This window comes from Macaca nemestrina, chromosome 8 (assembly GCF_043159975.1).
Source record: "Macaca nemestrina isolate mMacNem1 chromosome 8, mMacNem.hap1, whole genome shotgun sequence".
Taxonomy (NCBI): Eukaryota; Metazoa; Chordata; class Mammalia; order Primates; family Cercopithecidae; genus Macaca; species Macaca nemestrina.
Window position 1 is genome coordinate 52204956 of NC_092132.1, and position 72089 is coordinate 52277044.

General features: G+C 37.9%; 1 non-coding gene across 1 annotated transcript; it reads left to right on the top strand.

The window, feature by feature from the left end:
* Positions 1-12571: 12571 nt before the first annotated feature.
* On the top strand, positions 12572-47347 carry LINC02906 (long intergenic non-protein coding RNA 2906). Its single transcript, XR_011606485.1, has 3 exons — positions 12572-12691; positions 46358-46428; positions 46678-47347. It is a non-coding gene; the product is annotated as a long intergenic non-protein coding RNA 2906 (transcript).
* Positions 47348-72089: the final 24742 nt, after the last annotated feature.

Consider the following 72089-nt stretch of genomic DNA (forward strand, 5'->3'; position numbering starts at 1 on the left):
GAGTCTGTAACCACTACAGACTCTTATAGCCAACTACCAACTTAAATGTTAACTCCAAGTAACATGCCCAAAATGGAACCTTTGATTCCCTCTTCTATTCTGCCCTGTATCAGCAAATGGCACCATCATCCACTAACTTTCTTAAAGGGAATAACTAATTTATCCTTTTCCTTAATCGTTATGTTGAATCCATCAGCAAAACCTTTCCTTTCTGACTCAAAACAGATCACAAATCCATCCACTTCCATCATCCTAGATTCAGATATAATCACTTCTGAAACCTCAAACTGGACACACAATTATTGATACTTGACAGTGGGCTTTTAAAACTGAAACTATAATTTTTACAAAAATTTTGTAATTTATATCATGAAGTTCTTCTGCTTGAATCTCTCCAAAGGCTCCCACTGTATTTGGGGCAAACTGAAAATTCTTACAATACCTGGTTCCTGCTTTCTAACCCCCAACCTCATTTTATAACACACCCTCATCTCTCAGAACATCTCACACATTCTAGCCTTCCCCTTTGTCTCCTATTTCAAGCACGGCCTTTGCACTTGCCTATCCTATGACCAGAATCTTATTCCCAGCTCCAAATGATTGTCTTCTTTTTTCATTCATGTATCAGCTCAGTTATCACCTGCAATGAGAAGCCTTCCTTTACCACCATTATCTGACAAATCTTCCTTCCAGTCAGTCCATTTTGTTTTCTTAACATCAGTCATAACTCTGAGTAAGAATTCTGTTTATTTGTGTATGCATTTATTAATTTTCTGTCTTCTGTCTGTCTGGCATATGTCTTATTTGAGGGTAAATGCCAGGGAGACAGGAACCATATTTTTCATGTCTACAGTTATAATTACACAGCCTAGAACACTGAATGGTACAATAGATACTCAACAATTAATAGCAGAATGACTGCTGAATGGAGAAAAGACTTTTACATTTTTTTCAAATCACTGTCACACTGTTCTCCTAGTGAATCATTGTGCCCACTGAGGACACTCAGGCTTTCTTCTAGGAAATCTTCCTTTCCTATGTCTTGCTAGGTTAAGAGAGATAATTCAAAAGCCATTACTTATTTCTCTCTCTTTTTTTGTTTTTGAGACACAGTTTTGCTCTTGTTGCCTAGGCTGGAGTGCAGTGATGCGATCTCGGCTCACTGCAACATCCGCCTCCTGGGTTCAAGCGATTCACCTGCCACAGCCTCCCCAGTAGCTGGGATTACAGGCCTGCACCACCACTCCCGGCTAATTTTTGTATTTTTAGTAGAAACAGGATTTCTCCATGTTGGACAGGCTTGTCTCTCGAACTCCTGACCGCAGGTGATCCGCCCGCCTCAGCCTCCCAAAGTGCTGGGATTACAGGCGTGAGCCACTGCGCCCAGCTGGCGTTACTTCTCTTAACTGCATTGTTTATCACAGTTTCTTCTATTGTATCTTGAAGCCAAATAATTAGAAAATGTTCTTGAAAGTAAATCCAGAAGTTTCAGACTTGATTTCATCAGCATTCTCCACATCTATCTACCAAGAGAACGGAGATAGATGGGTGTCCACGCAGTTCACTCCCTTATGTTTGTACCTCTTGCCACAGTGAAATACTCACACGGGTATCACCAACCCTCAAGTATGAGACTATCTTGCATGTGTCAGCAAATCGCATAATCATCCTGCGGTCCATAAGGCACACAGAATTTAATGTCAAGACTTGCACAAACATTCTCTTTAAGATCAAATCTGGCACATCAAAAGCAAAAGAGTCACCACGGTTTAGTTTGCCCACATCTTTAACTGTCCCTTAGGGGTTTCCTAGGAGTCCCCAGCTTTGTTAAATTGTGATCATTTTCGCAGTAATTCTTACTCATCCAGCCTTCTTTGGCACCTTCAATTTATTTATTTGTTTTTATTTGTACAAGTTTATGGGGTATGTGAACCTTTTTATTACATGTATATAATATGTAGTGATCAAGTCAGGGTACTTAGGGTGCCCACTAACTGAGTACAGTATATTTTGGTTAAGCATTGTCACCCTACTCTGCTATTAAGCACTGAATTTATGCCATCTTACTGTATGTTTGCATCCTTTAACCCAGTTCTCTTCATCCTTATCCCTTCCCCCAACTCACGCTTTCCAGTCTCGTTATCTATCATCTCACTCTCATGCGATCAAACGTTTTAGCTCCTACATACAAGAGAGGACATGCAATATTTGTCTTTTGTGTCTGGTTTATTAATTTAAGATAATGACCTCCAGTTTCATCCACGCTGCTGCCAATTACACAATTTCTTTTTTTTTTATGGTTGAATAGTATTTCACTGTGTATATAACACATTTTCTTTACCCGCTCACCATGGATGGACACTTAGGCTGATTCCACATCTTTGCTATTGTGGCATATCTGACTGAAACCCTCTTCTTTCATCTTGATCCCTGAGGGCAGCCGTGTTGTTCCCCTTCTCTTTCTCCTCTTAAACAAGGTTCAGTAATAACATGTATTTCAATGACCTCTTCAGTTTGAGGCGAAACCTAAATCTGTTCAGCGGTGTTTTGCTGTAAATTGTTCAGAGCCTGCCTTGTGTTTTGGATTCTTTAAGCTGTGCTCCACTATACCTTGCCAGAGGGCAGACTGAAGAAGTCAGTTCAGTCTGAATACCAGTAGAAAACACCTGTCTTCTCTGTGGCCATGTGCAGTTACGAGTTTCACACATGAATCCTAGAAACTCCTCACAATACTGCAGACACCAGCTGTTCTCAACCTTTCTGGCACCAGGCACTAGTTTCACGGAAGACCGTTTTTCCATGGATGGGGTGGGGGAGTAGGGTTTCAGGATAAAACTGTTCCGCCTGAGATCATCAGGCATTAGTTAGATTCTCGTAAGAAACACACAATCTAGATCCCTTGCATGCACAGTTCACAATAGGGTTTGTGCTCCTGTAAGAATTTAATGCCTCCGCTGATCTGACAGGAGGCGGAGCTCAGGCGGTAATGCTCACTTGCCCATGCTCACCTTCTGCTGTGCCGCGCGCTTCCTAACAGGCCATGGACCGGTACCTGTCCATGGCTCTGGGGTTGGGGACCCCTGCTATAGACTATTCTGGAGATGCCTGACAACCCACTGTGGGACCAGCTTCTTGGTGGCCTCAAGCTTCAGAATAATTATGATGGAACATGAAGACACTAGCCTTCATCAATTCTTAGCCTCTGATCGCCCCACCAGACTTTATGTTGTGTGATCTAACTACCATTCTGAGTCTTCTCTCATCTCTAGCAAAAGGTTCCTCATCAGTTTCTCTAGTTTTGAGTAGCAAGCAGTTTAAATCATACATGCTTTATAGCTTGTATGATTGCTTGTCCAGGCTGAGGCAGACATGATTAGACTGATACAGTCCACTTGCCTCAAATTCTTTCACTCTATCTCCTCCAGTATCACCTGGTTCATATTACTGTCATCATTTCTCTGACTCTGGCATCAGCCTCCTAACTGGTGTCCCTGCATCTGCCTTTGCCCCAATTAACCTTTTGTACACCGTATAGCCTGGATAATCTTTTCAAAGGTTATATGTGATCATGTCACTCTCTTGCTTAAGCATTTTAAAGATTTCCCATTGTTAGGGTAAAGACCAAAATCTTTAATATGGACTTTAAGTAGAGTGATCATACAATTTTCTTAGTGAACAGAAAACTCAAACTGCATTTGAGAACAAAAGGGTGTGCTATTGTTAATTATGCTGAGACAGCAGGCACAAAGGTTGGGTGTCAGACACACTGGGGGAAATGTCTCCCTCCAAGCCTCTGCATTTCAGTGTCCCTGGCTCTCTTTCTAGCCTCCTGCCTCACGTCACTCGATCTTGCTTTCTACCCTTAGTCACACTGGCCTTCTCTTAATTCTCAAATGTGCTGTGCCATTTTAACTACAGAAGCACTTTTTCCTCTGTCTGGATCGTTCTTGCATCCACCTTAGCCCCACCCTTCTATTTGCATAGTTACGTTTCTTAAGTAAAATCTTACTCTAACATCATGCCTCAACTCATGATCATTTCTTCAGCAAACTTCACCCTCGCTGCCTGATTTACCAGTTCTCTCATTCTGCACTGTCTGCACCTGATGCCTCACTGACACTCACTTACACTCTTCTAAAGTTTACATTTATTGATGTGATTATTTCATCAAGTTTGACTCTCTCCGACTAGACTATGGGAGCAGCAGAAGGCATAGCACTATTTTATCTTTGCACTTGGAAAGTGCCTGACACACGGTAGTGCCTTCTTAACAGCTGTTGAGTAAGCTAATTAATACTGTGCTTACTCTCACAGAGTTTATACAGGAGACTTAAGGTATAAATAAAGTACACTTCCACAAGAATAGTCACCATGTTTGTGAGTTGTTTTAAAGCAGGTTTTGTTTTCTCTTTTAAAAATATCAAATTCAAGCTATCTTCAATGCTTACTTACATATGCTACATAGCCATTTAAATTTCTCCTTCTTTTGGAAGAAAAATAAAGGAAAGTGAATGTTCTGGTCTTCATAAGATGAGGGGACCAGCATGGGAATTCAAACTCCTGGTTCAATGACTATTCCGCATTCATGAAATGATGAAATGAATAGTCCATAGTATATCCAATATTTTAATTTCAGACACATTCACAATCAATACTGATCATCACAGTCTAGTCAATTGTTCAGTGATCCGTGTCGATCATGATGACAGCTGAAATTCATTGATTGGGTATGTCCTACACTGGCATAGTTGCCATCGGAAAAAGGATTTTTCAAGGAAGCAAGACCAAGCTTAAGCCAATTTGTAAAACAACTGTCAAATGTCACATGAGTCCTCAGATGGTCTTGTACCCTCAGAGGATTCCTCTAATTCAAGTGCCAAATTCTCGAGATGTATCCCCATCCTGAACAAAACTTACTTTCAGAAAATTATCGGTTATGTACATGGTAAGAATTCTAACTTCAGTTATGAACACCAGAATTTTAAGCATCATCTCAATATGCTGAAGGAATAGGAGATTTGGCATGGGACTTATGGACAATCCTAGGCATTTCCAAAATAAAATCTACTGAGGGCTGTAACAAAGAATTAGTCTCCCTCTGCAGGGAAGGATTCTCTACATTAATGATTTCACACGCATGTCTAAAATACTGGTTCCATTTCTTAAGGTTTCAAGGGTCTTTTTCCTTTTAAAAAAATTTTCCTTTCTGCCTGAAGGGTAATGGATAAGTTTAAACATAATTAAGTATAAAATAGTTAACCAATGTTATTTTCAGCACAAAATTAAAAAATAAAATTTAAAAAAGCCCTCAATTGACACAAAATCTGTTTTAAATAGGTTAGTGATTACAATATCTAACTTATGCCTCCTTAGTAGCTTATACCCAAAAATGTGGAGTTGACTTTCATATAGGCCATCAGACAAGAAAGAGAGAGAGAGAGAAAGAGAGAGAGAGGCAGAGAGAGAGAGAGAGACCTTATAAGTTTTCTATCATCCTCCTTTTCTACCTTATAGTACATGCACACACACACAAACAAACACACACACACACACATACACACACACAGAGGGAGGCAAACATAATGTCCTCTTCTGTGACATCAATGCCCAGTCATCAAGTTGTATCTTCAGGGGAGAAGATCATTAGCTAGGTAAGGTCGATAGGAATAAATCATGGAGATTCTATCACACTTTGTCATAGCAAATAGAGGCTGTCAGAAAGGTCTGGAAACAGAAAAAATTTTATTGAGAAAACTTAATTTGTATTTTATAGACTTTTAAAACACCCTATCAAAGACCTACAGAGAGTCCATTACTGTATTAGTCTGTTCTCACACTGCTATAAAGAACTACCTGTGACTGGGTAATGCATGAAGAAAAGAGATTTAATTGACTCACAGTTCCACAGGCTGTACAGGAAGCATGCCTGGGAAGGCCTCAGGAAACTTACAGTCATGGCAGAAGGCAGAGGGGAAGCAACTACGTCTTCACATGGCCTGCCTGAGAGAGAGAAGGGGAAAGTGTTACATACCTTTAAACAACCAGATCTCGTTAGAGCTCACTCACTATCACAAGAACAGCAAGGTGGATGTCCACTCCCATGATCCAATCACCTCCCACCAAGTCCCTCTTTCAACATTGAGAATTACAATTCAACATGAGATTTGGGTGGGGACACAAAGCCAAACTATATCAATTACTTTTAAAGTCATTATGTTTTCTCATGTCGAACATGGGAAAGAACATAATTAATGGCATAATCCTCTGAAATGTTAGAATATTTCTTATGAAGAAAAGTAAAAGAAACATAATATGCTTCATCCTATGAAAATACAGTGGGAGTTTAAAGATCAAATGATAAAACTATAGAATGAGATGAGAATATTGAAGAGGCATTTCAGCATTCCTTTTTCACTTTAGCTTCATTTTTTTTGTCAAAATTACTTAAAATTAACTTTAAATGCTTTTTAACTTAAAAGCAGTGTATATAATTTTATGTCCTCCTAATTTCTCATTATTCCCTCAGTACATATGATCATCCCATGTTAACAGTTGTTATTTTGGGATGATAACAATTTGCATAGCTACTTTTTTAGTTAACAGTTTGTAGATCATAGTATTGTTTGAATTTTAAATAATAAGCATACATTATTTTTAAAATACAATAAAGTCATCTAAAAACAATAAAAAAGAAAGTTAAAATCTCTCTTAAATTAACATCTGTGGATAAAGAAATCTGTTGAAATTCTTCTTTGCCAATGATTAACCTAATCATTTGCCAATGTTAATGATTAATCATTTTTTATGTTAAAATGATTTTTTACTGTAAAATTTTTTATGTAAAAATGATTATATTTTTAATCAGTAATTACAGAGTAATTTCGTGATGTTTCTTACATGTACATAGAGTTGATTCACTCATAATTCTTATTTTCATTTGTCTTCTGTTGCTGTACTGGCACAAAATCATTTTCTTAAACCCTAAAGTAGAAAAAAAAGTGTGTACAATTAATATACACAATTTAAAGAAAAAAAAATCTAATATCTAGGTCCTTGACACATAGCTTATAAAATGGATTGCTCCCGGAGATTTTGAAGTCCCACTCCCTAAATTTTTTTCTGCCTCGCTCACCTCATTGCTCATTCTTTGACCTCTTTCTCCTTTGCTTTGCTTTATGAAATGTTCACGTATTTATGTATCAAAAATAAAATACTACTTAAATTTGTCTAGTTTTGAGTCTTACAAAATGAGATCATTTTATATATATATAGTCATTCTTCTGTAACGCTGTGTTTTGAGATACATTCATTTTATTTATTTATTTATTTATTTATTTATGGATCATACTATATACTCATCACTATAGATTACTGTATTGTAAGAATATTTCAATTTATTTATACATGATTAATGGACAACTGAGCTGGTTCTCAACTTTTAGCAATGAATAAATAATGCTGTTATGAACATTCTTGAACATGTTTCAATGTACGTTTGTAAGAATTTCTCTGGAAGTTAATTCTGCCTGAGTGAATTGCTGGGCTTCAGGAGATGTGCATGATAATATTTACTGAAAATGTCAAAAGCTTTGATGTGGCTTTTACCAATATGCATTTCCTCCAGCTGTGTTTCAGATGTAACATTAATCTGCATTGTTGGTAACATGTGGTACTGCCTGCCTTAATCCTGCCAATCTGATTTGTGGGAAATTGAATCTCTTTGTGGTTATAATTTACATTGTCATGATACCTAACAAAGGTTGGAATATTTTAAAATATAAATGGACCATTTTTTTTCTTCTCTTGTAAAATGCCTGTTCATAATTTTTACTTGTTTGTTTGGTCGAGCTTATTTGTCTTTTAAAAATATATACTATTAATTTATAGTAGTTGTTTATATTCTCTAGTTATTAATCCTTTATGGGTTAAAATTGCTAGAAATATCTTCCAGTCATTTGTGGCATACTCTTTCATTCTTTTTATGGTTAGCAGAAGTTACTTTTTCATGCAGTCTGAAGTTTTGATACTTTCTTTTCTAATTTACAATTATCCACTCTCCTACCCCAATATCATAAAACACTTGTTTCTTTCTGAAATATTAATATCCTTAATATATCTGATGTTGAGTTTTAGTTATATATTAGTTACAGATTTAATTTATATTTTTATTTACCACTTGTTTGAGTACTCCTTTCTTTATTGACTTGCAGTTCAAATTCCACACTTAAGATTTTCATATTTAAGTGGGTCTGTTACTGAGCTCAGTATTGTATTTATTTGCTATATTTATCAATCTGAATAAATGCCACACTATAATTACTATGGCTTCATAAAAAGTCTTAACAACTGATAGGATAGATTCTTTGTCTGATTCTTCTTCAATAGTGACTTGTCCATTCCTGACTTTCTTACTTGCACTATTTTATAATTGTTTTAACAAATTTTACCCAAAACTCTTATAGTTTTCAATGCAATTGCTTTAAATCTATAAATCAAATTTAATATTCTATCCATAAATATAGCATTTATTTAAAATTTTTAAACGCCTTTCAATATAATTTTTATAATTTTCTATATGAAGATCATTGATATTAATTGGTCAGCATTATTTCTCATATATGTATCTGACCATAATATAAATACATAATCTAAATCTAAATATAATATACATAAAGTTTATTTTTTCTAGTTTAAAAGTTAATTTTTCTATACTACTTCTTCAATCACAAATCTATGTATTTTAACATAAATATATTTAAATAAATTGAAGCTTTTATCCTTACCTAAACAGTGCAATAATTTTACAATTCCTTAATTTTGAGCATCCATTACATGATTATAAATGTTGTATGCAATCAGTATTTATTTAGATTTACTCAAATTTTAACTCATACACATCTTTTCTTGCCATACCTTTTTGCATATTATATTTTATATTTGAGATAAATTCCCTGAGCCCAAAATACATTATTTAAAATTTGCTTTAATGAGAGTCTGCTAGTGGTAAACTCAGTTATTTTTCAGAAAATATTTTTATTTAACCTATGTTCTAAAAGATTTTCAGAGTATAAAACTCAGATATACCACTATCTTCCTCTGAGTACATTGAAAATATCATCCCACTATGTTCTACTTCTATTCTTGAGGTCAGGATGTCAGCTGTCAGTCTAATTGCCACCCTTTATAGAAAATTATTTTTCTCCAACTTTGTCTTTGCTTTTTGTAATGTCACTATAATGGGTCTAGGGCTTGATTGCTTTATTTTTTCCTGTCAGAAATATGTTGGGCTTCTGAATTGTAAAATTGTTCTCTCCCAACAGTTCATAAAAATTTGTATTTTGAATATTTCCTTTTCACAATTTCCACGAATATCCTCTCCTAAAACACCAACTAGATATGTTAAAACTTCTCCTTTTATTCTCTATGCCTTTTAATCTTGCTTTAATATTTCCCATTTCTTTGTTTTGCTATGTTATAGCCTGGGTAATGACTGGGTTAATATCCCACTTTACAAATAATCTCTTCTGTCTAGTCTTCTTTTCAAACTATTCATTGAATTTGAAATCCTTGCTTTTGTGTGTTCAATTTATAACATTCTATTTGGATACTTTTTCAAATTTGTGTGATCTTTTGAAAAATAGTGTTCTCATATGTTTCTATTTGTGATTTCTCTTTCATATTTTTAAATATTAAGGATCTGAAAGAGTAGCTGTCTGCAGACACTCTGTCATGGGACATCATTTCCTTGGGTGGTTTTATCACTCTTAACTATGAGCTCATGTTCCTCAGAACTTATCTGTGGAAATACTTTCATTCTGGATTGAAGTTGTGTTCCCCTAGAAAAGAACTACTCAGGTATTGTGAATTTTGATTGTAAAGATACATCCAATTTGTGTTTACAAATACTCAGGGACTATATTTATATTGTTTATCACCCAGTGTCAAGGCCCAGACGGCAAATTTCTGCAGTTTCTTCTGTGCAATTAGCTTATGGTTTTTAGAATTCTGGCTTCATTTCCTATCAAACTGCCTACCTTGGATTTCTAAACTCTAGGATTTCTCTCCAGTCTACACTGAACATTGTAAAGAATCCCAATATTCATCAATAGTGTATTGGATAAATCAGTTATGATTTATCTGTGCAACATGCCCTACACATCAAATAGAATAAACGATTGCTGGTTGCTACAGCATATATTCATGCTTTCAGACAAAATGCTAAATAAAAGAAATGAAACATAATTTTTTTTTTTTGAGACGGAGTTTGACTTTTGTTGCCCAGGCTGAAGTGCAATGGCACAATCTCAGCTCACCGAAACCTCCGCCTCCTGGGTTCAAGTGATTCTCCTGCCTCAACCTCCTGAGTAGCTGGGATTACAGGCATGCTCCACCACATGCAGCTAATTTTTGTATTTTTAGTAGAGACAGGATTTCTCCATGTTGGCCAGGCTGGTCCCAAACTCCTGACCTCAGGTGATCCACCCGACTTGGCCTCCCAAAGTGCTGGCATTACAGGTGTGAGCCATCACGCCTGGCCAACATAAAATATTTATAACATGTAATTCTATTTACATAAAGTCTAAAAATAGCAAAACTAATCCACAGTTTTAAAATCAGATTAGTGGTTACACCTTAAGGGCATTCGTGATTGGGATGAGAGTGACTGCTGGAGGACTAGTTTTGTTTCTTGATCTCTCTGGTATTACACGGGAGTTGTTATGCAGGGGTATGTTCATTTTGTGAAAACTCATTGAACTAAACATCTATTCTTTGCTTTTCTGTATGCATGCTATAGTTTGATAAGAAGTTGGCTAAATTTTTCTTTTGTTCCAAAACTGTTTGTTGTATAGCCCATTCTTTCTCCATTAATATGAATATTTAACCTGAGAGAGAAAGGAAGAGACAACCAACATGCCTGCAAAAACAACAAATGTGACAGTTGCCTGGATAGGCCCCTTCCCGAATACTGGCTCCTAATTCCATAGTATGCCATTGGCCTTAGCAACACAGGCTCGTATTTGCTCTTCCATGAAGTAATTGCTGCTTCCTCACACATGATGATTAGAGGTGCAAGCATTCTGGGTTGGAATCCAGACTTTGTCATCTACTAGCTAGTTTGGGTTAGATACTAACTTGTTTAAACCTCAGCTGTCTCATTAGCAATTTGGGGATCATCATAGTACATAAATGAAGGGATTATCCTGAGGATTTAAATGAATAATGTGTATAACTCATTCCCACTGCATCTGCATAGTAAACTCTGACAGATTAGATATTATTATTATCATTATTAACCTTTCACTTTTAAAAATTTCTTCTTACATTCTCTGTCCCGAATTTATTTAGAATAGAGCATCATCTATTTTGATTCTCATCTATCCACTTTCCTTATTCTCACCCTCCTTTCCATCATGCTACAGACCAAAGTAGATGGTGGCAGAGTGCCTGGGTACTTTTATGATTTCCAAGAGTGCTCTTAAAAGCTAACATGCAAATTGAAGAGAGGTAATGGCTTCATCTAAAATGAGAGAGAAAGACTTGTGTTCTCACGTATTAGAGCAAAAGCCTTAAAACTTCTCTAGGTACTAGAGAAAAATAAAATAGTCTGCATTTAGACCTGGTGTTAAAGAAAATATTTTTGACAAGGATGGTGAGAAGAAGTCTATCCACTTCACATGCAGGTCTAGCATACAATGTAATTACAAATAACCTCCCACAGGAGTGGCTGCAAAGGTGGCTCTGTGCAATTAGCGGTAATGATGTGTGTTATTTATTACCTGTGTTATTCAATCTTTAGTCTTCAGTTTGTGAACTTCCTTTAGTTATGAAGCTTCATGATTACATAAAAAGAGCTTTGGTGAGGTGGGTATACCAATTTAAAAGTTCTCTTTGTATTATCCGTGTATTGAGTTATATACATAGAATTATACCTATAAATGAGTATACTAACATATTATAGAGTGATAAAGACTAAAAGAACAAATTTACATAAAGTTCCTAGCACAAAGTAGGTCCTCAAAAAATGATGCATTCTTCTGAGATCAGATGAGAGTGTTGACCTGGAGGTATAAACTGAGAATGGAGAGGAAAAAACATCAGGAAGCTACTTCTTCACTCCTTAGAAAATCCTATTTCCTGACCCAGAGGTGGAGAATGGCCTCAAGCTGGAGACAAAAGACTCTGATGTGGTTTTATGCTGGGTTGTGGACCAAATATTCCACTTTACTCAAGATACCATTTCCAAGTCACATACTGTGGTAATTAACGCTGTGTTAGCGACACTTCTGTAATGGGTTACAGATTGTTGCTGTGGTGTGTACAAAGCTTATTGGATAAATGTCTTTAGGAAAGGAAAAGACATTAGTCTCTTAGTGATCAATAGGATAATAAATTGTGCTTTGTTTCTTTACCTGGATTTCATGTTTATCTTTAGAATAAATGTTAGCTTGCTCACTGCTTCTGTGGTTTCAAGGCTTGCAGTGTGGTGAAACACAGAATCTTTTTCTTCACAGTTAGCAAATCCTTAGCTTCTCTGCTGGACAAATAGTCATGTGAGTAGAGAGAACATAAAATCAAAGCAACAAGAAGCTAGGGCAGAGGATTTAGAGGGCAAGCAAGCATGGGCCAGGATTTTGACAGTATTCATCCAGCAGCATGCGAACTCCAAAGAGAACCAGATCTCCAAAGAGAAGTATGTTTTCTACCCACCAAAAACACCCATATTTTCCCCTCCAAGATGCTCAGGACTCTGTGACATTATTTTGGAGGAACTGTCCCTTTATCACGTTGTCAATATTCATAAAATGGCCGGTTTCTGACTACCCAGTACTTAAGAGCAAATACAAGTAACTTTTTAAAATAATAGCAATTTAACTATGTTGTCCATTCAGCTCTAACTCAAATGTAATCAGGACTTAAGATTCTGTAAGAGCCCATATGGAAATGTTTGTCATTAGCAAGGGTATAAAAGGAAGAGAGGAGAGTTTTGTTGTCTCTTTTCCTCTTTGCCTTCTTTTATCAGAGTTTCGTTTATTGAAACAATCAGCTTCCTGACATCCTGAAAGATTGAGCCATAAAGAATGGGAAGAAAGGGCCAGACGTGGTGGCTCATGCCTGTAGTCCTAGCACTTTGGGAGGCCGAGGCCGGTGGATCACAAGGTCAGGAGATCAAGACCATCCTGGCTAACACGGTGAAACTCCGTCCCTACAAAAAATACAAAAAATTAGCCAGGTCTGGTGGCAGGTGCAGTCCCAGATACTTGGGAGGCTGAGGCAGGAGAATGGCGTGAACCCGGGAGGCGGAGCTTACGGTGAACCGAGATCGCGCCACTGCACTCCAGCCTAGGTGGCAGAGCGAGACTCTGTGAAAAAAAGAATGGGAAGAGAGAATGTAAAATAGACCTTTGTAGCTTTTTCTTTTAATTTTCCTCCCTACTGACCCATTCTGAAAGCAAGAGTTATTTATTACATTCTTTGCCCCACTTTGGTTAGCTGGCAGAAATAGAGGTTTCTCTCCTTTTCCCTTTTGCCCCCTAGTAAATAAAATCTGTCCAACATTGATTGTAAATGTAGACAATCATCAACAGATTCTTTGAAATCAAAGTTAAAATTAAACATACTCAAGTGTAGCCAGTAGTCCTTCCAGACGAGAATGTAACATGGAGGCATGGACATTATTTAACAAATATTTATGGTCTTCCTACTATGTGCTAGGCACTCTACTGGCATCTTGAATCAGAATGTAGATATTCAGAAGGAACAATTTCAAACCAGAGAGGAGGACAAATTGCAGGATGATTTTAATTTCCCTCACAAATGTTACAAAGAGTATGTCTTTTTAGTAACCTTCCACACAAATGGGTGTGTTGATGAACACGTGCAGATAAGATGTGCATGTCTTTCACTGAGTTGCATTTATATGCCTCGTTATTTCTACATAAATATACCCAGCCTGGCTTTTGCTCATTGCCATTTAGAGTGATGGTGATTAAAGTAAATACAAATGTACAAATAGGAATGCTTTAAAATAATGGTGTAATCATTACTAATTCATTTTATATTTATTGTAGTATTAGTCCTAATGAACCTTCTTGATATTAATGTGGGTGTTACAAGTACTCTAAAATTTTCACTGTGAGTCAGTATTAATTAAATGAATGGTTATTATTACCTGTTTAATGGGCCTAGGAGGGATATTATTTTGGTGTTTATAAAAATCAATAGTAATGTCTTAATAGTAAAAGCTTGTTTTTATTCTTTCATGTTGATTATTGGTACTGCTTAATTAATGTGTGCTTATTGTACAATAATATAGTTAGGCAGATTCCAAGCTCATGATATTCCTGTAAGGTCTTCTTTGCCCACCGAAGACAGAGAAAACCATATTAAAATAGCCCTGAGATGGAATAAACTTTTTTGGTAACTCTTTGAAATTGATAGCCCATGTGTGGTTTATACAGAATGCTCTCAATTAACCAATTATTAGAACAATCAGCATATTTTCCTGACAGTAAGTTATATAAGGTGATATAAAAGGGCTTGAAAACTATAAATTAGCATTTTCTTCTACTCTGCATTGATAGAACATTTTACAGTATTCGAAGGCCTTTCACAACCATTGTTCTACTCAAATTATTATTATCACAAACATTCTTTTTGGTAAGAAGCAATGTACTTAGTTGTACAGTGAAGGATTCAGTTAAGAAACTAATTTAGAAATCTTGTTTTTTGGGCTGAATCCATATGACTTTAGGCCATCCTAAGTATTAGTGTTATTATTTATAAAAGGATACCAAAAGTGCCTACCTCATAGATTTATGAAGCACTCACTCAGTAACTGGCATGTCCTTCACTTCCCATTTGTGTTAACTCCTACAGTTACTATAGACAGTTAGGTGGGGGATGAATGAAGCTGGAGCAGGTTATGGACCTATCTAAGTTACACAGTTGTTGGTAACAGAAAAGGGACACGATGGAAGAAATGCGGAAGGGAGCAGAATAAGGAAGAAAGTGACAAAGCTGGCTGTGGAAACAGCTCCCACAGGCATGTAGGCAGTCAGGAACCAGTTGCAGGAGGGCAGACACTGTCATTTCTACAAGATTCCTTCCTTCCCTGCTGGATGGAGAACAGCAGAGAAGGAAGCACACCCTTGGATCTACTGAAGGCTGGAATACTAAAACTCCAGACCACACAATCTACACGGAGTGAGGAGGCTGTGAGCCAGGCTTTCCAAAGGGTACGTCACATGTGGGAATTTACTGCCCAAAGTGGGACTCACTCTTATCAAATTTTATACACCTGAATTAACTAACGATTTGATTTAGCTCATGAGTTAGCATGAAATACTGGAAGTAAAAAGTAATAATTCTTTAACAGTACTTCTCAAACTGTGTTTTGCATAAAATAGGATTACGATAAATGTCAAAATGTATAAGATATATAATTTTAATGACTAGTTTGTAATAAAAAATTATATTAGTCATGAGTATGTGAATATATCCCAAAATTACTATTGTAAAATATTAGAGATTAGTTTTTACTTAATATGAAATACCACATGATGTTTTAAATCTGTACATACACATGACTTTCTAGATTTATATATATCTAGAAATATAAATGTATATATGCATACACACATATATGTGTGTGTAGATATACATCAGTTTCTAGATATAAAATATTTATTATAGCAATATATATTACTTCAAAAGCAAAAACCAGACTGATAATTATTTAATAGCATATAAAATGCATTTAATAGAATTTTTAAATTAAAATATGAGTTTAAATTTTACCATATTTTGAAAAATTAACCTTTAATTTTTTGGTAAGAAGCAATGTACTTAGTCGTACAGTGAAGGATTCAGTTGAGAAACTAATTTAGAAATCTTCTCTGCTTCCTTCTCTGCTGTTCTGCATCCGGCAGGGAAGGAAAGAATCCTGTAGAAATTAATGCATCAAGTATTGTTAAATCTCAATACACACATTAAATAAATACTTCACTAATTTATGTTACCAAGAGTTTCATTACATGGTGACTTACAGTATAATTTAAATTATGGTGCAAATTGAAATATTCTTAATATCTAAGCACAAAGAATCAAAAGTAAAAGTGGGAAATTTCAAATGGAGAGAAAATTGTAGTTGGTATTGGGTTTTTTCATTTTGTTCTGTAGAGAATACAAGATTTACAACTCATTTAATATTAAATAAAAATAAGAACCAGATGCTTATTCATAAATAAAGCCAGTATTTTAAATATTGATAAATTACATGTAAATTACATGTAATGGTTTGTTCGCTAGAGTAGTAGTGAAGGGTGAATGGTGGAAGAATAAAAGGGAGGGAAAATAGTGTGAAAGCAGAGAGATAGAAATATGAAAGCTATATTGAGGGACAAAGGAAGTGATGAGAAATGAAGTGTAATTGAAAAGAAGGAAGAAGAAAAAATAAGACATACAGTCATATATTGCTTAATTATGGGGACACATTCTGAGAAATGCATCATTAGGCGATTTTGTAGTTGTGCCGACATCATGGAGTGTACTTACAAACCTTCATGGTATAGGCTACTACACTCCTAGGCTACATGGTATGGCCTATGGCTCCTAGGTTACAAACTGGTATAGCATGTTGCTGTGCTGAATACTGTAGGCAATTGTAACACAATGGGAAGCAAATGTGTACTAAGCATACCTAAACATAGAAAAGGTAAAGTAAAATTAGGATAGTGAAGATAAAAATATGGTACACCTGTACAGAGCACTTACTATGAATGGAGCTTGCAGGACTGAAAGTTGCTGTTGGTGAGTGACTGTGAAAGCCTAGGACATAACTATACATTACTGTAGACTTGGTAGACACTATACACTTAGGCAACACTAAATTTATTTTTAAAGACTGGATGTGGTGGCTCATGCCTGTAATCCCAGCACTTTGGGAGGCCGAGGTGAGCAGATCATGAGGTCAAGAGATCAAGACTATCCTGGCCGACATGGTGAAACCCCATCTCTACCAAAAATACAAAAAGTAGCTGGGCGTGGTGGCACACCTGTAGTCCCAGCTTCTAGGGAGGCTAAGGCAAAGGAATCTCTTGAACCCAGGAGGTGGAGGTTGCAGTGAACCGGGATCGCGCCACTGCACTCCAGCCTGGAGACAGGCGAAGACTGCGTCTCAAAAAAAAAAAAAAAAAAAAAAAAAAAATCAAAAAAAATTATCTCTTCAATAATAAATTAACCTTAGCTTAACTTTTTAACTTCATAAACTTAAATTTTAAAAAACTTTTTGACTCTTTTGTAATAACAGCTTAAAACACGTGTTGTACAGCTGCAAATACTTCCATTCTTCATATCCTTATTCTATAAACTTTGTTCTATTTTTAATTTTTTTCTTAAATTTTTAAACTTTCTTTTGTTAAAAGTTAACACTGACACACACACATTAGAATCAGGATCACCAATATCACTGTCTTCCACCTCCACATCTTGTCCCACTGGAAGGTCTTCAGGGGCAATAACATGCATGGAGCTGTCATCTCCTATGATAACAAGGCCTTCTTCTGGAGAACTCCTGAAGGACCTGCCTGAGGCTCTTTTTGAGGAAGTGTCACTCTTTTCAAAAATACGTCCATGGTGGTTTGCTTGATCTGTTTCTTTTTTTTATCATAGGTTTTTGTAATAATGTATTGTGCTGCTATGTGATGACAACTGTGACATCACTAGGCAAGAGGAATTTTTCAGCTCCATTATAATCTTAGGAGACTACTGCCATATATGTGGTCCGTCCTTGACCAAAATGTTGTTGTGGGGCACGTGACTGTGTAGAGAAAGCCTGGTATATTGATGTGGGGGATCCTGTGGGGATTCCCAGATTGGGTTTCAAGAATTAAAAACCTGTTACAGAATTTTGTAATAGACATTAGATGGGAAACCTAATTTGTGTAGCTTTTCAACTATTTTTTCATCATTGTTTGCTGTTTAGAATAATGCAAAAAGTTATTCCCTGGGATTGTAGATCACAAAGCACTATTAAACTCATATTATAGGTAGAAAAAAAAAAAAGAAAAAAGAAAAACACTGGGACACTGTGAGGTTTTCTGACTAGTACAAGTCCAAGCAATGTTGATAATATTTGCAATTTGTAAAACCACTTTCCCATGACAAAGAAAAAGATAAGTGGGGGAAAAGGGGCATCTGTTCAATTGTTAACACAACGATGGTGGCATCTTTCTATATCTTCCAGGTAAGACTAAGATGCTAAAATAATTCTGGTCTCACTCTATTTCCTGAAGTGCTAAATCTCTCTTACACTTTCATGCCACCAATATTACATTTTTCTTTTGATTCTACCATCTCTCTTTTGAAGACAAATGTGGCAAAGAAAGAACTTAAATGTCCATGTAATCAAAATAGCTATGGGTATTTAAAAATAATTGCTTCCCAGGGATATCCGATTCAGTAATTATTGCATTAAGTTCTGGATCAGATATTTGCTCCTTGGGCAGAGTGGGCATGGGATGTTTTAGAAGCATGAATATTGCTATTGATAAACAAAATGTAGTCTGATAGGGTTACATATGAGAACACGCAGTGTCTCTGTAGCCACGTACGGGAGCTGTGATATCCACACTCAGCAACAACGACACTTGGGTCTTGTGACATTCCTGTTGTTTTCCTCATCCACGTTCAGGGTTACATGATGTGGAGTCAATATCAAAAGTATAAATAAATAAATTGATTAAAAATTATTTTTAAAACCTGGGTAAATCTGCAATCTTCTAGTTCACTGTGAGTTTCTCATTAAATCTGTGTCATAGTCATACTTTAAACCATGTTTGTTCTTGGTTTCCTTGGTTCTGTTTTTTTAATAATGCTTTTATTTTTCCACTGTTCTCAGATGAACAATACCCCTTCCTTTCATACTTGCTACCTGCTTACTATGTTATTTAGAGCAAATTAACAATATGCTCTGAGCTTTTAGGTTGTTTTTTTTCTTTATGAGTAGGTGTCATGGTATTTGTCAAAAATATTTTTGGTGACTGTTAAATGCATACTCATGTATACTCTTTTGGCCAGGACCTGGCACACAGTAGGTATTCATCCCTATTCCTGGTAGCTAAGTGTTAGTGTGCCTCCTTTGTTTGCATTACTAATGTACTTTTATAACTCATGATGGACAGAAAAGATAACATAGGCTATTACTGCTGCTTCCACCAAGAGCAAATGAAAAGAGGACAGATTCCTCCACTGGGTAGATGCCGCAGATACAATAATAAATCGTTTAGAGAGATTTGCCTTTTGCAAGGTACTTCCACATTGCTCCTCATGGAGATCTGACACTTGGATCTAATATGTACATGGTCATTCACCATTAATACCTACCCTGAGGCCTCTCTATTGCTGTCAATTGGCACAGTCTGGATTCCATGATGTACACTGTGGATGCTGGATCTTCGATGCAGCCTCTTCAGCAGTTCCTTGGGCTTTGCACCACCTATCTTCCGACAAGTTCTCTGTGTTTTAAATGAGCCAGCTTGGGTGGAATGCCTTCTGGAAGAATTGGCAATTGCAGTGACTCACAGAAATTTTAGAGTTTATTTTTCGTTGTCTTGTTAAGTTTAGCCTAAAGCTGCCTCCTTACATATTTGAAATTTGGCCTAAAGGTTTCTTCTCACATAGTGAACTGTGACCTAACTGGATGTATAAACAGACTATTACCTGGTTTTGTAACAAGTAGCAGAGTCTCAGCCAATCACAGGCAGTCAACTGTTCCAACTGTGTTCACATAAGGCAAGCACTAAGTTGTACACCTCACTTTTGTTTGCTGTACTTCGCTTTCCTTCTTCTGTCTTAATTGTTATTGGACCATGTGGTAGCCCCAGAGCTACTCTGAATTTATTTTGGTTCTGGGAGCTGCCTGATTTGTTACTAGTTTTTGCTCAATTAAACTCTGTTAATTTTAATTTGTCTTGAGTTTCTTTTCCTAACAGTTTGCATAATAATTTGCCACGTAAAGTACTGTTTTGTCTTGTGAATTATTCTTCCTTCATATCAATGAAGTGGCAAGCTGGAGAAAGAATGTCACAATGAAAATCAAATAATTTATCCACAGGCTGAATTACTTGGTCACTGTTTTATAAATACTCTTAAATATAGGATAATGGAGATACAGAATTTTAGAGTGAGGGAGGCATTAAAAGCCTTGATTTACTCTAGCTGTTGATCCAATGATTGACTCTCCCTCCACCCAATCCAGGTGAAGCAGCAGTCTTGCTAGCATCGTGCTAGTTCAGAAGCAAACACCACTTCAGTGACCCCCTACACTCAGTTGGTCACCGAGAGTTGACTAATTAGCTACTAGATCTTGTGCGACCATCAGGGATAAAATGGTTTCAGGCTATTATATCCAGTTCCTGAAAAATGCCTCTCGTAACGCTCAATTTAAAAATTCATGATAGTACAAAAACAATGAAATCTTATAACATTAGAAACTGAAGCTTACAGTCAGCGATTTATTGGAGTCTGGGAGGAATTTTTTTAGTTACAGAGTTAATTAGTTTCTCTTTCACTTTTCAAGTCTGTTTGAGCTGACTTTCTGAACCTAACCAGTGTCCTTTGGATACTTTACTCTCTGAAATAGAACCAGGTAGCTGAGCAGGTACAATGGAAGGAAGGGCTTCTCCCCACTGTTTGACTGTCTTTGTGATACAGGGTATCCACAAATTATAAGCACTGTATTTGCTCCAGGGTGTTCAGTGACCAGATATGGTGCTTCTTTTTATACAGCCACTCAAAGATCACATTCCTCAATAGGCAATATACTTAAGGCACTGAAGGCAGCGAGAGATACAGACAGTCAGGAGGAAAATGAAGACTGGACCCTGTTATTTGCTATTCTGATGAAGTTTTCATTCCTGTGTACACTATAGGCTATTGTTTTGCCTGTCCAGAATCCAGGTCACCTTTTCGGTAGTACCTTCTCTGCCTTTTCTCCCCCTCAATCAGTTCTCATTCCAGGTAAGGACACAGGGCCTAGACCTGTTCATTAAAGGCATTCCATTCCTCTGGTGTCAGCAATTCACTTAGAGAGGGTCATGTGACCCAGCTAAGTAAGCAGGACTTATTTTTAGGACTTAGGTTGGAATCACTGGGAATGAGAAGCCTTCTTCTTCTTAGGGTAGCAAACCTGGCAGGAAGTGAGACTGGAGCTGATTTTGGCCTTTCCGAGAATTGTGAAGAGTGTTTCAGAGAATTAAGCCAACACAGAGGATAGTAGAGTCAGGAGATGGAGAGGCAACTTACCTGGATCTAGCCATGCCTGAAGACTGACCTTGCTTTTCAATTTCTTGAATCAAGCAGTGCCCTTTCATTTAAGTCTGTTAGAAACCCACTGGCAAACAAAATATTCACAATTGACACGTTATCTTTCTCATCTCAGCTCAAGTATGACTTCCTCAGTGGAGTCTTCTGTGACACAGCCATAGCCTCTTTCTCCTGGTTTGGCCCTGGATAGATCAAGTTCCTCTGTTCTGTGCTCTCATGAAATGGTGTTCATCTCTTTTATCTCACTGTGAGATTTTTTTTTTTTTTTTTTTTTTTTTTTGAGGCGGAGTCTTGCTCTGTCGCCCGGGCTGGAGGGCAGTGGTACGATCTCTGCTTCCTGCAAGCTCCGCCTCCCGGGTTCACGCCATTCTCCTGCCTCAGACTCCCGAGTAGCTGGGACTACAGGCGCCCACCAACATGCCCGGCTAATTTTTTGTGTGTTTTTTTTAAGTAGAGATGGGGTTTCACCATGTTAGCCAGAATGGTCTCTGTCTCCTGACCTCGTGACCCACCCACCTCGGCCTCCCAAAGTGCTGGGATTACAGGCTTGAGCCACCGTGCCCGGCCCTCACTGTGAGATTTTATATCAATGTGTATGATTATTGGGTTAAAATTTATCTTTCCTCTAATAATAATGATAATGACGATGATGGTGATGTAATATGTATTGAGACCTAAGCATGTTTCAGGCATTGCTCTAATTGCTTGTACTGAACATAAACTCTTCTCACACTTGAAAACTGAGAAGCCGAGATATAGATGTTCGTACCTCAGACCAACAGGGAAATGCTAATCAACAGTGGAAACTGGATTGGGGCATGGAAAAATAAGTCATCAATTCATTCACAGCACGAGACGTGAGAATGGGTCTGAGAACCTAAAAGTGGATGTTACGAACACAGGCAAAGGCAAATACAAAGTATACATGGGTTTATATGTGTAGAGTCATCCTAAATCAAGGAGGAATTAAAAATAAATACAAATCAATAACATGAGACCTTTGGGGAAAAAAAGATTTTGACTTGAGTAAAATGAAGTATTATTATATCAAAGTCTCAGAGGAAATTACGTCATTATAAATGGTTTGTTACAGGAAATAAAAAATAGACTTCTTGTTTTCAACAAGACAGACAAATTCAAGGTCTCTATAGAAAAATAACAAAAAATCAGCCGGGCGCAGTGGCTCAAGCCTGTAATCCCAGCACTTTGGGAGGCCGAGGCGGGCGGATCACGAGGTCAGGAGATTGAGACCATCCTAGCTAACACGGTGAAACCCCGTCTCTACTAAAAAATACAAAAACTAGCCGAGCGAGGTGGCGGATGCCTGTAGTCCCAGCTACTCGGGAGGCTGAGGCAGGAGAATGGCGTGAACCCGGGAGGCGGAGCTTGCAGTGAGCTGAGATCCAGATCCGACCACTGCACTGCAGCCTGGGCGACAGAGTGAGACTTCGTCTCAAACAAAAAATAAAATAAAATAAAATAACAAAAAATCATAAGGAGAGATCAGAATTAGATTGTAAAAGTTAGGCTGACATGCAGAATGAAACTTTAAAAGGCAGATGCTTGAAATAACAAAGTAATTATAATAATAAAATAAAAATTAAAAACCATGGAAACCAAAAAGAAAAAATCACAGAATTAAAATCCATATTGGAAACGCAAATGAGCAGAATTGATCTTAGAAAACTGTCTCATTTATGTAACAAATCAACTTGAAAGCCTCTTCCAGGATGATGATGAGGAACAGGTAGACACTGCAAGCAGGCACTTTTGGCTGGCTGACCAACCCCATCCTTCACCCCCTTTCCCAACCACTGACCAGCTGGGGGTGGCATGTGACCAGTTCTGGCCAATGAGGCACAAAATTGGTTCCTAGACTACCTCCATGACAAATAAAAAGGCAGAACCTCTCTGGGAGAAGGCCTGCTTCACTTTTTTGCTCTCCCCGCCCCATTTCCTATTTGGAACACAGTTACCATACCTGTAGTTACAGCAACCATTTTAAAACCAAGAGGCCACAAGTCAGCATGCTAAGGCTGGCAGAGCAAAGAGATAGAATGAGCCTAACATACTGATGTTATTTTATAGTCATTGTGATGCAGGATTTTTTGCTCTTTAGTTCAGCTAAAATCTGGGTTCTTGTCTAACAACCAGGAAAAATTAGGCACGCGGACATACTGAAAGGTGAAGAGAGTGGAATTTATTAAAAGAAAGCTCTCAGTAAAAAAGAGAGGGTCCTGCCAACAGGCTCCTACCTCACAGATTGAATACTAAGAGGCCAGACTCCTCCCCACTGCATAAGGTGTGAATTCTCAATGGCTCCACCCTATTTTCCCAGTGTGCAGGTGGATCCCCAGTCCGTTGCACACATGCCCAGAGAAGGCTCTGGGAAGTTTCCTCATTTTCACAAAAACATCTGATGTAAACACTTGGGGTGGGTTGGAGACTCTCTAGGGACCCCTGCTTCTTTGCCTCCTGCGTCTATCAGCTGCACTGGTCATAACCTGCCAGTCTCCGGACTTCTTGGTGTGTGAAATATACAGCCCTATTTGTTTAATCCACTCTTTTGCTATATATTCTGTTATTAATGTCTGAACACATTCCTAACTGATAAAGACTAAAAAATTACAAGATAGGAAAGTAGACATGGAAGACAGAGAGGTTTAAGAATACCAGAATTTTCTAATTAAAAACCAGAGGAAACAGAAGAAACAATCAAAATTATGATAGAAGAAAATTTGCCTGACAAAGAAAATATGAGCCAGATGATCTAAACATGCCATCGTGTATCAGCCCAAAAAATAAACATTGATTCACTTCAAGATATAGATGGGAATTTTTTTTAATTTTAAAAAAGAGAAAAAACTCTACATGAATCAAGTTAGAAAAGCAGATCATCTAAAACATAATTAAACATTAGAAATGGTCTCCAGTACTTCATCTCTGCAAAATCAAATTCCAGAAAAAATGTAGCCATGCCCATAGTCATATTAACAGCTCTGATTTAAATTAAAAACTCAGAGAAATTTTTGCTTGTGAAGACAACAAAAATATATCTAGATAGGTAAAGGCTCAGGAACAAAGGCACCATTTTCATATCATTATCAAAGGAAAATGTTTTTGCAAGATACATCCAACTTATATAAAAAGAATTAAAAAGTAGAAAACTGGGAAAATTGGAATGATAGATAATTCTCAATGAGCCTTTAAATAAACTAAACACGTAGAGTAAGGGTTGGAAAGGTGTACATAGGATTTTAAATAAACAGCCTAAGTAATTTTGAAAATTACTGTTTCAAATGCAGTTTCTTTCTTTCTTTTTTTTTTTTTTTGAGACGGAGTCTCGCGCTGTCACCCAGGCTGGAGTGCAGTGGCCGGATCTCAGCTCACTGCAAGCTCTGCCTTCCGGGTTCACGCCATTCTCCTGCCTCCGCCTCCCGAGTAGCTGGGACTACAGGCGTCCGCCACCTCGGCCGGCTAGTTTTTTGTATTTTTTAGTAGAGACGGGGTTTCACCGTGTTAACCAGGATGGTCTCGATCTCCTGACCTGGTGATCCACCCGTCTCGGCCTCCCAAAGTGCTGGGATTACAGGCTTGAGCCACCGCGCCCGGCCTCAAATGCAGTTTCTTAAGCAGAGTCCCCACTTCCCCTTACAGTGGTTGGCTGTATATCTGCCACTCTAGTTATCTTTCCTCCATCAAGAGAATGATTTGAGGAAGAATGTGTCCCTCTAGGGTTTAGTCTCTGATGCTGCTTTAATTATCTCTTGGTTAACACTGGTTCTCTATCGTTACTCCCATTGTGGCAGGCATCAAAATACCAGCTTTTTGTTTTTTTGTTTTTTTGGAGCTCAGACATGGATTCTTTGGAGGGCATCCACAATGTATTATCCATGTCTTTCATTTTCTGTATTCTGATTGATATCTGGGGCCTTCCTGAAAGTGGAGAGACCTTCCCTTACATAGTTAGCCAATTCCTAGAGATGATAAGCAACTCCCTGGCTTAGAAACATGCAAACTGCTTAATCCAGAGCCCACACCCAATCATTTCCTTTATGGGACTCTCACAACCCAGACCACTATCCATCTGCCCTACTCACACCAAGGCCAGGTACCAGACAACTAGGGAGAGCCCCGACACTCCAGAGCCCTCTGAAATTATTTAAACTAGTCAGTCCTGCTTACCCTGCTTTGTGTTCCTTTCCATGGAAATTACAATAAAGGCTTTTGCTTGAATTTCCTCCAGCTCCCTCTGCCTTCTAACTAACCCTGGTGCTTCCCCATGTGCACCCCACCAACCCTCCCTGCCATGTAGTGGTTATGCTCCCTGTTCCTAGGGAACTGTGAGTATAATAAACCTTTTTCTTCATAAGAGCAATTTACATGTCTTTGTGTCTTACCATGTCTGAGTAAAACAAATCCCAGACACTCTTAAAACACATAGGAATCTCCTTACCACGTTATGCCCTGATATGGGTGATGCGTTCTCTGGCTGAGCTGTGGCATCCCTCATTTTTTAACCTCTTGTTGATATCTGTTAATCCCTACTGGCTTCCCTTTTGTGCAGAGTCCAATCACAAGCACCTGAGCCCCCGTGACAGGCACACTCCACCAAGCCAGCTGGCACAAGTGCAAGATTCTCCCTGCGGCAGCCCTTGCTTTCATGCATAGGTAACTTCAGCCAGTCTCGGGCCTTCTGAGCTCACCAGGTCAAAAACAAGCACCCGTCTCTGCACTTGGGGGCACATATCACTCACCAAATGTATTTCCTGGCTCATGGTGGCAACTGCAGGGCTCAGCCAGGCAAGGGGTTTCCTGTCTCCCCTCATGTAGATCCTGCCAGTCTTAAGGCAGTTCTCTTAACTCCTTCTAGTTTGGCTAGAATGAGGGGGAAATGACACAGCCGTGAGGTCCATAATGCCCAAATTCAATGGCTGTTTTCACTTTCTTTAAATGGAGATGGGTGATAGGGAAGACGAACACTGATCATTCAATACAAGTTCTGTTAACTTTTAGTAAATGAGCATGGGCTACCTAGTACTGCTGTTTAGAATGTAGAAGTACTGTTTCCTAATGACCTCAGCTTTGGGGGCCTAAACTACAATTTCAACACATGAGGAAAAATTCTGTCACGTATCCTGTACCCCAGCACCGTAAGAAGACTCACCATTGTGGTGAAGTTTAATATAATGAGCCTGTGAGCCATTTGAATCTTAAATAAGCAGTTTCTGCCTTCATCAGATCCCTAGCACTGGTGATATTTTCAGACACTTTTCATTTAAAGGTTCCATGGCATTTTTTCTAAGGTGGATGAATACAATACCAAATAATTTACCTCTCAACAATCACATTAAAATTCACAACACAATTCTTTAATTACCACTTCAATCTAATTCTCTCAAAAGTTTGTCCTAATTGCATTGTTGACATGTACAGATGCAAATAAGATGTTGGTTGTTTCCTTGTAGCAAATGACTGTTTCTAATCTGTACCTATCTCTTTTCTTGCTAGAAAGCTTGGTGGGGGTTCACTGAACCACTGAAAGTTGTCTATCACAGATGATATGGCTGAACTCGGAATGCAAAGAGCACATCATCTGCCTTTCCACCTCCATACATACACCCACATGCAGCAAAGAAATGTCCACAGATAAGGCAAGGAATAGCAGAATATTCCCTGTGGACAGGCAGGACGGAAGTGCGAATTGGACATTTGTGGAGCAGCAGTTGCCAGAAGGTATGTGAAACAAACAACCCCCAGCTGCTATGCTTTGCTTTTGTAAAAAGATCTTAAGGTTGTTTCACAAACACAGGTATGAGAAGCAAGAAAGAGAAAGAGAGGCAAAGAGGGGGAGGATGATATATGGTAAACTAGCAGCCACAAATAGCATGGTTACTCCTTTAGGGTAAAAATAGATGCCCTGATATGGTGAGGGGCATCTGCTTCATTCCCCTTAGCTATTTCTATCGATGCCTGAGGGGCACACCACAGCTTGGACAGGTATAGATGTATGTTGGGAACAGGGCCGGGGTGACTCGGGGTGGGGTCTGGTTAAAATGCATTTTGTTTTTTTTGGCTCGGGCCAGCAATGGAAGATTTATAATTTGTAAAATTACCTCTCTTTAAAATCATGTTTATATTCCTACAGGGCATGAGTAGGAATAAACATTTCCTATATGAATTTATATATATATCCCCTCGCAGGGCACATATTTGTTACTTAGTTTATTTCACTTGACATATTTTGTCCCTCTGCAAAATATCTTTGTTGTGGAATATTTTTGCAAGTGTGCTATAGTCACAAAACTTGTGAAACTTCTATTTTTCCAATCATTATGTGGACTTGAAATTTACTTTTGCAAGTTGAACTATGTGAATGGCCCAAACAAAATTTTGTTTTGTAGATCAGGAATCAGATCTGGATAAAAGATATCATAATAATCAGATTTTCTTCTAACTTCCTCCTGAGGAATCTTTGAGTGGTGACACAATTCTGATTCTTTAATACTTCAGTGAATTATTTCTTTCATTAGATGGACATTTTGAAGATTGTTCCACTTATTTTCATTAAAACCTCCTGGAGCAGTCAGATTTATGGAAATAAAGCTGTTTAATAATTAGGGAAGAAGAAAGTAACTTTGTAAGTGAACAAATTGTCTCGACAAATTTTGGAATAATTCATGTTCTCTCCAAATGTTTTAAAAATTAGGATTGCAAATTGGCATGTTGTCAGCATGTTATTTGTTTATACTGAAGAGGGTCTTCAATACCTCAGATGGTAGAGTTTCAAAAGGACAGAGATTTATTAGCTTCTTCCCCAGTCTACTCTTGGCAGATATTTGCATTTTTGCATTTTAGTTTGCTGAGTATCTATTCCCCTTTGTATGATAGCATCCCAATTTTCCTTAACAGAAGAACCCACTTTAGAATTGCAGATAAAATATAGGACTCCTAGTTAAATCTGAGTTCAGAAAATTAATAGATAATATGTTAATGTAAATACGTCCCAAATATTGCAGAGGACATACTTATACTAACACATTATTAATTGTTTATCTGAATTAAAGTTTAACTGGGCAACTCGTATCTTCATTTGGTGAATCTGACAATTTTGGCCCTTTTCCACTCTCAGGACATTTGATTCCAGTGCCCCATTCAGCTTCAGGGGCAAGCATGTAACCCAGACTTGCTTAATCGTGTTAAAAACATCTCACAGCCTGGCGTTGTTTTCAAAGTAAAACCCAAAACACCTCCATTTAATTTTTAAGGTTTTCCTTAAAGTGGTGTCTTCAACTCCAAATCATATTTCCCTTCTCTACCAGTCCGGCAACTATCCATGCTCACTGCACTTTTTGGCCTGGGCTTCCTATATACCCTCATCCAGCCTTCTCAACTCAGATGGCCTCTGGCCTCCTTCTCTGCTGTGTGCTTTCCTAAGCCCTATACATCCTCTCAGCTATATACATCTATCACCTTTTCTTGACCTCCAAAGCACTTAAAAGTCTATATCTTTCATTTAATGACTGATTGTCTTATATTGCCCTGTAACTGCTTTTTTTTTTTTTTTTTTTTTTTGAGACGGAGTTTCGCTCTTGTGGCCCAGGCTGGAGTGCAATGGCGCGGCCTTGGCTCACTGCAACCTCTGCCTCCCAGGTTCAAGCGGTTCTCCTGCCTTAGCCTCCTGAGTAGCAGCTGGGATTACAGTCGTCCACCACCATGCCTGGCTAAATTTTTTGTATTTCTAGTAGAGACAGGGTTTCACTGTGGTGGCCAGGCTGGTCTCAGACTCCTGACCTCAGGTGATCCGCCTACCTCGCCCTCCCAAAATGCTAAGATTACAGGCATGAGCCACCACGCCGGGTCTTAATGCTTAATGACCATGCACCATATTTTCCTAGCCGTATTTAAGGTCCAGAATGGCAGGAATGTGTCTAAAAGATGGCAAATATGAAAAGATAAGAAGTTTAAGGATGGCTGACTTCTGATTCTAATAATGAGGGGTTCTAGTTAATTCAAACCAACTGTTCTAGTGAGGACTACTTGAAAACCTGGAGTAAATATTTTCAAAGTTTGGTTTAATAGTTAGTCTAATATTTAAGCAAAGATAGAAAATCTGAAGCTCGGAGAAGTTAAAGTAAAAAATTGAGAGCTAGAAACTATAATAAAAGGATATATAAGTTTTAAAAAAGAACTAGAGAATTTTAGAAAATTAAAATGACCGAAATAAAGAACTCAGTTGATGGATTTAATAACACATTTCATGCCACAGAAGAGAGGATTGGTGAACTACCAGATAAATCAGAAGAAAATGTTTAAACTGAAAAATGGAGTAACAGAAGATGGAAATTAGAAAAGAAGGGATATAAGACATAAGAGAATATAGGGAGAAAGCCTAATATGAGTAACCATAGTCCAAGAAGAGAAAGACAGAGAAAATGAAACAGTTGAAATATTTGAAGGGATAATGGCCAAAGCATTTACAAAACTAATACCAAGCTTGATTAAAAATAATTAAAATTTTTATTATCACAAATTACATAGTTGTGTACATAGAAAAAAGCTACCTTCAATATTAGAATTAATAAGTTTAGCAAGTTTGCTGGTTATTTATCTACATATAAAAATGAATTGTATTTCTACATACCAGTACCAAACATTTGGAAAAATAAAATTTTAAATTCTTAATTTCTGTGATGCTTTACAATAGTATCAAATTATTACATTTCTAGAGTTAAACACAAAACTCTTTTTAAAATGTGTAAGATCCAAATGTACAAAACTGGCAAAAATTATTAAGCAAATGAATACCTACGTAAGTGGAGGAAAATACCATATTCATGCATTAGAAGACTCATGTTGCATAGATAGCATTTTTTCCCAAATTGACCTATAGATTTAATACTTTCACAAAATCTCATTAAGCTTCTTATGTGTGTATATGTAGTTTGTGAAAATTGAGAAACTAATCCTCAATTTGCATATGGATATGCTAAGGGCCAAAAATGGCCAAAGCAATATTGCAGAACAGAGTTAGAAGATCTACATAATCAGATATCAAGAATTGTTATAAAGCTACAATAATTACAACAGTGAGATATTGGTACAGAAAAATAAATAAACCAATATATCGGAATAGAGAGTCCAGAAATATATGAAGACACTCTACCTTTTGTAAACGATGGCATTGCAGAGTCTTTTAAATATGTCCTGACAATTGGATATCTATTTGGAACACCCATTTCACATGGTAGACAACAAAATAAAAATTCTAGATGAATTTTAGATTTAAATGTGAAAGACTAAATAGCAAACCTTCTATGAGTTAATTTAGGAATATATCTTGATTGTCCCAAGACAAAGAACTATTTCTTGAATAATACATAGAACATACTTATTTGAAAATTAATACAGCTAAGAATTAGTGTTTATCACCATTAAGGAAAAACAGAAGAATAGAATAGGATAAGCTATTTGTCACACATAACCAATACAGAGCTGAAAACGGAATTTTTTTTTCTCAAAACACCTCCTTTTTATTCACTGAATGTTTGTGTCCTTCCCAAATTTATATGTTGAAGTTTTAGTCCCCAGTGTGATAGCATTTGGAGGTGAGATCTTTGGTTCATAATTAGGTTTGGATGAGGTCATGAGTAGGGGGATGAGATGCTTGGATCAGTGTCCTTATGAGAAGAAGAGAGCCCTGTGATTCTCTCTCTGTCTTGTAAGGAAGAGAGGCCTCACTGAACCAGCTGGAAACTTGGTCTTTTACTTTACAGCCTCCAGAACTGTTGGAAATAAATGTCTGCTATTTAAGCCACCCAGTCTATGGTATTTTGTTATAGTGGTCCAAGCCAATTAACACTATAAACTAATAAGAAAAATACAACCAAGTAGAAAAATGGGGAAGCAGCTGTTACAGGCACTTAACAAAAGAGGGTATGCAAAGTGGTTGGCATTTTCTACCAAAGTTCAAGCCGTGTGTACTTAGTGACCCAGTGTTCTATTTCTAGGTATACACTCAGTGGAAATATGTGCACAGGTGCACCATGAGACACATAGAAATATGTTCATAGTAGCTATTGGAAATGGCTAAAAACTGAAAGAAATCCAAATATCCATCAGTAATGGATATGTCAATTGTGATATATTTATATATTACATATACCACCGGATGGTATACAGCAAGAAAAATACAAAATTTGGCTACAGCTAAACTATGGATAAAGCATAGTTTGAGTGAAAAATGTCAGACTCAAACTATATATGTGTGTGTACATACACACATGCAAGCATACACACAAACATACACACACACACACACGCACAGAGAGTTTAAGCATCCCAAATCCCAAAATCTGAAATCAAAATGCTCCAAAATCCAAAACTTTTTGAGTGCCAATATAATGCTTAAAGGAAATGCTCATTGAAGCATTTTAGATTTCAGATTTTCCAATTTGGAATGCCCAACCAATAAGTATAATGCAAATATTCCAAAACTTGCAAAAAATCTGAAATACTTCTGGTCTCAAGCATTTAGGCTAAGATATACTCAACCTGTATGTGTGTGTGTGTGTGTGTGTGTGTGTGTGTAAGGTACATATACAGACACATATAATGATTCTATGTATGTCAAGTACAAACACACAGTCTTTAGGAATGAATGCTTCAGTGGTTAAGAGGTAAAGGGGGTCTTGCAATATACATAGATATAGCTATCTTGGAGGAGAGTGAGAGGGTAATGATTGAGAGATGACAGCAAGGGAACTCGGAAGCTCTGGTAATGTTTTATTTTTTGACCTGAGTGATGATTATGAATATATGCCTCCTAAACCTTACATTTAAAATATTTAAAAAGAAGGAAAGGGAGGAGGAAGGAAAGGAGAAAAATTAATGTGAGGAGCAGATGTTGGGAATGGTCTGGTCAGCATTCTCTGGCTTGGAGACCTTAGGCAAATTCCATGATCTTCTTGAACATTACTTTCCTCACCTTTAAAATGGAAATCATATCACCTTCCTCAAAGAAATTTCATGAGGATTAAAAAGTCCTGCATGGAAAGCACTTTATAAAAATATAAAGTAACTTACACATTTTGGGGAAAATAATATATTAATATCTAATGCAACTCTGGAATTATAATAGTCATAAAAATCTTGGGTTTGAGTGGGTCTTCAAAGATTAGCAAACTCTTAGGATAGAATTAACTTCACAGGAAACATTAAATTAAATTTTTTGGTTATAAAGTAGATTTCTTCAAATTTATTTATTCTGTACAAACAAATCCCCATCTCACCCCCACCCATTCTTTATTCTGGATGACATTATCATAGTTCATATAATTTTGTACTCTCCTGAGCTCTTTTATTTGGACTCAAGTAAACCCCCTTGTAGGGAAAGATTCAGAGATGTAGTTGAGGACTCAGTGGATGTGGTTATTATGAAACACAGAGCAGAGCCCCTACTGTACCCTGATAGTGTTAGTGCTTCCAGAGAGAAACTCAAGAGAATTCCTGAGTTGAGTAAGGGACAGCAGGTCTTCGCAGATCCTTGAATAAATACTCCTCAGATTTTTGCAAGTCTTTGATTACTTTCCAGGTTTCTGAAAAAGTTGATTCTGCCCATTTTTTGCCATTGTTCTCATTGTTTTTACAGGGAAGTGGAGTTTCAGAGGCCCTTAATCTGCTATTTTGGCTGATGAATATCTTGTGTCCCCAGATCCTGACATAGCCTCCATTTTCCCTACGCTCATTTCAATCACTTGCCCTTTAAAGATCTTCCACACAAAGCTTGATGCAGCTATGCCAGTTGTTGCTTTACTCAGGTAAACAGAGTTGCTCTATTCAGGTAAGTAGCTGGTAGCCACTTTCTATTGGCACCACTCTCCTCTTTAAAGACTATCACAGCTCTTGCCTATGGTTTTTCTGTTTCCTTGCTCACATCCTGTTTCTTTGATATCATACTCCAAATATTTAGTCTATTTTGGTAAGATTACATTTCTCAGTCACCCTTATTAAGCCTATTTTGTTGAAATTCCTGTTCAGCTAACCACAGTGCACCTTACCTTTTCATTCCTAAATATCTAATGTCAGTATCTGTATGTGTAACCAAGTCTTGTGTAGATCACTGTGTTTCTTTAGGCTTTAGCCCTGGTGCTTTTTGTTCCTGCACTATATTCCTCAAAGAGCTCTTTCCTTCCCTAGTGTCAGCTGCCACAACCATACAAAAGATTTATAAATCTCTCCAAGCCCTCTCTGATCTAAACTCAGGTCATATATCCCTAAATGTCTATAAGACATTTCTGCATTTATATATCTCCATTAACCCAAACACTACAACCTAAATGGAACTGCTATGAAACTGGCACATCTACTGTCACATTCAGGAAAGAAAAAAAATAGGTTTGACATCCAAAAGCATTTTAAAAGTAATCCAAATAGCACAGTCACTACAAAACAGACCAAAGAAAAGTTTCATTAATAACAAACAGCAAAATTCTCTCAAAATTCCCTTCATTTCTCAAGGGGAATACTTCCAGCTTTTGCCCATTTAGTATGATGTTGGCTGTAGATTCATCATAGATGGCTTTTATTATTTTGAGGTATGTTTCTTCAATACCTGGTTTGTTGAGGGTTTTTGTCATGAAGGGATGTTGGATTTTATCAAATGTTTTTTCAGTGTCTACTGAGATGATCATATGGTTTTTGTTTTTAATTCTGCTTATGTGGTGAATCACATGTATTGATTTGTGTACATTGTACCAACCTTGCATCCCAGGAATAAAGTCCACTTAACCATGATGAATTAACTTTTTTGATGTGCTACTTGACTCTGTTTACTAGCATTTTGTTGAAGATTTTTGTGTCTATGTTCACCAGGGCTATTGACTTGCTTTTTTCCTTTTTTTTTTTGTTGTGTCTTTGCCAGGTTTTGGTATCAGGATGTTACTGGTTTCATAGAATGAGTTAAGGAGGATTCCCTCCTCCTCAATTATTTGGAATAATTTCAGTAGGATTGGTATCAGCTCTTGTTTGTATGTCTGGCAGAATTTAGCTGTGAATCCATCTGGCCCAGGGATTTTTTGGTTAGTAGGTTTTTTATTACTTGTTTCAAAGGTGTTCCCACTTGTAAGCGGGAGCTAAACATTGGGTCCACAGGGACATAAAAATGGGAACAATAGACACTGGGGACTCCAAAAGGAAGACGGCAAGGGCTGAAAAACCTCTACTGGATACTATGTTCACTATTTGGTTCACTATTTGGACGACAGGCTTAATAGTGGCCCAAACCTTAGCATCACACAAACTACGATTTTAACAAATCTGCACATGGACCTCCTGAATTCAAAATTTAAAAAAAATAAAAAAATTCCTTCATCCATGTATTATCTGAATCTTTGGAAATCATATCATGGTGGCTAACCAAATATCCTTCCTTCTCTCAAAACTCTCCCAAACTCTCCCTCAAACACAGCACATACTAGAAACTGCTTTTCTTATTACCGCCCTATCCTCACCTCATGGTCTTATCTATAAATAACTCTGTCCTTTCCAGTATGGATCAATCAGATCAAGTTTCTATCATGTACCTGTCATCCATTACCCCAATTCTACACAATAAAACCTTAGAAATTAATCAGGCAGAGATGGAGTTCTTCTTGGAGCTTAAAGGAGGAGAAAAAGAACGTGAACCATCACCTAAATATTATTTTTTCTAACATATCATGATATTCCAAACTCAATAAACCTTTCTTATTTCCTTCCTCAAATGGTACCCAGGCACTGGTCTCCTTGGTGATTATCATGGTAAAATCTTCAGGTTTTAAGTGGCTCCTCCAGACTTCATGCACGAACTTAGAAACAATCTTGAAGAAAAAAAGTGCCATTATGAGTTGTATTGATGCCATGATTTTTAATAGAAAGTATTATTATAATGAGAAAGAGTATTCTAAATAGCCACCCACAAAGAAAAATATTTTCATCACTATGATCGGATCAGGACAAGAACACCTGCAGTGCTCTTGACTCATTCCTGAATATCTGATGTCAATATCTGTATGCCTACCTGAGTCTTGGGGTAGTTCACTGTGTTTCCTCAGGCTATAACCCCTGTGCTTTTTACTCCTACGCTGCATTCCTCAGAGAGTTCTTTTCTATCCTGGTATCAGCTGCCACAACCATACAAAAGATTTACAAATCTCTCCAAGCCTTCTTGGATCTAAGTCCTGTCTCCAAATGTTTATTTGTATTTAGATTATTCAATAAATTATTGAAATATTTTTCATGCAACTAGTATTTTGCAAAGGTAATCCTTCGAATTGACAGTAAAGGGAAGCTCAGCAGAGACTTTTAAAGAAAATGGACTTTGAAATGGGCCTTGAAGAATGGGCACTATTTTATTAGGCAGTGTGGAAAATGTTAGGAGGTCATAGAAAGATGCAAGAGTGGCATCAACATCTGCCCAGGGGCAGGACAAGTACATTGAACACAGTGAATACTCAGTTTGCTACCAGCTTGGGCACATGGCAGGGAGAATGGTATCTGGCAGGATATCAGGAAGTGTTTCGAGTAATTAATGGGAATAGTGTGAAATACAGATGGACCAGCAAATTATGGCCATTCAGTTGGCTATTCTGGGAAGCTTGAACAATTTTTGGTAAACTATAGTTAGTAAACATTTCTTTGAAGAAAACATTTCCATTTTATATGACATTTATATAAATGAAAGAGTTTGAAAGTTAGTGGAGTATAGTGAGCACAGGCACTATCATCTCTGTTAACTTATGTCTTCAGCTTCCTTTTTTAAAAAAATTAAGTTAATTTATTAAAATATTTTTATTGATGCACAATAATTTTGCATATTTATGGCAGACATGTGACATTTTGATACATGCATATAATATATGGTGATCAATCAGGATATTTAGGATATCCACCATTTCAATTACTTATTATTTCTTTGTGTTGAGATACTCCAAATCTTTTCTTCTGGTTGTTTTGAGATACACAATAAATGTTTGCTAACTATAGTCATGCTACTGTGCTATTGAACACCAGAACTTGCTCCTTCTATCTAACTCTGTGTTTGTGCTCATTTACCAACCTCTCTTCATCCCCTCCCCACCATCCCCAAGCCTCTACTCTCTACCTCGAAGAGTTCTACTTTAAACTTCCACATATGAATGAGTACATGTGATATTTGTCTTTCTATATCTGGCTTATTTCACTTATTATAATGACCTCTAATTCCATCTATGTTGCTGTAAATGGTATGATTTTTTTATGGCTAAATAGTATTCCCTTGTATATATCTATCTCATTTTCTTTATCCGTGCATCCATTGGTGGACCCTTAGGTTGATTCCATATCTTGGCTATTGTGAATGGTGCTGCAGTAAACATGGAGGTGCAGATATTCCTTTGATGTACCGCTTTCCTCTCCTTTGCATAAACACCCAGTAGTGGGATTGCCAGATTGTATGATAGTTCTCTTTTTAGTTTTTTTGAGAAAGCACCATATTATTGTTTATAATGCCCGTACCAATTTACATTCCCACCCCAAAAGTGTTCCCTTTTCTCTGCATCCTTGCCAGCATTTGTTATTTCTTGTCTTTTTGATAATAGCCATTCTAACTGGGGTGAGATGATATCTCGTTGTGGTTTTGATTTGCATTTCCCTGATGATTAGTGATGTTGAGCATTTTTTCAAATATCTCCTGGCCATTTGTCTGTCTTCTTTTGAGAAATCTCTCTTCATGTCCCCACTTTTTATTTGTTTGTGTTAGATTATTTGTTTTTTTGCTATTGAATTATTTGAGTTCCTTGTGTGTTCTGAGTATTAGCCCCTTGTCATCTTCAGTTTCTTTTTAGGTAAAATACCAATCATATTGAAACAGATTTTACATGCAAAAGAATAAGTCAGGAAAAATTCCTACTTACCATTTCAATGCCAGTTGTAAATGAATTAGTTAATAAAATATGAAGAAAATAATTATTGCTCATAGTTAATACTAATTCAATATGCCTCTTTTTTCTTGCTTACTTTTTTATTCCTTTCCCCCTATTCTTTCACAAGTCCTGAACATTTTCCCTTTGAAATAACTTTTGTAGAATTTCTTTCATGAATTTGGCTGCAAAATTCATCATCTCTTCTTTAAACTCCTAGAAATCATGCAGAAGCAATAACTGGAATTTTTTAAGGAAAGGAACCCATTTCAATGAATCTAGAAGCAGATCGAATCCTCAGACACCAATATGCATATAAGGGCTTCCAAAAGCAACTAGGAGGGAAGGAACCCATGTCAGTGTGGACAGCGGTGAAGAGAAGGAATGTGCAAAGTGGAGATAGACGCTGTGCATCAGATCTCAGAATACTGTCAGAGAATGAGGATCCTTGCCACCCCAAAATTAATATCATAATTTATATTTGCAAGCATGAGTATAGAACTAGGGTGAGAAAGGCTGCCTGGGTGACAGAGCAAGACTCTGTCTTGATTGAAAAAAGAGAGAGAGAGAGAGAAAGGAAGGGCGAGGAAGGTGTGGAGGGAGCATGCTGGATAGGAGGTGCTCGGTATGTATTCAGTATTCAGCAGTTGCAGGAAATGAGGGCAGCTGTCAGGTTTCAAAGCTGTGAGAACTTCAGGAGGGTCCTGACCACTGCTGTGTGATCCTCATAGAAGAGCTGTTTTGTGGGTGGCCCTTTCAGATTCCATGAGTTCCAAAGCAAGCGCTTCTAGCAATGCTGAGAAAGGTCAAGGCTGCAAACCACCCAGCTTATTACATTAACTAAAGTATTTTTCATTCACTTGGGTCCATAGTTTATCCACCCAATATAATAATGCAGCATTTACAATTGCATTTTGTTGTTGTTGTGAATAGAACACCCAGCAAAGTCAGCAGAAGAAAAAACATTTGTAGTTAATCTCTTGTGAGTGTTTAACTGCAAGGTTAAGGAGATGGCATAGTGTGGGCTTTGGAGTCATGAAGATCTAGGTTAGATAGGGTGGGGATTATCATTTAACCGTGATGCTGAATTTCTGCCCGATCTGCCTTTAATACCTGGCTCCTGGCTCTTGATTTGTCTGGTACCTGGTCTAGTTTACTTCATTTGGTTTCTGTGATGCCTGCTCTAAACAACATGCTCAGACTCTAGACTTTTCATCCACTTCAAAGTATTAGCTGTTCTGATTACAAACTAATCTTTTGTATCCAAACCTAAAAGGAGAATAACTAATGATAAAATAGGTTTGTGGAAGCTTTAAAGAATTCAGCCTTCTTGACTTAGCTATATGTCATAGGTTGGCATTATAACATGTACCGTATTGTACAGTGTGTTTAGGTTTAGGTCAAACAATGTCCTTTAAAAAAAAAGAAAAATCATTGCAGACAATATACACCTTCAATTACACAAGTATCCTTCTTAGAACAAAATTTTAAAGGGGGGGGGGTCTCTGACCTTAAATTGTTTATTTAATTTCATTTTAAGAGAAGAAGATAAGATCCCAGGTAAATTTAGGGGTAACATAAAATGTAGAGGGATGAAATTGTATGTTCCACTTCCAATGTTGAAGATGCAGAAAGGCATCACAAAAAGAAGTTGAACTATATTCTGCCCTTGATTTGAGAATTAAGAACTTCCAAAAGTTCAACGTGAGACAACCCTTATCCCCACTGTCTTAAGGATTGTGAGAGTAAACAAAGACCAGGCATTAATCTGTGAACTGGAGTGAGGCTGTGCCTGATTGCATATCTGGCACTGAGAACATGGCAGTAACCAAGGCGGCAGAGGGATGGGTACTCAGGTCCAGCAGGGTCTGTTCTGTACTCCTAGGGGAATGCTGGGTCATTTAAGTGCTTGGAAGAGAAGCCCATTCTCACTCCTTCCCACCTCATCACACTGATTTTCAAATATCTCCAAAACCTTCCTTATCAGCAGCAGTGGAGGCTGCAAACTCCACGGGAGAATTCTTCTCCTTTTCAATTTGGGTAGATGTAGTTAATGTACCTACTTAATAGTGAGCGAGAAAGAAGAAACAATCCTTTTCTGCTGCCCTCTTGCGTTCCACGTTCAGGCTTTCCAAAATGCCTCATCATCCTTCTTAACAATGGGGCACAGACTACATTTGACTGCGCTCCTCACTAGCTGTAATGTGTGAAACAGATCTTTCAGTTTAATTACCTTTTATTTTAAAAAATAAGAATGGAATTTACATATGATAGATAGAAAACCACATAGCAACGGGAGTGTAGGAAAACAAGCAGGTGTTAATAAATTTCCAAGAAACATTAATCTGTTTCTGCAAATACATCCTGCTGTTCATTTAAATGGAATGATACTCTATAAATTTACCACTTGAGTCACTCTCTGAGCTATCAAAATGTAATATATAACACCTTCGATGATCAAAGGGAAAGTAAGTTTAGAAATCCAATTTGTTTTTTTCACCATTTAAGCTCTTTATTTAACTTTTGCATTCCAGCCCTCATTTTAATCAAGCTTCGATTTTACTTGCTCACATTTCGTGTTGTAATGCAATTATAGGTATGCTTCAAAAGTTGGCCTGAAATGTTGCAATTGCCCAAAATAAAATTTCATTCTAAAACAAATATATACAAATAAGAAAAAATATCCTCTGTCACATCTGAAGATTTAAAATAACTTACAATTGTGCAATTCAAAATTGGAGAACATTGATGGAATCAGAGGTAACCTCGAAGAAACTGGGAATAGAGCTGTAATTTGTTGGAATAAAAATGAGAAAGAAGTAATGGATCTGTGTGGCATAAGTAGGCTTCCCCTGGTTATCATAACACATGGCCAATAGATGAATCCTGAGGTCAATAAGAAGGAAACTGCAGATGGAATTTATCATTGAAAGGGATTGGCAAAAACACCAAAGGAACTAAAGCTCCCCCAAATCATATGTGATTGGCTTTGGGGACATGGATGAGGGAATGGGCCAGGATGAGGTGAGGCAGTAGTAAAAGGGAGAAACTTGCTTTTCATTCCAAATCTTTTCGCCTTATTTGATGTTTCACCACATGCCTATATTACTTTAATAAAATATCAGAATAAATAAGAATAAAATAATCCATTGCTTTAAAGTACTTGATGTCCACATAATTAAAATTATTTTAACATTTTTATTTTAATGAATACATCATTGGGATTTTTATAGTCATTATCATCATGTATGGTCTGTGCTACTCAAATATGGTCCTTAAAATATGTTAATTTTATTCTCTGTTTGTTTGCTTTTGAGATAGGGTCTCGTCTGTCACCCAGGCTGGAGTATAGTGGTGCTATAACTACAGTCTCAACCTCCCCAGTTCAAGTGATCCTCCTACCTCAGCCTCCCACGTAGCTGGGACCACAGGAGCATGCCACCACACCCAGCTAATTTATTATTATTATTATTTTTATTATTATTATTATTATTATTTTGTAGAGACAGGGTCTCCTTATGTTTCCCAGGCTGACCTTGAACTCCTGGGCTCAAGCAGTCCTCCCACCTTGACCACCCAAAGTGTTGGGATTATAGCCATGAGCCACTGCACCCAGCCTTATTTCTGTTCTTAAGGGAAAGAATGGACACAGTCTCTCAGTCTAGAAGGAGAAGCTCTTTTTTTATTATAAGGAAAGCAGAGAGAAATGGTTTATATAGTGGCAGAAATGCCAAATCTGCTTAAAGTGTTCTGGTCTAAAATTAGGGACATGATAAATTAATAATAAAAATACAAAGGCAGGTAATAAGCTCAACTGACAGGTTTATCAGGCATCCCTGAGTGAAGATGAGTGCCAAGGAATAACAAGCAAGTAATGAAGGTTTAACCAGGAAGTAGCAAAAGCTGTTATCCCAGAAAGCTGAGATCAGGAAGCAGGTATTAGATAAAGTTTCAGGACAATGAAACCTCTGATGCGACAAGAAGTCACTCAGGTAAGTCAGTTCTTTTCTTATACATAATTTTATTGTGTTATATTTCAAAAGCACTTTCAGGTGTCTGACATCTCCAGTTCTCTGCCTTTCTTACCCAGTTTGATTATGCTGCTTAATTCACTATCCACAAGACAGTCCACTCTGCTTAGTGTGTGAGGACCTGACCCAAGGGCATCTATGCATTCCTGTCCTCAGGCATTTTCATTTTCATGGCTCTATTTGCAAATGGATCTATTGTTCACATGGGACAGAAGACAGTGGCAATTTTGAGATACTCAAAAGTCTCTGTGGCTTCTAATTCAGTTCTAATGCTTGGTGTTTGATGCAGTTTCCAAGGAGAGCTGTGACACAAGGGCATTAATCTACCTCATGACAGCATGGGGTTTTAATGCGTTTTCTGCATCCACAGAAAGAGCCTCCTATGGAGGTGGTGAAGGGAGTTACAGAGAAATCAATATCTTCATTTCACTGGGGCACTGACAATTTGTAGCAATGATATGAGGGATCACTGCACAGGGAGAGCTTGTTGGACAGAATCTAATGTACAGTACATATACTTCTGAAAATTGACACAAAGACTTGCTTCAAGAGTAAAAAAGAAAAACAACAAAAACAAGTGAGTGGGCTACATGGAGCCATTACCTTTCCAGAAATATGTAGATAGCCTGTTGTAACACCAACAACATGATTTCGGAGCAATGAAGGGTTCATTATAATTCTGTTCCTGGGAACAAAAATTAATTCCATAAAGCATGTAAAGGAGTCAATTGAAAATATGCTGGTCATACAGTGAAATCCCCAAATCAAAACTAAGATGACTGATAGGCTAATAAAGGCACAGACCAACATAGAAAACCATACCGTAAAGTGCCCAGGATCAAGCATAAGGCTATTCAGCCTTGTCAGTGAGGTTGGCCAAGGAAAGTGAGGCTACCTTCAGAGGTATTCTGGGATGGAGCATGAGTTAGTGTTTAACTAGACTGACCTCTTTAACCCTTTGTCAACCACAGATATTAAATTTGATGTTAAAACCAGTATTACTTGAAAATAATACTTAGTAGCCAACTATTGATTGCTATCCTTTTCTTTTTTTCTGGGTACTATTGCTTAGTTTACTCTGATTTCTGTGATATTCCAGAATTCTACGTACACTGCTGTAGTTAGCAGATATATATAAGACTATATCCTTATGTATCTGATACATTCCAAATAAATAATTAAGAAAGATATATAGATGCACACTTTTAAAGATGAATATTGATTGTTTTGGCATCTTCATAGCTTCCATTTGATCTGAATACATATATGAAAAAGCTTTTTTGTACCTTAAATTGATATACAATCTTGTTACCTATAGGTGTTATTTATCTTATTTTATATACTTATAAAAATAAAATGGGAATGGTTAACCTTTCAATACTTTCCATGAATTGTATTGTTTCTTTTTAAAATTCTGACAATCAATGTCAAACAATCTTTTAAAAAAGGTCCTTAGATTTGGGTGCTGTTAAGATTCTCTTTTCCTGAGTCATGAAGAAAGATCTTTTTACTTTGTTGCTCAGATATGGTGGCTATTTCTAAAGTAGGGTAGAGACAGGATGCATACAAGATGCAGATATTCAAGAAAATACAGTCTGCTGCAAAATTTCCCAAATGCGTATTCTGTGGAAAACTAGTCTCAAAAGAGTTCCATCATCAAATAAGTTTGGAAGATGCTGCATCTTATCTCCCTTCTTGGAGATTTATAGCACACTTCAGAATATTTAAAGCTTTGGTAAATTCTGCAGAAAAGGAACTGGTTTAACAAATCCCAGCATTTCTTAAACTTCTTTGACATTGAAACTTGTCTTTAAAAATTTATAAAATACCCCTTAACAACCTGCCTAATTGTGGAAAAATTAGAGTCTTACATGCTTTGCAAAATGATCTGCTACCCATAGGCAGAATACTCTGCACATAGACTGTTGAACTTAAACATGTATGATTATTTCTCTGTAATACCCATGGTAGGGTAGAAGCTACAATGTGAATCCGTCTATCACTCACCTGCCTTAATGGCTGCATCCATTTTCATTATCTTCTCCATTATTTCAAAAAAACTGCTCTGAAAAATAACCAACTAAATGGTCATTTGGCTTGTCAAATTAAGTGCTATATGAATGTAATAATAATAGCGACCATTAATTGAGCACCCACTGTATGTCAAGCAATGAAGCACTAAGTCAGACACTTAACATAAACTTTCCCTGTTTCACCAGCAGAGAAGAAATTGGTATCTTCATTTAAAAGGTGAGAAAACAGTCTTGGAGAAGTCATACATCTTGCCCAAATTCACTTGCTACTACAGGATCAGGGCAGCATTGCATAACAACCTTTCTTTTGTCTCCCAAGACCCTGCACTTTTCACTATATCATGCTGTCTCTCTAAATAACATGAATTCATCTAGTCCCAGCAAGATAATAAAATATGAAGTGATAAGAATAATGATGCCAATAATGGTAATTAATAACAATCAGAATGGTATTAAAACTCTACATATTGTCATTGTGTAAAATTTATGGAGGTGCAGTGTTTTAATATTATAGAGCCCACTCTCTTTTCTCCCACCCCCACATCCAATTAATCACTAGCTCTGGTTGATGTTTTTCTTTAATATATCTGCAATCCATCTACTGTCACTAATTTTTGTTCAAGTCACCATCTTTTCTGTTCTGGATCTTTAATACAACCAACACCTAACTGGTATCCTTGCCTTCCTTCAAGTTATTTTATGCACTGCAGCCACAGTGATCTTTCTAAAATACAGATCTGAGTACTTGCTATTGTTTTAAAACCTCCAAGACTTCCCACTGACAATAGGCTAAAAACTAAACTTAGAGGCTTCTAGGATCCCGCATTGACGTAGTTTGCACATATGTCCCCTCTAATTTTCATGTCAAATTATAATCCCCAGTGTTGGAGGTGGTGTCTAGTAGGAGGTGATTGGATCATGGCAGTGAATTTCTCATGAATGGTTTAGCACCATGCCCTTGGTGCTGTCCTTGTGATAGTGAGTTCGCACGAGATCTGGTCATTTAAAAGTGTGTGGCACCTCCCCTCTGCTCTTGCTCCTACTCTGACCATGTAATGTGCCTGTTCCTGCTTCACCTTCTACCATGAGTAAAAGCTCCCTGAGACCGCTCCAGAAGCTGAGCAGATGCTGGTCCCATGCTTCCTGTACAGCCTGCAGATCACGAGCCAATTAAACCTCTTTTCTTTATAAATTACCTAGCTGCAGGTATTTCTTTATATGAACACATGAATGACCTGATACACTCATCATCTGGCCCATGTTAGCTTTCCAGCTTCAAACTCCACACTCTCCTACCTTATTCTAAGCCCTTTCAACAGCAAACTACCAATTTCATTGATTCCAAGTTGCCCTCTGATTTCATTTCATATCTTCACACTTCTAAAATTAAGATGTGTTTTACCATCAATAATTTGTCACATTTAAGTGGCAGCGATTTTTGTTTCTTGTTGGTGTATAAAATGAAGGGCCCTGCAACAACTGGTAGCTTCAGAGATTCAGTGAGATGCTGCACTGCCATTTCCCTGATGTACCACCCTTTCTTATTTGGACAGACATTTCCGTAACTATTCTTTCTGCGTAAGGTGTTCTTTGAACTCTTCTTCACTTACTATTCCCAGTCTTAACTTTCCTGTGGGAAGGCTTTTCAAATTCTCCAAGTCTAATTTAAGGATGCCACTATTTGCCTGCATAGCATTACTTTATCACATTTGTGGATAGTGATTTTAAGGGATGCCCCATAACCCTTTGCTACCCCTTCCTTCCCTAATGTGAAAACTAATTCTCCTGTCCTGAGTTTGGGTTCTACTGAGTGACTTGCTTCTGAAGAATAGAATGTAGTAGAAGTCACTGTGTGCCATTTTCAAGATTTGGTCATAAAAAGACCTTGTGTGTTCATTCTTGCAATCTCTTGGATTGCTTTCTCTGGGGAAAGCTAGCTGCTGCGTCATGAAGAAATTCAAACACCTTCATGAAGAGTTCTCATGACAAGGATCCGAGGCTTCCAGCCAAGAGCTGTGTGAGGGCGCCATCTTGGAAACAGATTCTTAAGCTCCAGTCAAACTTTTAGATGACTGTAACCCTGGTCAACATCTTGCTTGCAATCTTAGGAGAGACCCTGAGCCAGACAACCTAGCTAAGTTACTCCCAAATTCTCTACCCACAGAAATTGTGAGATGATAAATGAATGTTATTTTTAGCCACTAAGTTTGGGGTGGTTTGAAACACAGCAAGATATAACTAATATAACACTGAATTGAAATTGTTTCTTTTCTTGTCTGCACCTTCTTTTGGACTGAAATCGCCTGGAGGATAGGCCCTGCATGCTGCTTAGGTTATCTTTCCAGTGCTAAATGTACAATTCGGCATGTATTGTGGATTCAAAAAGTTGTGCTGATGTATACAGGTGGAAGAATCATATCTCATCCAGTACTTCAATTTAGACAGCAAATCATCCCTCTTCTTCCCAAGCAAGTATTTGCAGGACTTTTATATTCGTGAGAATTTATTCATTTATTTATGGTACAAGGAAGGAAGGAATAGGGTTTTCTTAATTCCAATGTTTTATTTTCCCTACAATAGTCAGAATGATCATTTAAAGCTGTTATGCTATCTGCTGAAAAATTTTCGGTGTTTTTTCATTGCACTTAGAATAAGATTTAACTTTCTTCCTGTAGACTACAAAACTCTCCAAGACCTAGCTTCTCTCTACCTTTCTGACCTTACTTCTCACTACTCTCCTAAGATTTTAGTCTTCTGTTTCCTCAAAGACACCAAGCTATTTCCTCTTCAAAGCCTTTATACTCATTCTTTCCTTGGCCTGAAGTTTTCCACTTGCCTATCTTTGCAAAAATGATATGTTTTACATAAATCGGATTTATAGATTGCCGATTCCTCAAAAGAGACCCATCTAAGTTTCCCCTTTACCTCACTAGTTACTAACATCCCCAATACCCTGATATATTTTCTTCCTATCAGAAATTATTCTCTTTATTTGTTCATGTGTTTGGTTTCCCTACCCTCTCTTAACTAGAATTGAGCCCAATGAGGGGAGAAACCTTGACTTTCCAGTTGACCACTGTGTCTCTCGACACACGGCACATGGTGAGCACTAAACAAGAATCATTTTCTGGGTGAATGAATACATGAAAGGGTGAAGAATGAATGAAAGAAAAGTAGTACATGGGAGAGACAGAGAGGTGCCAGGGATGTCCAGCATCATGTTTCCTGTCTATATGTTCTCTCTTACTTTATTGGAGATGCTATTAAGAGAGAGGTCAGAATTAAAAGAGGAAATTTACATTTGACATACCTGGTGAGACTTGGCTCAAGCAGAGGTGCATCACGGCACAGGTGAAACGGTGTGATGAGAGGCATTGAAGGCCATTACTTCATTCACAGGAATCTCAGCAAGGCTCTGCACTTCAAAGAAGGCAGTTCTGGAAACAGCAGACACAGCTCCTTTGGAAAGAATATCTGCCACCCAAGGATGGTCTCTGCCTATGGAGGCAAAAATGAGTGTCTTCAGAGCCCATCAGTGGCAGTGGAATTAATGAAGAAAGCAATGGCAGGAAAAGTTGAATAAAGCAGACCCTTCATGGTAAATCTGGTTGGTAAATTGCCTGTAACCACATGTGGGAGAATCACTGGAGGAATCCCAGTTACATTTGGTCAGAGTGTGGGGAGGGGAACCTTCTCAGGCAAGAAAGTAGAGGTCCTATTTTAGGAAAAAAAAATAAAGATCAGAAACCTGTTTTCAAGTTTTTTTCATACTCTGACAAAATCAGAAACTGCTGTTCCCATAGAACAGGAACAAGAGTGCTGAATTTCAAATCAGAAAACCTGAGATTTAGTAGTAGCTCCTTCATAGTCCAGCTGTGTCACTGGGGCAATTCACATAGTCTTTGTACTTTCTGTTTCCTCGTTTAAAATATAAGAATAATGATATCTACATCTACTGAAGGGTGTTGTGAGGATCAAATGAGATAAAATTTGAAAATACATATGACATCTTTGAAAAATATAACTTGCCATACATTATTAGTTATTTATGACTGTAACATTTGGAATAGTCTGCCTTGCTTATAAAGATGCCTTTTGACTCTTTAATGCTTCTCTTATTTACATGCCTGGCAATCTCAGGAGCCATATTTGTTCTGGATCCTACCCCCTTGACCAAAGTTATTGGATTAGAAGTCCAATAACTTTGTTTGACCTAAGCTCAAACAATCAAACTCTTTTTCCAGGCATTTTCAAATTGGGATGAAAAAAGGAGTCCAGTCTAAGTTGGTTTGTTGAATGACAAAGCCTTAACCCAGGAGCTATAGGATGTCATCATAAATCCACATGTTGCTGGAAGGCAGAGAAAGAGTCAAAAGAGAGAGAATGAGTAAGCAGATTTTTCAGAGAAGATGCTCAGATTCAGACATAGGATATCTTTGTGTCTTAATTAGCAATGCCCCTTTCTTTCTAAAGTTAAATAAACTTGGTTCCTCTTCTATTGCAATGAAAGAATCCTAATCCATTATTACTTTAGATGCATACACACACATACACACATACATACATGGAGATGGCTAGCCCTGTTACTGAGTGATAGTGCTGGTTAAAGAAAAGAGGTGAATTGCAACCTTAACCACGTGGAGCTTATTTTACGAGTATGTGGTGCATCTGCTTTGTTAAATTGTGGATATTAACATCTGTATGATAATTTAAAGTTTGTCAAAATAAACATAATATGAAGTAAGTTGATAACTATAATAACACCAATAATAGTAATGCAGTATTTCATAAAATTCAGAAAGGTTTAAAAACTCCACACATGGCCCATGTGAAATGTTCAGCGGTGGACTATTATAACATGGGACATCATAGCTGGCTTGCTTGGCTGTTAGTCATATGATCTAGACAGTACTTTCATATGATAATAGCAAGAGCCATGCGCTTCTGTCTGCACTCCTCTTACTTTTCTTATTTAAATGAATTCCATCTGTTTGGAAAGATTTTTTTTTCTTTCAGAAGCTCACAGTATCCACATTACTAATCAGACAAAAGAAATATTCCAGTAAAAGAAAATAATAACATTCACTCCCATTATTTTGTCCAGTCATCTTCGGGAAGGCTTGCAAATGTCCATACTGATCTTTGACTACTATGAAAACCTTCAAGCAGATTGCTGTTTTCATATTTCAAAAATCCATGTGTTAATGAATTTCTAGGAACACATGTTACCAATGCTATATATAATTTCCATCTTGTTCCACATAATCCTACTGCACAATTAATGACCATGAACCGAAGCTTGCTCTCTTGAAATGCCTATTACTTTAGTAACAATAATTTAAAAATCAATAATATTTTCTAAAACAAACTAATACATACACATTAAAACTCCAAATATGGACACATTTTCTGGCACAGTCTGACAATTAGAGAGAATATCTGGAATCGAGACTACATTGAAGGATCTGAGACCTATGGTGACAGCATGTATGAAAGATTGATCTTTATGATTCTTAGGGTCAGCATGAATGTGCATGTATATTATACATATGTGTATATGACTATAGACAGAATGTCTTAGTCCATTTGAGCCTCTATAACAAAATGCCTTAGGCTGGGTAATTAAAAACAATAGAAATTCCTTGCTTACAGTTCTGGAGGCTAAAAAGTCCAAGTTCAAGGCTCCTGTAGATTTTTTGTGTGGTGAGGGCTCACTCTCTGTTTCATAAATGGTGTCTTCTTCCTGCATCCTCACATGGTGGAAAGCCAAAAGGAGCCAACGTAAACATTCAGACCATAGTACAGACCTTTCATAAGGGCCCTACAAAGTGTACAATTCAGTTGTTCCCAAATTATTTTTTAGTAATACTTATCATTCCCTTCAAGATCCTATTTTTACTAAGACCTTCTTTGATCGAAAACGTTCGCACACCTGGGTATGCTGAGGGTAGCTTGCTGATGCCTGAATTGAGAAATCAAATATACATTACAACCTCACTAATGTGTATGAAGGTGAGTATAAATGTTTAAAAATTATGAATTATGTAACTTTATATAATAAATAAAAGTATGTTATTAAGTGAGCATTCTTTTCAAGTTTGCTTTAATGAATGATTAATTTTGCTGTTAATAGGCCATATTCGTTGTCACACATAAATACGTTAATATACTTTAAAACTTCCTCTCTGAAAGTAGAGGTTTCTACAGAAATGGCTATATTCATTTTTAAAATGATACCCCTGGTTATGTTATGCAAAGGCAAGTGACCCAGTCCAGGCCAAAAAAAAGAAAAAAGAAAAAAAATCACAGAAAATCTTGAGTCTGGTATTACCCATAATACTCTGGCTCTGTTTCCATTATTTTACATAACATGTTTTGTTTTTCAGTTTGTGTGTTCTTTTCTCCCAGTAGAATTAGAACCTCTTTAAGTTAGAATTGTATCTTATCCTTCTGATCACTTTTGTATAGTAGAGTGACTCGCATGTCATATCTGCAATGATAATCATTTTTGGTTGAATGAATGAATGAATCTATGTGTTTGGCTTTCACTGACAATTTTTGTGGATTTCCTTGGTGAAGTAAAGAATTATTTACACACTAAAGGGCTCAGAAAGTTAAGATTCTGCCAGACAATGAAGCCAGATAATGAATCTTTTGAAATGACTTTCAACATAAATTCTTTAATATTTCCCCTTAAACAATTGTTTTTCCATCAAGACATGTTTATTGGCCTAGAAAATATAAAAGCCAGTCCCATGAAGAATGCTAAGGGAACTTTGTCAGAAACTTCGAAATAAGAGAAATTTTGGAAGTTGAAGCAAGACCTCATGGGCATTCAGTGCTCTTGGAATTTTCTTTACAAAGAGCCCTTACAGCTTTCTCAAATCACATTTTCTCTTGAGGTTTAATGACAGTAGTATTTTATTGCCAACAATATTGCAAAAGTTGATTCTTAAGTGAGCCTATACAAGAAGGCTTATGTTGCCTCCTTTTGTTGTTCAAGGGATCAGGGAGCACAGTGCAATTTATAAACTTTGTTTTCAGCAGTTGTTGCGTTTGCAAGAATGGGCTCAATTTTTCTCCAAAAATACCTACATTTAAAAAAACCTTTAAGGGTAACCATTAGTAGTTTCCTACAACAACTTTGCACGACTATTTTTTTAAGTTTTTTTTTTTCTTTTGTATTCTAATTATCTGGAATTAGAAAAGATTGGTTCAGTGTGAAGGAACCACAAATCTAGCAATTGTTTAGTTCCAAAGCACCTGTATCCACCACTAGTTGTGCCTATGGATTGATCATTTTCCATCAGATCTGATGACTTGGCGTCACCATCAGCACAAATAGAAATCGGTTGGAGAAAATGACTATCTATGTGCCGAATCTGTTCACTGAAGTCTCTTTCCACATGCAGCGTCCATTTGCTCATGGACTTGATAACATCCCAGATGACTGCGTTTTTGCCAATCTCTGTCCCTGTAACTAAGAGATAGAAGGTTCCAGATCTTTACCTTGAAATTTCAGGTTTTCATTTGACATTTAGAAAAAGTGATCAGTGTGTTCTGGGTGAAGTTGGATTCTCCAGGTCATTTTATATGTTCACAGAAACAGCCGCTGGGTTTCAGCTGGCGTCGCTCCACAAGATGACCCAGGTGTCTTTATTGTAGGTTCCTTGGGGATTTTGCCTTTGTAGCTCTCTGAGAGCACTTATCTGCTAGTGGTGAATAAGATAGCAGATCTCCTCAATTTCTCCCTGCCCTTTTAAGGTAGCTAATGGGATCAGAGCCGCTCTGTATTTTTATCTACCTTTCTAAGGTATCACCTGAGATAAGATATCAGGGTTTTCCCCAAAGCAAACCAAAAGGAAACACAAAGAAACACTCAAGGATGAGAAGTTAAGTTGGGACAGGATAACTTGTACCTGTAGCTTACCTGTTAATGAACCAGAGCCGAGATCCAATCATACGTCGTGAAGAAGAGCAGGAAGCAAATAAATTCTAGTCACTTCAAATAGCTCACTCAACGGGACAGGAGCAAGTTAATTCTTAAGAATTTAATTCAGTCAGTTGGCACTCAAACGAGGAGAGGCAGAAACAAATGGTATAGGCTTTGTAAGGCTATTAACCTGACCCAAGCTCATAAGAGTGAATTAAATTTTTCAATCTTCCCTCAATTATTCAGTAGTGTGTAGATACACATTTTTCAAATAGAAGTTTAGTGTCTTACTCTATGACCAGCCTCAGGTTCACTACCACTTACTTGAATCATTTACTTAAACATTTTGTACCTCAGTTTTCTTATCTGTAAAATGGGGGTACTAATAGTAGCAATCTTTATGAGCGTTAACGGTAATGGTACATTTAAAGCATTTACTAGGTACTTGATTGACATGAGCTATAATTATTATTTCTGAATATTCGCACTTGAGACACCAATAGATAGGAATTTTACACATTTCACCATTCTTTGGAGAGCCTGGTCTTCAATCAGGGATGGGAGTTCTTCCATGCTTAGAACACAGCAATAAATTTTGATGAGTTAATGTCAGCATCTACCTATGTAACATTTGTTTTCTTTATTACATTAAAACTAGATGATTATTAGAATTTTATAATCTTTTCTCTTTTTCTTTTATATAATCAATACCGGTATTTCACCCTCTTAATAAAGAATAAAAAAATGTTGATCCTCGCATTTCTGCACTTTGGTAATTCCCCTGAGTGCCATGCCTCTGATTTCCCTTCTGCAAAGTGCCATCTGTGTGCAGGGGATCTTTTGTCGGCTCCTTCTGTGATTCACTGTGACTCTTTATTATTGCAACCAGGATGGCCTTTTTTTTTTTCTCTCTCTCTCTCTCTCCTAATAAGGAACAGAACCAACACGACTGGGATCACTTTGAATGCTGGCATTTCTTCTGAATATAGTTCTAACTAGATTGTATTTTTATGCTGTGGGTGGAAATGCCAGATAAGAAGAAACAGATGAAGACAGATGAAAGGGTGAGATGGAATGGGGAGGTCAGTTACTTGGATTTCCTTAGGTGGGACATTTGTTGCGGAAATGGCAACCAGTTCTTCTAAAAAATACATTTGGAGTTCAGTACCATTAACAATAGGGAAAGAAACAAGGCAAGTAGCTACGTGGCGTTAATCTCACCCCTCACAAATAATGGCACCAGTGACATTTGACCATGTGACAGATGAGTGAGTGGAGAGCCCTGGGACTGTGATAGTGACAGTTTTCTTTTTCTATCCTTGTAAATTATTCAGCATTGGCACAGCACTGGGAAAACACAAACCTGAGAAAGGGTAGGAAAGAAAAGGAATTCTATTGCAAATGAGAACGGCTGCTGACAAGTCCATTAAAAAACAACCACCCAACATTCAAGCTGTGTCTGCTGCCTTCAAAATGTCCTTCAAAGGTTCGGTTCACTAACCTCTTTTAGACATGTAAGAAGGTGGCAGAGAAGAGAGAAGAGCCCCTGTTAAAAGCATCCTATATCAGTCTCTCTTTCAGAGTGTGTCAGTGTCGTTATCAAAGATCGGATGGTACCTCTCATAAGATCATGTGAGTGACTAAAGCCCACTGTCCCGGCCACCATTTCCATCTCAGTAATTACATTACTCGAATGTTCCCTATTGTTTTGGTTAGATGTGACTACCTTCCATCTCCTTCCCTCTTCTGTGTTAGGACCGCTACCCCAATAGAGGCTGTGTTTCTGAATGTGGTTATGAAATCTCACAGACAAGTTATAAAAATGCCATGGCTCACTTAAAAACATTGGAATATGATGTTGGTTTCTGATGAGCTTTATTATTATTATTTTTCTCTACTTGGAAGGGAGACAGGGCAGTCTTTCCCTCTAAATACTCTCAGCCGAAATAGGAACCCAGTGAGATCTCTTGAAATGAGGCTGTGAACAAGGGTTCTGACGGGTGAGCCAAACCAGTTTGCACTGCCCCAACCTTCTCTACCACTAACATCTGCTGTGCAGCTGGAAGCTTGAGAAACTGATGTTTTTACATTGATTGTCCAGCAAGGGGGGCTAGAAACTACAATTCCATTTCTGTTGGAGGCGATTCCCCTCTGGCATATCCTGCTAGAGAAAAATCATTGGTAACATCTTGTATTTCTATAATAGATTTTATGTGACATTTTCAAAATATTTTACACTAATGTATGAAGCTTCCCTTGGTAAGGTATAATAAGTGAGCGCTTTATCTCCATTTTCTGGAAGGGTAAAATGATACAACAGTGGGCTTAGTGAGGAATAAATCTGCAGCAGTGTCATGTATGGCCCCCAGATGTTCTTTCCTCTGCCCCTCCTCCCCAGTGCTCCAACATTTCTTGCCCACAGTTTTCTCTTCACAACAATGGTATGATTTTCAAAGCATGTCCTTTATCAGCCCTTTCCTGCCAGGAAATAACACTAGACAGGAGTGGGAACATCACAGAACGTTGCCTGGTTTCACTTATGCAGTCCTGGTGATTAAATGGTAGCATTTTCACCCTTCCTGAGTGACCCACATCTTATTTTAGGCTACTGTGACTTTTCTGAGTCCCACTACAGCTGAGCATCACTAGTCTGGTACAACATGGATCTGAAATGTCAGTCTCCTGAGGTCTCAATCTTTTACATTCTATTTTGCAATGCCTACTTCCCATTCACTCTCCACTCACCCACATATCCCCACGCACCCCAGTTTTGCCCCTGAACAAATGAAAGATCTCTCAATTAGATCTAATTTAAAACTTTATTTATTTAGTTAGTTAGAGACGGAGTCTTGCTCTGTCACCGGGGCTGGAGTGCAGTGGCGTAATCTCGGCTCACTGTTACTTCTGCCGCCCAGGTTCAAGTGATTCTCCTGCCTCAGCCTCCCGAGTAGCTGGGATTACAGGTGCGTGCCACCATGCCCGGCTAATTTTTGTATTTTTAGTAGAGACAGGGTTTCATCATCTTGGCCAGGCTGGTCTTGAACTCCTGACCTTGTGATCCACCCATCTTGGCCTCCCAAAGTGCTGGGATTACAGGCATGAGCCACCACGTCTGGCCCATAACTGTATTATTTTTGTTATTATTAATGGTTAAGCAGTAGGATACTAAAATCCCTTGTGTGATAAGCTGGACCTGCCCAAAACAAGCTACCGGACCAAGTAACTGGGAGATAGAAACAATGCACCCTGGAACTTTAATCTAAACGTCTGGAACCACTATTGTAGTCCTTTAAGTGAGGCATTTTCTTGAGGTTTAGTAGGAATATATCTTTGCCTCAGATAATTTCCACAAAATGTTAATCCCATGATATTTATCCCCTGATTCTGGATTTCTTTTAAGATCCTATATGGTTATAATTTGCCACTCCTTAGTGAGCCTGGAAGACAGGTCATGTTCATAGAGGAACTGTATCTGCTTTTTGTAGCATACCAGGCGAGAGTTTGGGACGTCCATAGCAAGTGAGGCTCTAGTCATTGCTTGTCAGAAATTGGAAGCTTTGTTCATCAAGGGTTTATGCTTCAGTCAAAACTTAAATGCTCAAAATGGTTATTAGTGGTTAATTGCAATTTTTGTCTGAAAATTTTAAGACAAGAGCTCTCACAGGCTAGGTTTTAAACTAGGTGTGGTTGTATAAGAGGCCTGGTCATTACTTTTTGGTGGGTATAGATCAAAACATGAAAGGAAGATGTCTGAGTGGAGCCCTAATTAGGCCCTCATTGTACTCTTTGCGATCTGAGTAGGGCAAGGAGGGCTCTAGTGTTCGACAGGAAAGAGCCAGACACAGGTCTACCCTCATGCTCTTACGCAGTGGAAAGTATCTTTCACAATTCCTCTGTCAGTAAAGATGAAGAAAGGTCCATCTCTCTTCTTGTTTTGCCACTCAGAATTCCTCAGGTCATACTAGTGTGGGTTCAAATTAGGGCCACTTTAACAGTAACAAATGACTGCTGGTACAAGGCCTCCAGCCTCTGATTCTCCCTGAATGACTCCTGGGCTTCCCTCTGCAATAGGTTTCATCAGGTGCCCTCTGAAGTACTTTATAGAGAAGAATATCCTCTTCACAAGTGTTTCATACCTGCCGATACACCTTAGGCTGCTGCTGCTCAGTTCAACTATTCAACAAATATCTGCCAAATACCTGCTCTGTGTCAGAAATTGTGCTAAACTTGGGAAATCTCTTTGTGGACTATGATATGGGGTTAATCTGGATTCCTTGCTATACTTTGAAATCACAGTGTTGGTTTTTTTTTTTCTTTTTTTTTTCTTTTTTAACTTTGGAAGTGCCTACTGTTTCAGAAAATAGAACATTTTAATTGATTGGCATACAAGTACTAACTACGATGCTGAGGGTAGCTACACACATAAATAGAAAGAAATAATTAGGCCACAAGGCAAAGTTTTCTGTTTCCTGCCTATTCTTACCCTTGCCAATTGACCAAACAATTGCAGATGAAATGATGCATTTGTTTCACTGAGGGCAAAATAATACTCTTGTTTTTCCAATCAAAAGTGAGGAAAAGAAAGCGTCTAAAGAATATCCGTTGTGCAACTTCTTGGTAAAGAAAAAAAGAAAGGTGTGATCTTCTTATTAGACAGGACACATAATAACTCTGTCATTTAGCCTCATAAACTGGTGAGTTGCCTTTGAATTTTTATTACCTGCTACTGAATTAATTGAATTTTTAAAAAATTTCTACAACTCTGCAAACATCATTGACTGTTTCCAAAGAGGAATGCCAAACCCCTCAAGTGGATGTCAGACCCAGTGTCCCTGAGAACCCTCACTTTCATCCCTCCTCAGTGACTGCAAATCATGACGGAACTTGGTTTCTAGGGAGGGTGACATGGGAGACTCACTACCAAAAATACTCCACAATCTAATTTCAGAAAAATACATTTCCCTGAATTGTAAATGGGAGAACACAGTTTTGTAGGCATACAGATCTAAAATGCACTTCATTTTTCATTTTAGATTATATCTGTGTGGGGGGAAAACAGTTCTTCAAGGTGATGCATTGCAATGGATCTTAAAGAGAAAAATAGACTTGAGGCCTTATCAAAGCTTCAGAAATTAACTGCAGAGAGAGCTCGTATCCAATCAGCTTGAGCAGGTTCGAGGTTGCTATCAGGTTTATATTTTTATGAGGCTGGAGAAGTGGGATACTGTTCTTTGGCTGAATGGGTGGTCTCTCATCAGAGGTTGTGTCCCAGAGATGACAAAGTAGCAGTGGAAATCATGTTTCTGCTCTCTTACGTTATGTAGGGCAGAGACTGCTTGGTAGAAATGAAGAATTGTGTGATATGTGTGTGTGCGTGTGAGATATATATATATATATATCTATATATATATATTTAGAGAGAGAGAGAGAGACAGAGAGAGAGAGAGACAGAGAGAGACAGAGAGAAAGAGACAAAGAGAAATCTTGTGTAAATTGTATTATTAGTAATTTTGTCATGATTTTTTGTTTACTCAGGATATATTTTCTGAATGACTTCTATAGCTCATGTAGCACCCTAATGTAACCCAAAGTTACTCTTTTAAAATTTAGTTTAAAGATATATCTTGAATGATATCAGATAACCAAGATTAATGGATCTCTTTTAAAAAATTTTTTTAGACAGGATCTTGTGCTGTCACCCAAGCTGGAGTGCAATGGTGCAGTTATGGCTCACTGCAGCCTTGACCTCTGGACTCAAGTGATCCTTCAGCCTTGGCCTCTCAGGCACGTGCTACTCATGCTTAATTAAAAACAATTTTTTTTGTAGAGATAAAGTCTTACTCTTTTGTCCAGGCTGATCTCAAATTCCTGAGCTCAAGCAAATCTCCCGCCTGGGCCTCCCGAAGTGCTGGGATCATAGGCATGAGCCACTGCGCCCAGCCTTACTGGACCATTTTGATTTGCACTTGGGTCCCTGTGCTGTGTAGAATTTGGGACTTAACCGCATCCTCCAGCTACCAGGTCTTTGAGGGAGTGATGGACTCAGCATTTCTCAGAGGCAGCTGAGAGCCTGAGAGGATGATGAGTGGTGGAAGGTCTAGATGCTGTCCAGGGTTGTCTGAGATACCCAAGAGCAAGGGGCAACTTTCCTACAAAGTCTGCTAACAGGAAAGGTCTTAGCTGTGGAGGACTTTGGGACAAGTGGCTGCCTCCACTGCCAGGAGGGTACTATCTAGGAATTATTATCAGTTAAAGTGCCAAATGCCTCAACACCACCATTCCAGAGGCCACACAGGAAGCTTCTGCTTACCACAGCTCATATAGTGTCTGCCTGGAACCAGGTCTCTGCATTTATCTGCCATGCCAATATGTCACCCTTGATCTGATATTTGCTTTACTTCTATTCTTTTTTGAGGAGCAAGAGTGATAATTTCCTACCAGAAAGATTTCATGGACTTGGACTCAGATTTTCAGTTCATTTCCCAACAAAGACCCAAACATTTGATACCCATTTGGAAGTATACAGCCAAGAAAACCTGAGTTCAGAGTTAGACAAGAAATGCATTTTTTAATGAGATTTTTGAGTCTAGCAGATGTGGGTCAAATCAATCTTTTAAATGCTACAGTCCCCACAGCTGTAGATCAGTTGAAACCTTCTGACCTTGACCTTTTCATGTGGGGATTCAGGGAGTATAACTTCACCCTTGGCTTCTCCACTCCTCCTCACACTCTTGCCCAAGTCAGAGTCAGTGCTATGATCCAATTTTGATACTTTGGCTTTATCATAAAATCCAGCCTCATCTGGCACACCCCTTCAGTTGACTGGATCCTTGCCTGGAGCCTGCCTTAGTAACTGATTTGGGTGCCCTGGTCGTCCTAGGACTGAAGCCTTCTGTTCTCAACTTACACCTTCCCTTCTGCCCTTCAGTCCTGTGTTTATGTATTAGTCCATTCTCACGATGCTAATAAACACATACCCAAGACTGTGTAGTTTATAAAGGAAAGAGGTTTAATTGACTCACAGTTCCACAGGGCTGGGGAGGCCCCAGGAAACTTACAATCGTGGTGGATGAGGAAGCAAACATGTCCTCCTTCACATGGTGACAGCAAGGAGAAGTGCTGAGCAAAAGGGGGAAAGGTCCCTTATAAAACCATCAGATCTTGTGAGTACTCACTTATGAGAACAGCATCATGTGGGTAACCACCAAACCGTATCAGTTTCTAAAAGTCTATTATGAATTTTGGAATATTGACTATTCCTAGCTTCTCTTTTGATTAGTTTTACCCAATTACAGGGACACCTTGTATTTTGTTCTGCTTCTTGGAAACAACATGAACACGGATAACCTACTTTGCAACATGTCTAATCAAAATCCTTAGAGTTGCCATTTGTGCGTTCCTCTCCACAATCCCAGTCAGCTAACATTCCATATTCTTTCTTCTGAAAATACTAACCTCAGTTTCTTTTGGGAGACCACTTCATTTCTGTTATTTGTTACATGTGGCTTTGGGTGATGTTGAGACCACATCTACTTCCACACTGGACATGTGACACAATACAAGTAACACATTCAATTTCCTGGCCAAAATGATTGATTCAGATTTGGGAATATGACCAAATCATCAAATAAGAAAAAGAGTTGGTATTTTTGTTCAAATTATTGCTCAGGTGTCTGAGGGGCACTCTCTTCTTCACTTAGCTAAAAGAGAGGAATGCAGGACAAAGAGACATAGTAATTTTGAGTCCTTGGTGACATTGGCCAAGTTCTGTTATCCCAACCATGACAACATTATGTTACCTACATTCTTTCAAGTTATATTTGCTAATAAGCTATTTTTGTCTTTGTCAATTTGAGTTGAGTTTTCGGATACCTAAAGCTATTGACTATTTCAGGTCTATTTTCCTCATGACTGGGGACATGGTGAGCGTCTCTTCGTATTGCTGTTTTGCTGCGCTTGGACTTACTACTCAATCACATCAAAGCTACAGGTAACATGATAGAAATGCAAGCCGCAGGCTGGCCACAACCATCGCAGGATGAATTATCCTAGGGACTAAAGTTCCAGACAGTCTGCTAGAGTCAAACTAAGCAAAGAATTTTTTTTCCTTTTGTGTTGAAAAACCAGAACCATTCCTTATCCTGCTTCCACTTCCCATAAATGGCATGTCTGGAATAATGGACAGGGGATGGCAGAAAGTATGAGACACAGGCCTGCTCTCCCCATTAGACTGTAAAAGCTCCTTAAGGAAAAGTGCTCTATCTAATTTACTATTGTAGCCCCAGAAACCAAACTAGTACCCAGCACAGGGCAGATATTCAATAAGAGTTGGCAGGCTGAACAAGCAGAAAATGCTTACGATAGTGCTGCCTGTGGATATACATTGCTCCACTTTTTGGTCCTTGTCATCTGGGCAGTCTTACTACTCTAAAAGTTGTCCCAAGATTTATGTGGCATTTGTGAGATATGCTTATCAGTCACAATTGCAACCACAAGCAAGTTCACAGGAGCAAGAACAGCAAGATTGCAACGAAGTTCAGAATGCACAGAAATGAAATTTCTAAGCTTCCCCAATTCAGGGGATCCTAGAGTGCTGTTGATCTGGGAAGCACTTTCTCTCCTTGTGTCAAAAATTGAAATAATGAAGAATTATCAGAGGCCCAGCCTGGAGCTAAATGATGCTTAACTCTCGGTTGTCTAAGTGGTAATGGGGGTCTAAGGGCTTCTTTCTTTCAGGACCTTGGAACATTCAGATATGGCTCTTGTTCCAAATTTAGCCAGCTGCAGGCCATGGGGGTTTAGCATAAAGGAGAAAAGATGAGGGTTGCTTATATTTTGCGGAACAGAGAAGCTCAAATCTTCTGCAAGAGGGATTATTATACAGGCCCAAGAAGTGTGAGATGAAGTGCAGAAAGGCTGTAGCTGGGACTCAGCCTCCAGCTGGAGCTGCGGCTGGCTCCTTGGTGATCGTGTTTTCATGGCAGATCATCCATTAACTTTGTGAAACCAATCACGATGCTCCCTGGGTTATCCGTACTGATAGTGGAGCCGAACTAATTAGGCAAACATAATCTCCAGGCATCCCAGAGACCACAGACCCTGTGGGGTCTATTAGCTCCTTCTTATCCCAGCCACGCTCTCCAGTCTGGATGGTTATATTTAAATAAAGGAGAAGAGAGATCAGGGCACATGCAGCTGAGAGTTGTGCCAGGGCTAGGACTGGGCCCAGAACTGCTAGGGCAGGACCCAGGTGTTCAACAAGAAGTCTTTCTTGCTGGGAGGTCAGATGGAGTGAAAAACCAGCTTGAGTTGTTCAGGAAAAATGTGCTGGGCCTTTTTGTGATTGGAGGTCAAGTTAAATGAAAGCAAAGTCTTCCCTCTCAGTTCTCTCTCCTCTTCCTGTGTCCTGGCAGCTAGAGTCTAACTAGGGAAAACTTCAGATTATTAGCAACAACTTAAACAATGGCATTCCTCCAAATCATGATAAAACCCTAGGGAATCTTCAAAATGTGCAACTTTTCCAGGATCCGAGTTGTTCCCAGGGCTGGACAAAAGGGCATGAACAGAACAGCTTTGTTTTCTCTAACTTGTAGAAACCTCTCTTGAAAATCAGGGCAGTCATGGGAGTTTTTCTGAGGCCACACTACCCAGATGCATGAATGCTTGGGATGGTGCAGAGGCTGTGCTGGCTCTGCTTAGCATACAACTGAGACAGGTTCTAAACCCACTGCATAATGTGAAGAAGAGATACAGGCAGGGGCTGGAATTCCCTGCTCCTGGCAACTCAGTTATCATCATGCTAGTTGTTGTAGGATTTAAGACACTGAGAAAGAATGAAAAAGAATGGCATTTAAAGTCCAGATAGAATCTAAAAATCAAAGAGAGAGAGGGGGAATACTTTTTAAAAAGGGTTCTAGAAAACTTCAGTACCGTGGCTGAAATATTTTGGATATACTAGTTTCCTCACATGAACAAATAAGCAAAAACTAGTTGTGAAGGTAAGAGGGTAAGGGGTCAATGGGGGCATTGAACTGCGTTATTCAAACCACCTGGGTTCTCTGCAGAAATTCTGTGTTATAAACTATCATTTCTGTGACTGTCATGACACATGGAATTCTCTGGCTTCTCTGAGTCCTCTTTCTTAATCTCTTCCCTGAATTCCTCCTCCATCTCACCAGATTTTAGTCCTTGGTCTCTGTTCTCCTCCTATTAGACTCTTTCCCTGATGAACACATTTACTCATTCATATTTAACTATTTATACCATTGGCAGTTGACTTTACTTCTGGTTCTGATCTTGTTCTCAAATTATTACTTTTATTTCTCCAATTGCTGTCATCACAAACTGAACATGTTGTGATAAACTTAGTATTTCTCTCATCCCAGTCCTGGTTTCTATTCTGATTTCTGTTAATGATATAATATTCCCAGGTACTCAGGCTACAAACAAACAAACAAACAAACAAACTTAGTCCTTTATCTCCTATTGTCATTCATTGTTTCCTATTAGTTCTTTTTATCTTTTCTTTTTTTCTTTCTTCTCTTTTCTACTGCCACCACACAACTCATCTGACAATTGAGTTGTTAAGTTTGAACCATATAAAATTGCTATTCTTTTATGTCAAACATGGCCAAATAGTGGCAATTTCAAATGGTTCATTCTAATACAGTAAAGGCTCAGAGCTGTCTCCCTGGGTTTAGGGGAAATAAATGAAGTTTAGATTCTCATTCTTTTAGGAAATGGCTCAACCTTGTCTTAACTCTCAACATTTGAAGCATTTTCTGGTGCTCAGAGTGCATCGAAGAATCTTGGCTTTCCAGCTGTACCTAAATAGTTAATTCAGGCATTCCTGTGGCCACACATCTTCCCATCTTCCCAACATCTCCACTCCCAAATTTGGGGCAAGAGGCTCTGGGAATACATTTCCATGACACCACTTCAAATTCTCTTTAGGAGTAGCAATGGAATAAATGTTTAATCAGTCAACCTTGGCTTTAATGCCTGTACTTTGCCTACTTGCTTCTGCCAAAAAGAAAAGATTTTGCAAGGAGGGCATATGACTCTGTTTGTTTTGCTCTCTGCTCTGACACAGTCAGCTGGCCTTCAGGGCAAAGCTTAAGGCCCATCTGTTCAATCAAGCTTCTGCCTGACTGACATGGGAGAATCATCCAGGTGAGGGCGTCCCTTAGATTATTATCTTCTTCCCTTTGTACATGCAACCAGAGACCTCTGGTGCTGCAGCCTCCTCCAAGTGACCTAAATGAACGAATGCATAAACAATGTTTTCCACAGCAATTACATCCATTCCAAAAACTTCCTCCTCAAATCCTTGGTGGAACAAATCAACATATAAATACATACATAAATAAAAATTTAACATATTGCAAATGATAGCTTTAAAAAATTCTTCGTGCTTTAAAAGCAAAGCTTTTCATATCTAAGACAAGCTCTCCTATTCTCATTTCAGCTGAAAAGATGAGGATGAAGTATTTTTCAGAAAATATTACTATTTGTCTAAGCATTTTAAAGCTTTTATTATTCAAACATATACAACAGTAGAGAGTCTAGTGTAATAAACTCCCATTTGCCTGTTATTCAGCTTCTATAATTCTCAACACTTTGCCAATCACATTTTGTCTATCTCCCCCTACTATATTTTTCTTGTAATATTTTAAAATACATTAGTCCATTTTATTCATAAATAATTCAGTACACATATCTAACTGATAAAGGCATTTAAAAAATATAACCACCCTATCACTTTGATTTCTAAAGACTTAATAGTAATTATTTATTTCATTTAAATGCCTAGTCCACATTCAAATTTCCCTGATTATCTCAAAGTTCCACCTACTGCAAATAGTTATGTCTTTAGAGCCCTATTATTGTTAACAGTGCCCCCCGTCCTCTTTTTCTACGATATGAAGTCACCATTTGTCCGTCAGCACTTTCCGCTCTGAATTTGACTAATGACTTTGTATAGTAGTGCTTAACTTATTATTCCATCACCCTTCTTCTAACTGGTAGTCAGATCTAGAGGCTTTTTTCTGATCCAGGTTCAATATTTCAAGGAAGAATATTTAGTAGATGATACTGCAGATTTCCTACTTCTTAATCTCAGGAGGCATATAACGTCTGACAGTCCTACTTGAGGTTGCTAAGATTAATCAGAGGAAACTCAAGACCTCTATATCAGACATACAAAGAAAACCTGAAGTGGGGTCCACACCTACCCATTCAACAGGTGTTTCCAGAAAACAAACTTCAAAGTTCTGTGCTGAGTACTTGAGGACAATTGAGAAGTGTATGTAAGTCTAACATAGGGCATTTGCCTTTAAGAGATTTATATTCCCATGAGAAAGGTAGAGAGGCAAGAGACCAGCAAGAGACATGAACAAGTGATGTCAGCTTTAGAAACAGTACAAACAAGGTACAGCAATGACTGAGAGCCAGAAGACTTTTACAGATGCTATTTGGCTAGGAATACAGGAGAAAGGAATGCGGTCAGGCAGTTTTCTCTGAGGAAGTGGGCTCTAAGCTAGATTTGAAGGATCAGGAGGATTTACCAGGTAATGAGAGAAAGAGACGTGGGTACCTAAAATGGCCGAGTGAAAGACCAGCCAGAGAAAAACACACAGGGGGCTCCAGGCACAGCACACACTTTAGTACGGTTTGTTTCATTAACATCGCTGCCTCATTATCTCTGCACTTGAATAAGTACCTATGTAAAAAGGCACGCAGCAGGTATCAGTAATGACTGTAGCTGTCTGAATCAAGCGCGCCTTTTGTCAGGGTCAAATGCTTTGGTGGATGGGCTGAGGGGTGACCTAATTTAGGGCAGCGGTTTCCAAAGTTAGTAAACTTGTTAAAGGTGGAGACTCCCAGCCTGACACTCAGAGATTCCGGTGTCCTGGGTGGGGCCCAGGAATTTGTACTTTTTAAACGCACTCCGAGAGAGGCAGATGCAAGCAGTCCAAGAGCTGCATTTTTGAGAAATGCAATCTACAGGAATGTGTTGGGTAACAACAGACAGTCTGCTTCCTGGGATCAAGGGAATTTTCTGAGCCGGCTCTATTAGTGATGACGAGATTGAGCATTCGTATGCCAGGAGCCATGCTAAGCTTTCCACATGCTTTTTCACACTGAATTTTCACAACACCACCCGAAGAGTTGGACACTATTTTTATCCCCATTTTAGAAATGAGAAAACTGAGGCTGATAGGAGCTAAGATCACCCGGTAACAGGGAAAGCAAACATTTAAATCCAGGTGTATTTGGTTCCAGAAAGCAGGCTCCTAACTATAATTCTAGTTTGACCTTGAGACATAGACACTCCATTGCAAATAGTGACAATGTTTTATCTCTCTGTTCATCATGTATACAGTATTCTCTAGCACCATGTTAAGGAGATGTACCCACTCTGCTGGTGCCACGGGTTTTGCTGTCGCTTCTGGCAAAGGGTCATGTTTTAGATAAATTCTTTGCACACGAAAAAAATAAGGCTCTACAGTATGACAGAAATGTTAATTCTCAAGTGAAAGATAAATGATGAAACAAAATATGAGACTGCTATTTGGCTATTTGTTCATAGGTCAAGAACTCTCCCCCCAAGATATACCAGTTCTTTCTCATTCCCTAGCAGATGAGAAAGTCTGTTCTCCACTCTATTTGCAGCAGAAGAAAAGCTATGATTTCTGGAGGGTCTCAGTCAATAGCCCAAAATAGAGTGTTTCCAAAGATTTAACTTGCTTTTCTCACACATGGCTTCAGTTAAAGAGATGGAGCTGGGGTTGAAACTGTAACTATTTCAGGAAATGAAATACAATTTTATATTTTCATGGTGTCTGTAAAATACTTTATGGCATCCTAATGTTTGTATATATATTTTTATATGTGTGTGTGTGTGTATATATATATATTGTTCCTTTGAAATTTATAATATACTTTTGTTGGATGGAAGCTACAAAGGGGAAGGGGAATTCAGCACCTTTGCAAACATCTCAGTTACAAATAAGCATATAACAAGACTTTGATGTAATGTCAAAATCTTGGAGGTTGAGTGGAGGGTTGGATCACTTATGATAACTTCAGCCCATAATTGGTTTTAAAATGTACCTCCTATAAAAATAGATGGGGGAAAAAGAACTACCTAAACTTGCTGGGTTGCTTGGCTTGAATGCTATCATATTTACTTAAAGAATATTTATTTATACATGTACTATTTATTCTTTGTATCTAGTGAGATAAATAGGAGTTTTGGAGAAGACAATGATTTCACAAGAAAGGCTGGATTTGCTCTTTATATAAAATAGGAAGCTGCCATTGAACTACCCAATTCTGGCATCCCCATGCAGAGACATACACTTTAACTACAAAACAGCATGTTCTGAGTCTGTGTTTTCTCTGGATAGTAGTAGCAGGAACACAGTGTTCATTTAAATTAAACCAGTTCCTTGGATAATAACAAAGTAATTAAAGAAACCACCAAGGAAAAAGAGCCAATTTATTTGAATCCTGTTCATAAAAACTACATCAAGAGCCTGAAGGTACAAAATAATGTGGATAAGATGGCAGATTGATGATTTTTTAAAATTCTGCGTGGGATGCTTCTTGATATTAATTCAAATGAGTATCCCTCATTTGAAAATAATACAAGATGCAAAATCTTTATCCTTCTTAAGAGAAATGAAATTCTATTAAAATACCCACATAAGAAATTGCCACATAGCTCCAAGTCCACTTGACCTCTAGCAATACCTTAACAGCAGAACATTATGATTTATTCATATTTTCTACATTCCCTTTGGAATAGAGAGGCCTTTGTCTTTAATGCTTTCAAGAGTTTGAAATTCATACTGATTTATCCTACATGATATTACTTGAATTATAAAGAGATATTTTGGGGCATCAATGAGTTTTCTATTTTTGCCAGTAACAAAAATCAAAATGCAGTCGAAATATGGATCAGATTCACATTACCATTAAGCACTGAAAGTTATTTTAAAAGAAAAGCACATCAATAAAAGACCTCTCACCTTTATCTCCACCAGTGCAATGGTAAGAAATTAAATCACAGCCCCCATAGAAAATTTCACAATTGCCCTTTGTGCATTTTAGCAAATGACTGCTTCTTTCTGAAAAGGAGTGAGCATTCCCTGCCACATTCCGCTTCTCCTCTTGAAATACAGGGGCCACATGGATTTCATATATGTCAATGAAGGATGTGAAGAAAAGCAGGCAATGCAGAGGGTCTATCTATGCAAGGATGGCGACTCTGTCTTTGAAGAACAATTTACAGAAAAATATGTAGGAAGAACTTAAAATGAACTAATATCAGAAAGGAAAAAGATACATAAAATGGCCAACTTGCTCATTAACAAAATGAAAATAAAAGAACTTAAAATTTTATTCCATAAAGTAATAAAAATATGCTTCAGTTAATTGTCACAGCCAGTTAAATAGGAAGAAAGAAGCAGACCGTAAATTTATACATGAAAATAAAGGGAAAAAGAGAAAGGTGAAAAACAAGGGAAATGGACTAGGAGGGTAGAACAGAAGGAGAAAGACAACAGGACCCAAACTGGAAGAGGAAATCCAGGAGGAAGCAGGAAAATATCATGGGGCAGGAAGAATCAAGTGAGCCTACATTGCCTTTACCCTGAAGTCCCATCTCTTAAATCCGACTTACCATCCCTCAGAGCAATTGATTGATCCCCTTTGAGATTCCAAACTCTCCATCTCAAGAGTATCTCATGCCCTTTGGTTGGCTCGGCCCTTTACGTGCATTCAGCCCCATGGAAATGACTGCTTTAAACAAAGTGTAGGCACAAGAAAGACTGTGAAGAGATTGGACATAAGATGTATGTCTTACCTATGGATTTTTTTCTTTTCCAATTTGTTGCATGGCTTTTGTTAACCTAAAATCAGAGACAGTTTACAGACATTCACTTTTAGAAAATTTTTCCCGATTGACCTAAGGTTCATCTAAGAGCAGAAACGAGTATGGCTCCCTGCTCATTCACTAATACTTTTTAGGTTTTTAGGGTTTAAGTGTTGTTGATATTTTATCCAAAATGAGTTTTATGTTAGAGATCTCTGTTAATTTTCTGTAAGTAATTTTTGTTTATTAGTATGTGTGAGAAGGAGCTTATATTTTAAAAGGACATAATTTTAGTAATTTCTTGTTCAGAATCCTTGGCTGTTCTGTCTTTCCAAATCCTGTGACACAGCCTATATGTACCATGGATCATAACTTTTTCTTAGTTTGTTTATTGCTCCTTAAAAGCAAGTTAAACAATCTGCTATGTTCTCGAAGATTCTGATGATGCCACATTACCCTCTGCAGACACGCTAACATTCTCTTGTTAGTAAGAAAGAAAATCGCAGAAGGCCAAACTTCAAAATGTTGTATGAGAGAGTCATGGATCTATATTTTCAAGACTAATAGGGGGAAAATATCAAAAGAGGCTCCTGAGCAATGAAACAGTGTCTCTGAGATATTTTTCTGGATAACACAGCCAATCAACATTTAATCAATTTCTACTAAGTTCAATGAACTGTATTAAATTCTGAGGACTTAAAATTGAATTAAATATTGTTCCTACCAAGAAGGATCTTGTAATCAAGTGAAGGATTAATTGAAAATCCATTCTAATTCTCCTAGCCTGCTGAATTTTCTTTATTGAAATGTTGGATAACATCTATCTCAAATTTGTATCTGTAACCTAATTTTGTCCAGAGTAACTTTTGCTTCAGTAACGAGGCATCCAACCCTCTACTCAGACTGAATTAGGCCTTTACCAAGTCATTCTTGGTGTGACATCTTAGAGCAAACATTCCTTAGCATATGGACAAGATAGAATCCTGATTCTGCCCATTATTTTCTTCTGTGTGCTGTGGTGTGTTGTGGGTACCGTCTCTGGCATAGTGATTAAGGACAACAGGGATTGTCAGCAATAAGAAAGTTTCAGAGAAATGACTGCGATGGAAGGGGGAACCATCAAAAACAGGATGCAATCCACATGCCATGCAAATAGTTTGTGATTGATGGACTACCTCTGATAAAGAATGTTAGCACAATGGGTCATATGTCATGCATTATAGTTTCATATAAGTGCCATTTCTAGAGCTAGACTTCCAATGCTCCTACCTCTAGCAATGGGAATCTGGGTGAGTCATTTAACCCCATGATACCTCAGTTTCTTTAACTGTAAAATGTGTGTTGCATTTAGAGTCAAATGGATTAACGCTAGTAAATTACATTTGTAGTTGTTACTCTGTGGTACCACAAGGTCCTTCTACCCATCACTCTCTGGTACCACAGAGTAGCACTAAAAATATTAATTTCTCTCCCATTCTCCAATTCTTACTGTATTTAACTGGCCTGACCCTAGGGTGGATGATGATCAATTGAATTATTCCTGTAATGGATATCTTAGACTGTTACATGTGACTCATATTCTTTTTCTATTGCTGTTACAATAGATTATCACAAATTTAAAATAACACATGCATATTATCCAAGAGTTCTGGAGATTAGAAGTTTGAAATGGCTCTCACTGTGCTAAAATCAAGGTTTCAGCAAGGCTGTGTTCCTTCTGGAAGCCTTAGGTGAGAAGGCATTTCTTTGCGTGTTTAAATTGCTAGAGGCTTCCTGTACTCCTTGGCTCATGCTCCCTTCCTGCATCTGAAAGCCAGGGCATGGCATCTCCAAATTTCTCTCTGACTCTTGCTCACCTGCCTCCCTTTTTCACTTAGAAGGACCTTGTGATTAATTGGTCTGACCCGGGTAATCTAAAATAATTTTCACATCTCCATATCCCTAAATTAATCACATTTGCAAAGTCTCTATTTTCATGTAAGGTAATACAGTTTCCAGGGATTAGGATGTGGACATCTTTGGGGGGCCATTATTCTGCCCGCCATAAATATTGGAAGGTATCTGAAACAATGCTCATATACCGCCCCAAATGATAACCATTATAACTGTTACTTCTATTGGATGGAAAAAATTAGGTATAATAGTACTCATTTGAATTTGTATTATTTGAATATTTATTATGTGCGTGTCATTCATTCAATAAACATTTGTCTAGCAACTTGACCGTCTTTAAGTAACCAAACCAGTTTTCTTCTCAATTATACTGAAGAATCAATAAATAAAATCAGCATCAGAATATTATAAAGACTCAAACATTAAGTTTCTTGTCAGAAACACTTGAAGGGCTTGAGTATGAAACTGGTATGTTGTGCATCTCTGTTTCTAGTACACGAAATTGAGCAAAGAAATTTGAGCCAATGATGAGAGCCTCTGACTTAAAAACAAAATAGACAGGTTTCTTGAGGTGTGAAAGTAGAAGAAGTTTAATAATGTTTTTTCAATAGGTGAGAAGGTCTTCACTTTGGTGCTTCCAAACCAAGCAAGTATTATCATTTCAGAGAAAGAACAGCAGGTTTAACCTGCATACTTGGATTTGAATATGTAGAATGAAAATTAGAATGGTGTTAGCATAGCTTAGAGAATGAGGCTGAGGAACCAGCTATCATTACATGAACCTCAGGAGGCTGAGGCCCTTGCTTCGAGTTGGATGTGGTTTGTAACATGTTAGTGTTCACTGTAAGTACCAGATAACCAGTTTCATTTTAGGAATAGACAGTGCCTCTTTCTACCATGCTGCCACCTGAAGTGTGGTGCTTTAAGAATTCAGATACTCTGCAATATAATTTCAATATATGAATTAATTTGAATAGGAAGAACAGTTAAACATGGATTGTTCACAGATTATTTCAAAAGGCAAGACCTTATTATTGCCATCCCACATGTCACTAGCTGCTGAATGACACCACGCATCACATTTCATGGAAATAAAAGGAGAAACTCCTTTGTTGTAAATTCATTCATACACTCTTGGGAAATTAGGACACACAACAGATGTAAATCAGCCTTTAATCCAAGTCCCAGTGTGGATGTGGCAGAAGAGAGAGGTGGTGGGAGTCAGGGGAAAAAGAGAACTATGATAGTGCCAACGAATAGAGGAGAATATCTTGTTTCTTCAGTTAGGCTGACCATTTATATGTAGTCTCGGACACCACCTTATCTCCACATTGTGGAATGCTCTCTTTTCTTACTGAAGTTGGAGTGGAGGGTGACCCTAGTTAAAGAAATCCCTGGCAAGACCTTCCTGGCTTAAAACAACAAGTCTTCATCTCACAGAGGGGGCTTGTTTCTAAGCTGCTCCTCTGGGAGTCTCTGTCTACTAGGCATGGGATTCCTGCAGGCAAGACACTTGGCAGGTTGTAGAAAAGTTATTAGTAGGCTTCCTTAAAAGTCTGAGTATTGCACTTCCAGATATATGCAATTCCCACAAGACTAAGTGCCCTTTTGGGTCTGGGTCTTGAAGCTAGCATCCTTTTCCTGAGAATGTCAGGAAGCCTCTATTCTCTCTCTCGAGCTGCCTCTGCACAAGCTTGTTTCTGCATGAGCATCTCATGGGCCAGGTAAGGTGGAGATAGTGATGCTTTACTGCTTCTGTTCAGCTGCTTGCTAGATAGTGAGTCTCCAGTGCAGTGCCTACAGATTTCCAATGCCACTCTATTAGCCTAATCACAGTATAATTCTACTTGGATGCAAAATTAGCAGCAGAATCTTATTTTACTTTTAGCTTCTAATTGGCAACAGTCACATGCTTTTATTAAACTATTCCAATCAAGTCTCCCCAGCATCATACATTCTGCTTATCACTAGGCCCACCTGCAGTCAGCTCTCTTCCTGGCTTCTTATCAGCAAAGCCAATTACTTTCTCATGTGCTTGCTTTGTGGTTTTGCTTATAGACTCCACCACACCTCCACAACCAAACCCACAGGGTATTAGGTAAATTCTATTTCTTATCCTAACTCCCCACCCTACATGAGTTACTACCTTGAGGTGGTATGTAAGTTCCTGTCTTTCTCTCTACAGAGAAGTGTTCTTTCTTTTATTTAAATGTTTTCTTGCTTTTCTGGGTCTATTTATTGTTTTCCCCTCTTTTTCCTTCATTGCTTCTTCCTCTTACTCCTTTTTCCCTTCTCCTTAGTAAAGTTTTGAAAGTCTTTTTTAACCCTCAATTAAGAATGATTTTTAAAACATACAATAGTTCCCTACAAATTCCTGTCCCAAATAACTCTACCTTTTTATTAATTAAATTTCTAGGGAAGTAGTATTAATGAGAAAAAGCAGGAATTTTAACATCAGACGTGAGTTCATCACTCACTAGGTGGGTAGATTTAGTGCTCTCGTTAGTTTGCCTTAACCTCAGTTTCCCCATTTCTCGAAGGAGCCCACTATGCATGCTTGCAAGGGTGTAAGGATTGCCTGGGCTGTCAGGTGGGACATGCTGAGACCAGTCATTATTCACTGTGTTGGCTTTCCAGCCCTTCAAGCTTTGGCAAGTATATTTTTTAAGCAGTCAAGTAGGCAAGAAACTTTGGAGGATTGGAAAAAATGAAAAAAACGACCTGTGACTCAGAGAAATTTGTAATCTAGCAAATAAAATCAGAAGCAGCAATGTCAAAACCAGATTTAGGAGAAAACGGAAACCTACAAACCAAGTAATTAATTGACTTAAACCTAAATACACTGTAACAGAAAAGAATATTGCCTTCCAGTAATAACATTGTAAAACTAATTATTCACCCTTATTTCCCCCTTCCTCTTTACCTGGAATATACCCCCTCAAGAAACCATGCAATTAACAGCAATAATATCAACAGTAACATAATTAATATCTGTGAAGCACTCTGAGGCAATAAAGTGGCATAGGAAATCAAAATGATATCTATGTAATATTCATA